This window comes from Lycium barbarum, chromosome 3 (assembly GCF_019175385.1).
Source record: "Lycium barbarum isolate Lr01 chromosome 3, ASM1917538v2, whole genome shotgun sequence".
Classification (NCBI taxonomy): Eukaryota; Viridiplantae; Streptophyta; class Magnoliopsida; order Solanales; family Solanaceae; genus Lycium; species Lycium barbarum.
Genome location: NC_083339.1, coordinates 146262379 through 146334467, shown reverse-complemented (window position 1 = coordinate 146334467; position 72089 = coordinate 146262379). Strand labels below are relative to the sequence as shown.

At 34.4% G+C, this 72089-nt stretch overlaps 5 protein-coding genes across 5 annotated transcripts; 3 read left to right on the top strand and 2 right to left on the bottom strand.

Annotated features, from left to right (window-relative positions):
* Positions 1 to 7697: 7697 nt before the first annotated feature.
* LOC132633424 (acid phosphatase 1-like) lies at positions 7698 to 9564 on the top strand. The gene is made up of 3 exons (XM_060349836.1): positions 7698 to 8163; positions 8866 to 9075; positions 9192 to 9564. The coding sequence occupies exons 1-3, from the start codon at positions 7766 to 7768 to the stop codon at positions 9364 to 9366; spliced, it is 783 nt and encodes a 260-aa protein (XP_060205819.1). The 5' UTR covers positions 7698 to 7765; the 3' UTR covers positions 9367 to 9564.
* Positions 9565 to 25020: 15456 nt separating this feature from the next.
* LOC132633422 (protein OXIDATIVE STRESS 3-like) lies at positions 25021 to 26238 on the top strand. Its single transcript, XM_060349834.1, has 2 exons — positions 25021 to 25418; positions 25770 to 26238. Exons 1-2 carry the CDS (start codon positions 25153 to 25155, stop codon positions 26056 to 26058), a joined length of 555 nt encoding a protein of 184 aa, XP_060205817.1. The 5' UTR covers positions 25021 to 25152; the 3' UTR covers positions 26059 to 26238.
* Positions 26239 to 26406: 168 nt separating this feature from the next.
* LOC132633421 (uncharacterized) lies at positions 26407 to 29289 on the bottom strand. The gene is made up of 3 exons (XM_060349833.1): positions 29080 to 29289; positions 26822 to 28647; positions 26407 to 26733 (listed from the first exon to the last, which is right to left on the bottom strand). The coding sequence occupies exons 1-3, from the start codon at positions 29162 to 29164 to the stop codon at positions 26638 to 26640; spliced, it is 2007 nt and encodes a 668-aa protein (XP_060205816.1). The 5' UTR covers positions 29165 to 29289; the 3' UTR covers positions 26407 to 26637.
* A 4970-nt stretch (positions 29290 to 34259) lies between these two features.
* On the top strand, positions 34260 to 44075 carry LOC132633420 (hexokinase-1). The gene is made up of 9 exons (XM_060349832.1): positions 34260 to 34647; positions 36516 to 36666; positions 36754 to 36936; positions 38038 to 38112; positions 38266 to 38421; positions 38512 to 38610; positions 38708 to 38838; positions 42670 to 42751; positions 43514 to 44075. Exons 1-9 carry the CDS (start codon positions 34376 to 34378, stop codon positions 43856 to 43858), a joined length of 1494 nt encoding a protein of 497 aa, XP_060205815.1. The 5' UTR covers positions 34260 to 34375; the 3' UTR covers positions 43859 to 44075.
* A 992-nt stretch (positions 44076 to 45067) lies between these two features.
* Positions 45068 to 49061, bottom strand: LOC132633419 (auxin-responsive protein IAA26-like). Its single transcript, XM_060349831.1, has 6 exons — positions 48730 to 49061; positions 48241 to 48605; positions 46568 to 46848; positions 46045 to 46183; positions 45428 to 45492; positions 45068 to 45326 (listed from the first exon to the last, which is right to left on the bottom strand). Exons 2-6 carry the CDS (start codon positions 48564 to 48566, stop codon positions 45304 to 45306), a joined length of 834 nt encoding a protein of 277 aa, XP_060205814.1. The 5' UTR covers positions 48567 to 48605; positions 48730 to 49061; the 3' UTR covers positions 45068 to 45303.
* Positions 49062 to 72089: the final 23028 nt, after the last annotated feature.

The window sequence follows — 72089 nt, the reverse complement described above, 5'->3', positions numbered from 1 at the left end:
TATTAATAAAACAACCAAGGGGGAGTGTTATGAATTATTTTACAAGGTGATATTTGGCTGTATTATTAAATGTAAATTATACCACCTACACATTAAGTGATAAATACAACTTGCAAGTTGTATCTTAGTTGTAGAAAGTTGTATATTAGTTGTATGTCTTAGTTGTACCAAGTTGTAGAGCAACTTGTACAAGTTGTATATTGTAGGTTGAGGGGCAAACTTCTTCTATAAAGAAGTTGCTATGTCTTTTTATTTGCAACGTCAAGAAATGTGATAATACAATCTCTACCTCCTCTCTACAAAGTTATTGGTTTGCTTCATTTATTTATCTGCAATTATATATAGTTTTATAACACAATTGTTTTTTTTCTCACTTTTTGTGATATTAAGTTATTGAAAGATTAGTTCGATCTTTTCTGCAAATTCCAAAATACTAAAGGCTGTCTAAAAATTAAAATGGCACCCAAAGTATTTAAAAATTGAATAAAGAATTTTTTGTCCTTATTTTAGACTTCTTTTTAGCATTATTTATTTATTGAATTTTATGTAGATTTAGACTTTGAAAATTTCTTGAGATCCAATTTAACTGTAACATCTGTGTGATTAAAAACATCTATTATGAACTATAACACTTTCTTTCAAAAAGAAGAAAATAATTTGGTTCAAGAGACATCAATTATATATGCTACATTTATTCTTTCGATGAGATATTAGTATTGTTGACACCCAATTTTGTCCCGCCTCTCCTCCGAAATACCTATTTACGCTTCTAATATTTTGGGAAAATTAAAAAATATATATTTATATTTTACTATAATTATTAGCCTCTTATTAATACTCACGTTTTATTATTCTATTACAGTTACTATTATTATTATTATTATTATTATTTACTATTATTATTATGTTATCATTTAAGCACATTTTACCGGTTTACGCACTCACATTGCATTTATCATCGCCTAATTAAATAATAATTTTATTTACTGTGGATTTTCGAAATATTATTGCACGGCTATTACAACGTCATTTTTTATTATCTGAGTACTAATAATTACGTATTTTATATCGAGTAATATTTTAACACAAGTTATTTAAATAGGTCTTTTATTTAAAATGTAGTAGCCCAACCAACTCACACTATTTTCGGATCAATTCACAAAACCAGTCCACATTTTAATTTACCAGCCATTTTAATTCATCCCAGCCCATTTTAATGCCCAATCCACATTTTAATCACCAGCCCAAACGGACCAGCCCAACATTTTAATTCAACTCAACCCATATTTTTCTACCCAACCAGCCCATTGCCTAAAATATTACCCGACCCGGCCCATTTCACGTTTTATTCCCTCAACCCAACTTAACCCTAACATTTCATTCATTTTCACCCTCACCCGCCCCTTTCTCTTTCCTCTTTCTCTCCTCTCCTTCGTCTCTCTTCACCCCACCACGCCGCACTCACCCCCACCACCGCCGCTCCTCTTCCCTTTTCCCCACCACGCCGTTCCCTTTCCCCCACTCCCTTACTTTATCATCTTCATCCCCACCACGTCGCTTGTCCCCCCGCTCCTCTCTTCTTTTTCTTCGACTCAAACGAGCCAAAACCCTATAAATGGTCGCGGCTTGAAATCGTTTAGGACAGGGTTAGAATCGCAGGAAATCACCGAAGAATCACAGGTTTTAAAACCCCCAAAAAATCAACTTATAAGGACAGACGAGTTCTTGAATCGCCTCAATTTCTCCAGAAACTAGTCGTCGTAATAAAATTTTTAATATTTCTTAAGATTCAGTCGAAATACCAAAATCATCCCTTTTTTATTTTTTGGCTTTTACTATCGTTTCGGGTCGGAGAGGATTCAAGCTCGGATTTTTGATAGTGTTTCGAGCATAGATCGAAAGCCCGTACCCACTTCGCTGCACCCGAAGAAGGTAAATTTCCTTCCCTTAAATTATTTTTAGTATTCGTTGAAATGTTTGAAACTGTTTATGTGATCTGTTTTGCTTAGTTGTATTTCAGATTTTGTTCGTAGTTATCTTAGTTGTATTAGGCATGTTTAGTTATGTTTAGTTATGATTTGGGATTGTAGCAGCTTTACATGCAAGTTTGGATTCACCAGCTGCTTTAAGTTCATCTCTGTTTGCCTGTATGTCCTGGGATTAATCATGTGTTAGCGTTGATTTAGATAAGCCTGTGTTATATGTTTCTGTATTAGTCTGCTTGTGTGTTTAAGCATGTCTATTTATGATAATTCAATTTGGTTTGTTTAAGTGTGTGAACAACTCTCCTTTTCATTATCGTCTTTAATATTGATTAGGGTATGATATGTGCGGTTATTTAGTGATTAGCATTAGTCGACAAGTGATTAGTATGTTTATAGCTTATTCACATAATATGGATGAAGATTAGTTATAATTATCTGATTATGTCCCTGTTTAAAAGGTTTATTGCACTGTTTGGTGTAGCTGCTGGCTTAGCTTAGTATAGCTTTCTTTAATTAATTTTAGCTAATAGAGATCAGTCATGAACCAATCGTTTTAAGTTCAAGTGTAGATGTGGGTCATATGGCTTTAACTGTATGAATGCTTTGTTTCCAGTTCATTTGCAACGATCCTTAGCTAAATTTAAATCAATAAATATCATCTTAGGTTTAGTTTATCTGCCTGTCCAATTTTGTTTAAGGTCAAGAGGGTTTAGATAGGTAATGATTCAGGGTTTATTATTTACCTAAATCTTATTATTGCTTTCTGATTGACCTAGGTTGAATTTATTGTGATTAGTTTGCCAGTTGAAGTTTCATATGGTTCATGTCCTAACATTAGAAATGTTCTTCAATCCTACTGAAAGATGAATGCCTTAAGCTCATTTATTGGACTCTGTGTTTCGAAGTCTTTAATGGCCTTATTTTTGTTTCTGTAGTGTTTTGTGAATGATATCATGTAGTTCGTAACTCTCCACGCCATTTCTGTTTGGGTTTCCTTTTATTTTCTTTACCCTTTTCCTGTTTGACATGACAATGAGTAACATAATTCAGCTTGACATGAGTTGTTGTTGGTCTCCTGTTTCTTAACTGGTTTTCAAATTCTTGGTTGAAATTGATAAGTGTTTGTGTACTCAAAGAATGACATATATTCTTGGAAACAGATTAGAAGGAACCACTGTAGCAACTTAATGCACCACTAGATGCTTATTCTACTTTCTGATAAGGTTAATTTCTAGAATGATTTGTTACTCTTTTCCTAGTATGATTGAAGTTATGCTAGTTGACGCATTTTCCTATAGAAAGTAGGGTCATGGTTTGCTTTGATACAAAAAATAAGGTTGTTTTCATTTTTTTCTATTTGTTATTTTCCCTTTTGCTTGTTTATCAGTACTCCTTTAGACCATATATCTGGTCTCCTAGGTTCCTTGATGAATGTTCTGGATGATCAGAGGCAACCATTAAAGTTTGTTTAAGTTTATAAGTTCAACTAGTGATCTTCCAGTTTTCCTTACTGTTTTGCTCAAGAAAACAGTGATAGTTCAGCTTGGTCCTTAAAGGTTATTATCTATATCCAAAGTGTTGGTTTTACTTAAGTTTAGGAAAAATTCCTTTCTTTTCCTTATGTTAGAATTTGAAAGGGTTGATGTACAAAACAATTAACTGGTTACTCTGGTTATTATAGCATGCCTTTGATAGTTTTGTATGATAAAATACCTGGTTTGAAGGGGTTGTTTGAAGATGTGTTGAAATCAGTGTACCTTTCTTGTGTGTTGAAGTTCTAATAAAGAGGGTTGGACCAGTTTTAACCTATGTGTTTATTTGAAATGTGATAAGGTGTTGGTTTTGTTATGATCAAGTAGCATGAGTTTCTCTAACCATGCCTGCCATTAGTAAACATGTCCAAGTTTGTTGTTCAAATCTTTAACTTAGTTGTGACTTCTTCCAAAACTAAAATTATTAATAGCCCCAAAGGCTAAGCACTCCCTTCTTTAGAAACTATCAAAATTGTTTTCTTTTCCCTTGGTTTAGAGATCATGCTTTGAGTTTGTGATAGAATAAGTTCTTTTGGTACTCCCTCAAACTCAACATACCTTCTCAATATGTTTCCAGGAAAGATTTCAAAAGGTTTAAGTGTTCAACCTTGTTTTGACTGATAAGTTGTGGTGTGTGCTCACCTGATCTGTTTTCATTGAGGACATTAGTTGCAATAATTCAAACCTTTCTTAATTCTGTTCTGGATGATAAAAGGCTGGGCACATATTTTGTTTGAAATTTCTCCTAAAGGAAACTGTCACTTATGTACTTATAACTTATAAGAGTAAGTCCCTTCTTTATGTAGTCTCAATCTCTGTTTCTATTTAGTTACATATATAATGCTTGGGTCACTCTCTCTATTGTCGATAGTTATTGTTGTTGGTTCGTAGCTGAATATTTCCCTGCTCTTGTGCTAGATTGCTTCAATTTTGTGAGTTATAAATTATGTTTGATGATTTCAATCATTTATTCAAGTGCAAGCATCAGTTTCACCTAATTTAAATCTAAACCAGTTGGCATTTTCTTATAGCAAGTTTGTTTTCCCCCTCCTTTTCTTTGCATGACTTGGGGGATTTTTCAAATCCCAAATGTCTCGGAGTTACCGTCGAACTTATGAACATTTGCTGCACCTGTGACAACATTTTTGGCCACTCTGTTGCTACTTATTGCTGCCATAGATTGTTTGTCTGTGGCTGTTGCTTTGCTGTTAGGTTTGTGTGCCGTATTTGATGAAAATAGCTGCTGTTACACTTGATAGGATGAACTGCTGATGCATTCTTAGTTAAACTTGCCGAAATTGTGGTCCTTTAACCTGATGTACTTGGGTGAATAGCTACCCACTGCACAGCTGGGCAAATTGCGTGCATTATTACGATATAAACGCTCTAATGTTGTTGAAGCAGTGAAGTCATATATACCTGTGTATACATGAAGTATACTAAAATATACATATTATGTATCATCTACTGATCTATTTTGAGTTTATATTTTACATGTTTTACCTCATTCGTTGAGTGTATACTAATCCTTTTCCTTTCATTTTCATGCATGACTACCGCATACGCATCCGAGGGATTCGTTCTTCTTCCATATTCGATGTTGGGCTAAAGCCCAACTAAAATTTTTTTTTTCACAGCAAAAAATGGAAAACACAAATTCGGGGCCGAGGCCCAATAAGCCCAATAGCAACAGTGATCGCAACAATCTAAAATGGGTCGAGCCCATTCATGTTCGCAGCAGTTGGGCCTAGAAAATGGGCCAGATCCATTCAATTTTCTTTCCCTCTATCTTATTTATTGTTGTATATTTTTATTTGCTTTGTATGACTAACCTTATCTTATTTTATTAACTTAGATAAATCCTAATGAATTAGTAGATTTAGTTTTAGTAATGGGTAGTAAGTTTAAGGAAGACTAACAATCAATTCCATAAGTTTTATTCTCTTTTTTTTTCATTTATAATGTCTAATATTTATTTTATTTAGCATAATTGATTTGCAAAATAGCATGAGCTTATATATTGAGTTAAAAGAATCACATTTCATGCTCACTATCCCAGAAATTCCAAAACATCACTAATATGCAAATATAAGTTCAAATACATTCTATGAATAATTTTTCAAAGTTTATCCAATAATCTACTTCTTTTAGCCAAGTATAGTTAATATAAAAGAACGAAAACTCATACCCTATTCATCACATTTTAAAGAAAATAAGTTTAGGTATTTTACATCACCATATTGATATAATACAAATTTTGTCTAAAGTTCACATTCTGCTATAGCGAGTTATATTTTTGCAAGTCTTATTTTCAAGAACATTATTACATTTTCATTCAAGGTTTTAGCATATCCAAGTTTTATTTTAAATAGCCTTTAAAATCTTCTCTTATGCAATACATCATATTTTCTACAAGTATTATTTCAAACGACATCATTATTACTTTCATTTAAAGTCTTAGCAATATTTATCAGTCCTATTTTAAAAAAAATGGCATTTTAAGTTTTCTTTTATATTATATTTTCTGTAAATCTTATTTTCACTAATACTATTTTCCATTTTAAAATTTAAACATTATATTTTACTCTCAATTAATTAATCTAAGTTGGCCGGATAATCGTAAGTTAACGGATTTTAAAGGATGTCTAACCCCTTCCCTTTAGGATAATATAGAGCCCTTACCTAGAATCACATTGGTTGAGCAGACTATTAACGAAGGTTTAGTTTTAACTTTACCTTAGTTAACATCTTGGTGTCCTAATTCACCGTTAAATTAATTAGGTGGCGACTCTTTAAACAAATAAACAGGAATCACCAATACGTTGTACTCCTGATTTAACTTCCGGGTTAAAATGGGGTGTGACAAGTATATGTTATTTTCATTTAAGATATACAAACTACAAAGAAAATATGAAGAGAATTAATGACTTTTCTTAATATAATTAAACCCTTTTGCTTTCCAAAAACTTATGTGATGAGGAAATGACATTTTTTCCTTTTGTTAGTTTATAAGTGCCACATTATTTTATAAATGTACATTCTATTCATTTTTAAACAAAAATAAAGCTTCAACGCAAGTGGCACATTATTTTATAAAATGTACATTCCAATCATTTTTAAACAAAAATAAAGCTTCAACGCTATCATGCTTAATTTAATCATGAGTCTCTGTGCTAAACAGACACCGGCTAATTTTTTTTAAATAACCCCCCCCCCCCCTCCCAAATGAATCATCCTTTTAATAAAAAGAAAGTGTCTCATTTCATGTTCAAATTTGAACATTTTGTCCCTCGTACAATATATGAACTTACTATTTTTGTTTTTCCATACGGACGGACAAAACTTTTTCAACAATGAAATGAATGCATCAGTGAAAAACTAATTGATCTCGACATCTTGCAGAAGATAATATAGACTACTATATACAAGATTTGATAGACTACTATATACAAGATTTGATTTGCCTCATAAAGAAAAATAATCGGCAACACAACTAATGCAGCCTTTGGTTGGCAGCTAGGTGAGAATTCACTTATTATTTTATGCGGGATAAAATATAAAACTAAAAATATGTATATTAATAACGGGGGAATTCATCTATTAAGAGAAAAAATATCTATTTCTAGACAAGTGGGTTGAGAACCGTGAGCCATGAGGTTTCAGGTTCACATTCCGACAAAGACAAAAACACTTAGGTGATTTTTCTCATCTGTTCTAATTTTGATGGACAGACTTACCTGATACATGTTGTTGGTGGGAGGTGACAAGTATCCCGTTGAATAGGTGTGCGCAAGCTGGCGCGAACACTACAGTTAAAAAAAAATGACTAGTTTATATTAAAGAATAAGTCGTTTGGTGCACGGTATATGGTGGATATGCCATCACTAATTTTGGGATTAATTTTGTATCATGTTTGGTAGAACGTATAAATTTATCGTGGTATTAATTTATACCTTCTAACAAATAGAGTATAAAAGGAAGTCCAAACTTATAGTAGGATATCCACCTTATTCCATTGACTTTGGGATTATTTTATCCCACCTCAAAGATCGAATAAATTAGTTCTAGAATTATAATCCCAATAATTCAGTCCGCGTACCAAAGAATAGAGCGATAGCGCGTGGAAGAAGTGCTAGTGATTCACTAACTTGTCACGAGATGAAAGGAGTGTCAATTCAAAACTTTATATAAAGGACCAATAAAAAATCAACATTACTTGCTAATTACAGTACATAACATACCAACAACATGAGGTTCATTTTCTTCTTCCTCATTTCTGTTGCAGCAATAGCTGCAAAAGCATCACATATAGACTCTATTCCCAACCAAATCCACCCACTGAGGCCGAAAACCGGGTCCGGGGGCCGCCACCTGGCACAAATCAACTGCGTGAGCTGGCGTCTGGCGGTTGAGACCAATAATTTTCATGATTGGAAATTAGTGCCCCTTCAGTGCGAAGGCTACGTGGGGCACTACATGCTTGGCAAGCAATACCGCGACGACTGCTATAACGTAGTCGTCGCGGCTATTCAATACGCCAAGACCCTGAAAATTGCCAAAGATGGCAAGGATGTTTGGGTCTTTGATATTGATGAAACCACTCTCTCTAACCTACCTTATTATGCTCGTTCTGATGTTGCCTTTGGGTAAGTTTTGTGTTGGGTTAAAATGGACTAAATCAATAAATGGTCATTGATCCAACCCATCCAAATTTGCTTGTGTCAACTAATGAGTCATGAATAAATACGCCTAATTAACATGACTCAACCATACTTTCATCTTTATTTTACCTTTTTAAAAAAAAATGTAACGTTCATGTATATTTTCTTAAACAATTTTCGTAGTTTCTAATCGAATTTAGTAGGCGTTTGGCCATGAAAACCAAATATATTTCACTTTATTTGGAATGTTGGGGTTTGGATTTGAAGTTGAAGATGGAGTTGTGTTTTGTTAAAGTTTTTTTACAAAAAATATTTGATTGTTTAAATTGAAAAAAAGTGAAAATAAGATTTTAATTGTTTTTTAAATTTCAAATACAACTTCAAGTTGTATTTATATTTAAAATTTTTATGATCAAACGCTGATTTTCAAATGAAGTGAAATAATTTTCCTAATGAAGTGAAATAATTTTTCTGAAAAAAAAAAAAAAATCATGGTCAAACGGGTCCTTAATTTGTTGAGTCAAGTCAGCAATCACATCATAACTCAGCCTGTTTAAACTTGTCGATTTATTAAAAATGTGTTAATTTTTGGTATACAACGTAACTTAGTCTGTTTAGATTCAGGCATTCAGATACAAACAAAAATCAAGTACTTGACAAATAAAGTGTACATTTAATTGTGATCAGGGCAATAAAATTCAATGGGACGAAATTTGACGAGTGGACGAGAGAAGGAAAAGCACCAGCAGTACCAGGTGCTCTATTCCTGTATAGAACTTTATTGGCTATGGGTATTAAACCAGTATTTATTACTGGAACAAAGGAAGAATTCAGACAAATAAGGATTGCCAATTTAAAGAAAGTTGGCTACCATTCATGGATTAAGCTCATCTTAAAGTAAGCACTGTTATACTAGTGCCAAGAAATTTACTTGTAAACTAGTGTACTAATTCATGGCTCGAACCTAAGATTTTTTTTTTAATGATTCTAATAATATAATGTTGTGGGTGCAGGGGTGCAAATGATACGGGATCATCAGTAACATACAAGTCAGGGAAAAGGGCGGAGTTGGTGAAAGCTGGATACAGAATTGTTGGCAACATAGGAGACCAGTGGAGTGATCTGCTTGGTGACTTTGTTGGTTTGCGCACTTTCAAATTGCCGGATCCAATGTACTACATTAGTTGAAACTTGAAACTAACCACCCACTTCAAATTTGGGCCGGGTCTCTCTTTCAAAATGTCATGATATTTGTTTGGTTTTGATTTTTGAAAAATGTTCCTCTCTACACTCCTATCTCTATTTATTTTGAGCTTTTTTTTTCTGTGATCAAAAGGGTGTTGAAATGAGAAGGTGCAGTTAATTCATATCAATTGTGCTTAGTAATTCACAATTTGTATTTGTTGCTATGATATCGACAAAAATTTTAAGTAGGTAGAATATGCGCACCTGAATGAATACAAAAGTTGTGCGTTTCGTTTTAACATGGGCATACTCAGCAACAACAATAAACCCATATCACTCAAATGGACAATCACTAGATAAACCTAATCGAGTTTTTCGTTTCGGAAAAGGGCCAAATATACCCCTATACTATGAGAAAAAGTTTAAATATATCCCTCGTTATACTTTGAGTTCAAATATACCCCTACCGTTATACTATTGGATCAAATATACCCCTCCTCCATTAAGTTTGTCCAAAGTGGACATCCAATCCTACGTGGCACTGACATTTGATGAGGTGGATGCCGCGTGGCATGCCACCTTAGCTCTCCTAACCCATATTACTCCTACCCTCTATATGTTCTTCCACTACTAAAATTTTGTTCCCCTCCACCAACATTACCACCATTACCGCCAAATCCAATCCACAACGCTTTCTCCAATTCCCTGCATAGCTTGAATTATGAAACTAATTACTTTGTTTTCTTGTACGTCTTGCTCTGTAAAGGTCAACTAGTCATTAGCTTTTCCTGCTTACCTCAATGATGAGTATTTTATTATCTTTTTTCTTGCAAAAAATCGCTCGGCTAAGGATTTGGTGTTTGGGTGATCAATATCCGGAGCTATATTTGATGGTGGTAGAGTGACATTTTCTTTCCAAGAGCTTGTAATGTGTGCGAGACAGGAGACCTCAAACTACTGTTCTTAGCAGTATTTGCCAACCTTTTTCCTTTTGACTTTTAATACTGCTTTCTGAGGGTCACTCAATGCAGATTTTAGTGGTTTGGTCAATATTGCCCGTCTTCCATTTAAGTATGTTTTACTTTCCAGGGAAGAATTATTTCAGCATATCTGTTCTCAGCTCATAGTGGAGTGCTCTTATTTTGCTTATTGACGATTAACTGCCTCCAAGAGGAGATTTGTGTTTTTGAAGTAATGGTGGCAATTTTGGCGGAGGGGAATGAAATTTTAATGGTGGAAGAACACATAGAGGGGAGGGGTAAAATGGGTTTGGGGGGATCAGGTGGCATGCCACGTGATATCCAACTCATCAAATGTTTGTGTCACATAGGATTGGATGTTCACCTTAGACAAACTTAATGGATGAAGGATATATATGATTCAATAGTATAACGGCATGAATATATTTGAACCTAAAGTACAACTAGGGTTATATATAAAAAATTTCTCATAGTACAGGGGTATATTTGGCCCTTTTCCGTTTTCATTTTGTATTGTTGGAAGCCACCAAATTTTGCACTATACATCTTCATGTCATGATTCACTTGTTTGATTTTCCTTCAAGCAAGTAAAGCGCTTATTTTAGGCTTAGAAATTTTGAAGCCTCAAATTTATTAATTACGAGGATACATGGCTATTTTCCCACTTTGGAAAATCACCGAAGTCATAGCTGAAGAAAAATAAAATATACTGTAATTAATAACTTTATGTCTCAAAATATAAACATGTATGAAAATTTATCACAGGTTTAAGACTTCTTATTATGGTTATGTTTTAGATCACTAATTTCATTATAGTGTGATGAATATTCATGTAATAACAAATCAAGACATACAGAGTAGAAGAAATCCAAGAAAGACAGTACCTGTCCACATGGCCTTGGTGCGATGAGAGGATAGCTGTTTTCGGCAAAAACTTCAGTACCACTTTGACCGGTAAGCTGAAAACAATCTTCAGGAATTCGTCATGTCGTGACAAATTAAGGTCCTGAATGAAAAACAAAAATGGCCACTGATTCTTAATTATTATGTACTGATCGATCAAGTAAGCCATTTTAAGCGAAGTTGGATCTAGCTGAAAGATTAAGAGGAGCACGAATGAAAATGTACAATAGCGTGGGTTCAATGTAGAAGAAATTGCACGGTTTTCCTTCAAATGGACTGGTCTTTAATTTTGGCCTTTAAATGGACTGATTTTTACTTTTTTGGTCCTTCAAAATTTAATTTAGTCCAAGCAGAGCATAAGTTTACCCAAGTTCTTTAAGGGTGCGAGACATAACTTGCGAAATATAATAATGTCAAAATATAAATTGATGTCCCGCAAAAAAAATTATTTGTCTTGAGGGACCAAAAATTAAAGACCAGAACAAAATAGGACCAAAAGTGCAAATGACCCTGCAATATGCACATGAGAAATGGATCAAGCCCAAAAGGGCAATGTTGTATGGGCAATTAGCAGGAATGCCCTTATTTTGGGGTGATTTTTAATTTTTTTCCCATTAAATTGGTGGTCTTTAATTTTTGTCCTTCGTTAGAACCCCTTGATTTAGGGTTCAAACCCCCGCTCAGTCAAAAATTAAAAAAAAAAATTCACAAGATTGCCGCCTACAAAACTCTGCCCTACCTTCAGGCAGAGTTTGCAGTTAAACTCTGCCTAATCAGGTAGACTTTTGAGCCAAAACTCTACCTCAGGCATTAAGGCAGAGTTTTGTCTTATACCTCAAGGCAAAACTCTGCCTTAAGGCCTAAATTTGGCTCGATTTTTTTTTTTTATTGAACCAGAGTTCGAACTCCAAACATCATAGTATTAGATAAAAGGGACACCAAAAATTAAAGACCAGTGCATTTGAAGAACACTCCGTGCAAAAAAAATGATGTTGTATCCAGCACCAAGAGAGAAACGACACAGGAACGTTGGGAAAGTTGGGAGTCTGAGCCCAAGCCCATTATGGCCCAGGACAGCCGAGGCTGACGGGCAATATTGTCGCAAATCAAGTGCTTGTCTGAATCCGCGACTTTTGTAGCACAAAAAAAAAAAGTTGAACCAAACTAGCGCAAAAAAAAAAACATTACTAGGTTTCATGCACTAAATTAGTGCGTGAAAGGACCAAAGTGCACAAATGCAACTTGGGCCTTTCACGCACTAATTTCGTGCGTGAAAGGACCAAACTGCAAAAATGCAACTTGGGCCTTTCACGCACTAATTTCGTGCGTGAAAGGACCAAACTGCAAAAATGCAACTTGGGCCTTTCACGCACGAATTTAGTGCGTGAAGGAGGGCAACAAAAAGCCGCCCCCTCCTTCCCCACCACAGACCCGACAGTGACACCCCCACCCGCCATTAACGGCAATTTCAGGTGGTCCCCAACCCCCAAAACGCTATTTTGTTGTTGTTTTTCAATCCAAAACTCAATATTCTTGGTATATTGAAGTGTAGGAACAAGTTTCTAAGGTTAGATTTTTGAATAGAGCGGCGCGGAGCTCATTTTGAAAACTCAAAAACACCTTCATTCAAGGTATTTTACTACGAATTTTTTATTACATTGCTAAATATATTATTACCTTAGGTATGGTGGGAGGGATCTATGGTGGATTGCGCATTTTTTTTGCGCGTTGTTGGGCAGTCCGCACCCACTGCGACTGCCCCCTTTAATTTTTTTTTTAATTTGTTTATGTATTATCAATTAGTTAATTATTTATTGCTTGTTTATTTAGTATTTTTTAATTGTTCGATTAGCGACTTAAGTATTTATTAATTGTTAGACTAGCTATTTCAATTGTTAGACTGGCTAATTATTTATTTAGTTTTTGCTAAGCCAATTGTTTATTTGTTAATAATTTCTTAATTGTTTCATTAGTTAATTAATTGTTTATTTTTTAAATATATGATAATAATTTATTAATTTTTTGATTAGTTACTTAATTGATTATTTATTAAATTTATGATAATAACTTGTTAATTATTTGATTGGTTAGTTAATTTTTTATTTATTAATTATTTATACTAATTGTATGCTAACTAATTGTTAATTATTTGACTTATTAATTTTTAATCTTTATATTTTAGGATTGAAAATCCTTAGTTTAGGATTCACAACCCGTAGCTTAGGAATGAAAACCCTTAATATAATTTTCGATAAAAGATTACATAACTAATATTACTTGTTAATGATTTACTTAAAATACGTAAAACAGATGGGTCACCACAATCCTTAATAAAATTTTTGATAAAAGATTACATAACTAATATCACTTGTTAATGATTGATTTAAAATACGTAAAACAGATGGGTCACCACAATCCTTAATAAATTTTTTGATAAAAGATTACATAACTAATACTACTTGTTAATGATTGATTTAAAATGCGTAAAACAGATGGATCACCACCCTCTTGATCCGGGGCCCTTCAACCGAGAGTTACTGTATCTTCAGCCCGAGCATAGGTCGCAACATATAAGGACATCTGACCTGCAGCCTGAGTCTCAGGTCCGTACCCGGTTAGGGGACTCAGCATGGGAGATCTTAGCTGCTCGCCCCCCACATCCTCGTGTCTTGGATATACTACGTCGAGGCGGTATCTACCGGTGCGTCGAAGTTGGTCCGGTACAGCACGATAGGTCGCTAGTGACGGCATTGATTGAGAGGTGGCGACCGGAGACGCACACATTTCATCTCCGCACCGGTGAGGATACCATTACCCTTCAGGATGTGGAGGTCATTTATGGGCTACAGGTTGATGGACGCCCATTGTATATTGAGGAGCCTCCTGTGTTTCCGCCTTACCGGGATGAGTTGACTAGGCTCACCGGTTTCGCAGCTCTGGATGGTCACATTTCCAGCCAGAGTCGGCTTTTGTTGTCGACCCTTTACGCTCACTTGCGCCTCACAGACATGCAGCATCCGATTGGAGAGGACACGCCTCAGGCTGATGTTGACAGACGCGCGCGTCTATACCTACTCATCATATTCGTGGCCATCCTGTTCCCGAACACTTCGGGTTCGCATTTGAGCTTGAGGTATCTTCGGTATATCGACGATCTCGCCGAGATAGGATGTTATAGTTGGGGCGCTGCTGTGCTAGGCTACATGTATCGAGGATTATGCCGATGTTCTATGGGCACGAGGGTAGAGGTCCCTGCATTTTGCTCGCTCCTTCAGGTAATATATTTAAGTGTGTGTAATTAAACACAAAATATATATTTTTAAAACGACGACTGATAAAATGTTTTTTAAATGACTATATTAGATATAGTTGTGGACTAGGTTGAGACCTTTTCAGCCCATCCCAGCTCACCCTTCCACTGACTATCTTACTGTGTCGATGCCATACGCGCGGAGATGGTCGCGAGGCGTACGCCGACGTGCGGAGACGCATCACAGCCTTCTCCCGTTTAGGGATCAGCTAGACCGCATGACTGCGCAGACGGTATGTTCATATTTTGGATCCACACGCTAGACCACATAGCTACTATTTTAGTCTTTTAAATTTAACTAGTTCAATTCTTTTTACAGGCTTTTATATGGACGTCGTATGATCATATTTTGTAGGGTTGGTCAGCACATGTGGATGTCGCGGTGTCCATTGATACATATGGATATCGTTGAGTATCACGCGCCCGACCGCGTGTTACGGCAGTTTGGGTATGTACAGAATATACCCACGGCTACGGTTTAGGAGCATGACCATTATGCGAGGGACGAGCGTGCGGGCGTCGATGATGCATGGCGACTCGATATGTAGCAGCAGGTCCAGAGTTGGGATGTGAGGATGACGAGCCTAGCGGTGGTCGGACATGACACTCCGATCCATGTGTACATGGAGTGGTACATGCGGATCACTCGCATCATTATTGGCAACCCCTTTAGGCATCGTCTAGATGGCCTGGGATATGTAGCTCTCGCAGGAGCGTACGAGGCGCTGGTACGGACCGTTCAGACGATGCGCTATGAGAGCACTGCCCGTACAGAGGCCCCCGAGACGGCGGAGTAAGCAACACGGATGATTGAGCTTGCCGAGACTGGTATGAGACAGGCACATGACTTTGAACGTCTCCATGAGCGTGTTCCCGCTGCCCCACCTGGGGCAGCAGGTGGTCGTGGTCGCCGAGGAGTTGGTGGCCGTCGACTTCACAGATACCTCTGTATACGCTGGACCCTTTTTCAGATTATGTGCCCTGGCCTTCATTTCCACATCCACTAGTTCGTGATCCACAGGGTGAGCGGTCGGTTCGTGATCTACAGGGTGGCCTACATCTGCACTTCGACGACTCCATGTTTGAGGACTTCGTGTTTGATACGATACCATCTGCATCTCCTGCACTGGGGGCCGCTCAGGAGCCTCTCACTAGGCATCTCAGGAGAACGTCGACACACAGGTTTGACTTTTACAAAAAGTAAAATAATTTATTAATTATTTGTTTATTTCAGGTTAAATCTAATCTAAATTATTTATGTATTATTTCAGGTTTATTCTTCTACGCCTGTGGACCCATCTCCTGCACCGGGCCCCACTCAAGAGACCGTTGAGGAGCCAGCTCAGGAGCCCTCTCACTAGGCATCTCAGGAGGCCGTCGACACACAGGTTTGATTTTTACAATAAAATAAAATAATTTATTAATTATTTATTTATTTCAGGTTCATTTTAGAATAAATCTAAATTAAATTGTTTATATATTATTTCAGGTTCATTCCTCTGCGCCTGTGGACCCATCTCCTGCACCGGGCCCCACTCAAGAGACCGTTGAGGAGCCAGCTCAGGAGCCCTCTCTCCAGGCATCTCAGGAGGCCATCGACACACAGGTTCGATTTTTACAATAAAATAAAATAATTTATTAATTATTTATTTATTTCAGGTTCATTTTAGAATAAATCTAAATTAAATTGTTTATATGTTATTTCAGGTTCATTCCTCTGCGCCTGTGGACCCATCTCCTGATGAGATTGACGAGGAGCTATGTTATGAACCGGCCCCACCGCCCACCGCCATTTCCCATAGAAAGCATGTTATGAACCGGGGTCCGGGTCGAAAGAAGGGAAGGAAGGGAAGCAAGGATGATCATGTCATAGAGCATGTACAGATTAAGAGGAGGAAGGGTGATGGAGATGATGGTGGTGGTGGTGGTGGGGTTAGCCTTAGGCCTAGCCGAACTCTAAAGGCTCCCACTTGTGGGACCTGAGATTGTGAATGTTGTAAATAAAGTGTTCATATGTTATTATTTTCTTAATGATAATTAGTTATCTTAATAATAACTCGTGCGACGTATTGAAAAAAACGTGATTTTAGTAGGTTAAAAAAAAGTAACCTATTAAATTTGTGCGTGAAAGTGAAAAAACTTAACCTTTCAGGAAAATTAACCTTTCACGCACAGAAACTGTGCGCGAAAGCCTTTTATCCATTCACGCACTAATTTCGTGCGTGAAAAGGCCTCCCTCACCTGCCACCTCGATTTGACAATACATTGCTGCATTATTTGACTGTTTTAATACGACTTGTATTGCGCACCATTTTAATGCACACTGTAAGTATTGATTTGACAACACACTACGCATGACAATTTCAGGAATCTATGACACATAAAACCTTGATTTGACAATACATTGCTACATTATTTGACCATTTTAACACGACTTGTATTGCGCACCATTTTAATGCGCAATGTAACACCACGCATGACAATTTCAGGAATCATAAAGTCTTGATTTGACAATACATTGCTGCATTATTTGACCATTTTAACACGACTTGTATTGCACACCATTTTAATGTGCAATGTAAGTGTTGATTTGACAACACACCACGCATAACAATTTCCGGAATCTATTTAAGTTGAAGGCTTGACGAGTGAAAAACTCATCAACTTCATAAGTCTAAGTCTTACAAGTCATTCAAAAAAAATCAAACTTCATAGAAAAAATGTCTCAAAATGCTTCAACTGTTAAGGTTTCACTATTTTGGGATGGAGATATCGTCGAGGACAATAACTCCATTCGTTATAGTATCAAACCAAAAGCCCATGTTAAATTTTCAACAACTTTAAATTATGAAACACTAGTCAGTTACATGCACAAAAGAATGAAAACTACACCCACTGAGTTTGGAATCTCACTAACTGGCAGATATCCACAAACAATATCAAACGGTGTAGTGCATTATGGCATGCACAATATCAACGATGATGAATCTTTGAGTGATTTTTTGGGATCGCCGGAAGAATATCGTGATTTAGTATTCATTAATGTTCTTGAGATGTATGTTGAAAAGATACCTCGAGAAGAAGTCCCTCAAGTCCAGCCTATTCATGGTAACATTTATGGGGACTTTAGTTCTTATGGAGGCATTTTGAGTGGTCAAGTGCCGCTGGAAAATCTAAGCTAGCAATTTAATCAAGCTTACAATGAAAATTGGTAAATATGAATTTTTCATATTATTATTATGTGTAGTTGCACGTGTTTGTTGTATGAATTGGTAAATAACCAGTTTTCAAATCTTTATAGGAACCATTCTCAAAACTTGCCAGTGGTACCAAATATGGATGTTGGTCAATCCTCTCAATTCGGTGGAGTTGATCGTTCTCCACACCATGACAGCGCTTATGAACAATAGTAAGTTCATCACCTTGATATTAAATTATCTGTGTGTGTATATATATATATATATATATATATATATATATATATATATATATATATATATATATATGATGTTGGTATTTAAAATATGTTATTTTTCGTGTAGGAGGATGAATGCACTTGATAATGAAGATTTTCCTAATTATTATGAGTCATCATCAAGTGATGACGATGAAATAGCTAATAATGCAGAGGTAACCGATGATGAAGATGATGATGATGTTCAAGTTGGTATGACCAACAATATTCCTCAAAGCCAAAACCAACAAGAACCAATGCACCACCACCGATGGCTGAAAACCCAACTTCTGAAAGCCCAATTCAGTGGTATTCTAACAATATCCCTTATCTTGACAGCCTGCATGGTCGTGATGATGCATTTGTCTTCACAAGAGAAGATGATGGTAGTCGCCTAACAACCTGGATTGAACCAAGGGGTCTCAACAAAGATCGATGCTACCTTGCAAATGGAATGTTGTTCGCATCCAAAAAGGCGTTGCAACGGGCTGTCAAAATTTATTATTTTAAGGACATGAGGGAGTTTAAGGTTGATCAGTCAAAGACAAAGATATGGAGGCTAGTTTGTAGACGAGGGTATCAAGGCTGTCAGTGGTTGCTTCGAGGAATTGTTAAGCCTGATGGTATGTGGGCTATCACAAAATTCCGCGAAAGACACACTTGTGATATGGAATAAAATAGACCAGATCATTATAATTTAGATACAAACATGATTGCTCAAGTATTACTTAAAGACATTGCCGAAACGCCAAGGTAACTTATCCTACCTAGTACATTATATGTCTTATATCAATTGAAAGATCATTACTAAATGTTGTTTGTTTAAACTTGTGCAGGTTCCTCATCAAAGATTGTATTCGAAACGTTCAAACCGTATATAGTAAAACTATAAGCAACAGAAAGGGATTTCTCGGGCGTAGACGCGCTTTTGAGATGGTTATGGAAATTGGCATACTTATTTTCAATCGCTGCCAAGGTATATGGCAGCTCTACAACATTTTAATAATGGTACTGTTGTAGAGTGGCGGCTTATAGAGGGTAAAATCTTCAACTTCGTATTTTGGACATTCAAACCATGCATTGATGGTTTTGCTCACTGCCGACCAGTGATATCCATAGATGGTACGCATGTATATGGTGCCTACGACATCAAGCTCCTAATTGCAATAGGAATGAATGCCAATGGGTCAATATTTCCTCTTGCTTTCGCAATTGCCGCTAACGAGAGCAACAACACATGGGGGATCTTTTTGACCCATTTGAAAACTCATGTTATTAAGGATCGTACCGGCATATGCGTGCTATCTGATCGTCATAAAGGCATATTGCACAATATGGATAATTTACCGGGGTGGCAGCCTCCCTTTGTTTACCATCGCTATTGTTTAAGGCACTTGAAGGAAAATTTGCAATCAAAGTTTCACAATGGCACTCTAAACAAATTGATGTGGGGGGCTGCGATGGAGCATCAACAACGAAAATGGGCTGCAAAAATGGATCTGATCAGGGCAGTGAGTGAACCCGCATACGTTTGGTTGATGAAGCTCGAAGTTGAAAAATGGACGCTTCATGCTGATGGAGGCAAAAGATGGGGCATGCTCACAACAAACAGCTCAGAGTCTTTTAATGGCTTGCTGAAATCTGCTCGAGGACTACCTGTCATAGCAATGGTGAGAATGAATTTCAAGGAGGTTGTGGAGCGATTTGTTGTTAGGACAAGGCAGGCCAGAGCGATATTAGCCGACGGTGGGACATGGATGCCAAAGCCCTTCAAAAATATGGAGCATTATAGAAAAAAAAGTGAGCATCACCAAATGACCGAGTATGACCCAAATTCAACATGTGTATGAAGTTAGGACAGGTTATTACAACGGTAAGGGTGGAAACGTGCATACCGTTTATGAGGCAACAAGAACATGCACTTGTGGTAAGTGGCAGACGTACCACATGCCGTGTTCTCATGCTGTCAAGTGCTTCGAGAGAATGAGAAAAACGGTAACAAGTTATGTGGCGGGGGAATACAAGGTCCACAGTTACCTTAGAGCATATTCCGGTCAATTCCACCCACTTGGTAATGAAGCTTATTGGCCAAACGAGCCGTTTTCGATGGTTGTTAACAAGGATTACATCAAGAAATTGGGCATTAACTCACGGAGTCGTAGACTCAATCAAATGGATGTTAGTGAAAGAACTTACTCTCGCAAGTGCTCTATATGTAAGCAATATGGCCATGACAAGCGTTCGTGTGGGCAACAAGGCTGTGGTAGTACAAGCACGTCTCGAAGTAATAGAGCCTCTAGAACTTGAAGATTGTATTGTTATTGTAATTTATTATTGTATTGCTTTGAATTATTATTGTAATTAAATGGAATGAATTATTTTTTAATTAGTATAAACCTCTCGTATTTGATGAATTATTATTAAATCAAATATTTATATTTGTACATTCAAATATAATAAAATACTTAAATCAAAATCCTATAAATATGACAAGTTTCAAAACTTACTTCAGGGCACTTTAGAACCCTTAAAACGACGATCCAAACATTCAGGTGGACTTGATGTAATGAGCCGACATTATTGTACGCAAAAAAAGATATTAAGTTTTATATAAAATATTGATATTTTGGGGTTTTGAAACATGAGCCCAAAGTATGGAAAAAAAGTTATTTGAAAGGTAACACCAAAAAAAAAAAAAAAAAAAAAAACCTCCTTCGCGCATGAAATTCGTGCGTGAAAGGCCAAAGTTGCATTTTTGCAGTTTGGTCCTTTCACGCGCTAATTTAGAGCGTGAAACCTAGTAATGTTTTTTTTTTTTTTTGCGCTAGTTTGGTTCAACTTTTTTTTTGTGCTACAAAAGTCGCGGATTCGTGCTCGTCCCCATCGTAACTTTATCACTTTTTTTTTCTCCGCTTACGGTGTCATATACCTATTTTAGTTTGACTAATTCGAATTCATATTAGAAAATGTCAAATAGAGTAACTGATTAAGAATTAATAAGTACTTACCACTTCATCATAACGTTTAATCGTTACCGTTTCATAATCGAGTCAACGTTCACATTGCAGTTATTGTTCAAATGGAGGACCGAGATAATGTTCTTGTTTCAATTTATGTGGCATGATTTTATCCGTCACAAAACTTAAACAAGCAAAAAGACTTTTGAAATTTATAGTAATAAACATGTTATGTTATAAAAGTATGACATTAAACATTAAAAACAAAACAGAAAGTTTAAAATAAAATTATTTTTAAATATATAAAATTGATAGTATTATTCATAAAACGGATTAACTGTTACGTAAACGTAAAATGGAAGGAAGGAGTAATATATTTGGATGTTCTGCTAAGGGAAGTTTGGGAAGAAAGTATACATGTGCCTTCAACGTGATTAAATGGGCGCCCATCACGTTCTATGTTGTTTTTTCCCTATCATTAATTCTTCTTCTAATTGTTCCTTGTAGTGTCTGCAGCTCATGTGGTGCTAAACATAGAAGAATTATTGATAATATCGGTCCAGGTTAATCCTTTTCCTTTGTAGACAAAAAGTTTTGTGGTCTATAATGAACTTAGGCAATTGGTCTTATCCCTTGTGTCAAATAGAACATGGGATAAAGTTGACTTGAGTTTGGTTCACATTTCAATTTTTGGTGTAATATTACTTCCCTATCGTTAGAAAATGATTTTACTTTTACCCGTAATCCGTAATAGAGCTCTAACTTCAGTAAAATTTTAAAAAATAATCAATATTTAGGGGATTAATTTTGAACATCTTTTTTTATCAATCCAGAAAATATATGACTTCTTTCTTAAATAATTTCTCTCTCCAACAATTCAATTTAGAGGTAATAGAAACTACTTATCCAATAAGTTTCAATTGAATTTCTTAGTATGAATTTTCCAAAAATTAAGAAAATTGTTGAATAATATTTGGAATGTGTAGTAACCTTCTAGGAAATTGGCAAGGTCACTGTGAACTTTTCAATTTTTATCAATAGAGTAGGGGAAAAATAAGGGAAATCCTTAAACGTATAATATAACATTTTGAAAGTATTATATGATTGAAAAGTTTCATTTCTAGAAAAGTAGATATCATGTTGACACAAGCCAAACAATTTTGACTATTCAATTTGAAACCGAGTGATTTGTAGCTTATCTTCTTTCATTTGATCTGATCAAATCTTTCTAGACTTCTTGTAATTATTCAACTTTTCCAACTTTCTCATATTTTAAATCAATAATTTTGAACATTATGTTTTTTAACAAACTCAATATGATAAACTACTCAATTATTTTGCATCTAGTAAACGCGCAAGGCAAACGATTACCTTTTACTTTATGAGGAGAAGACGTTAATAGTTATCTTCCTTTTATTTGCGTTGCGTGGTTATGTTGTATGTCGTAGGGAAAGAAAGCTGGGGATAATCTCAAAAAATTTATAAAATAAAAACAAAAGGGCGGTCTGAATTTTTGGTAACAAGGACCCACAACCGCCATCTTTAGGTACCCTCTCGGTAAACCCGCACTTGTGTCATAGCCTGCAAATCACATAAAAGAAGTAAATCGCACTAGGTAAATCTCATGTGACGAGCTCGACTGAAAATGTTCGCAAGGAAAATCTATCTCAGGTCTCCGGTTGGTCTGAAAATTTTCAAATGAGAAGCTTCAACAAAGGGAAAAATATAAGAGAAAGGGAGTTCAGTGCGAGTACATGATTGAGCCGACGATTCTTTCTTATCTTTAACTACTATTTCTACGAGTTTATCACTCATTGTCCTCCATACGTTAATGTATAAATTATACAAAAACAAGAAACAGAAAGGTGCATGGATAAGGTCGGTGCAAAGTTGTGTTGATATACTTTTGAATAGACATATTTTATTCTTATCTGTATATCCTTTACATTATATATATTGAGCCTGTTTGGATGGGCTTATGCCTATAAGTTGAGATAGTTTAATTTATTATTTTTGGCTTATGAGCCCGTTTAGATTGGCTTACAGCTTAAAGCTGTTTGCAGCTTATAAGCTGGAAAAAATAAGTTGGGGTAGTCCAGCTTATAGTCCAACTTATTTTTTTTGGAAAAAATAAGTTGGGGTAGTCCAACTTATTTTTAAGCTTATTTTAAGCACAAAATGACTTTAAGCTGACCAGTCAAACACTCAAAATAACTGAAAATAACTTATAAGCCAATCCAAACGGGCTCATAGTCTTTTCACTTTATTTTCTATGGTACAGAAATTTTTAATTACGAAAACAAAAAAGAATGAAGCAGAAGAAGAAGAAACATAGATGTTAGGAAACAAAAATCGCTGAAACATCATTGGATTTCTTAAATAAAGCCCAAAATATTGACCTTTTCAAATTCGAGTAATGTTCCGTATGAGGAGACTAACGAATGTAAGTATGTAACTACTTTCACGCCTTTCCTATGTAAACTAATGTTTGACTCTCCCTCCCTTTTCCCCTTTTCTATTGTTTTCTTTATTTTATATATATTTATAATATAATAGCTTCTAAAATTCTTTGTAATGTTGACCATTTCAGAAATATAAGTTTAGCCTTATTTAGTACTCCTATATACATGTGTGTTTAGTTGATCCTAAATTGAAAAACTCATAATTTTCTCACTATTAGATAGCACAAAATAACAAATCACCCCATTTCATGCTCTCGTGGTATACTCTCAAGTAAAAAATAAGTGTAGTCGAAAAAAATCATTAAGTATCGTTAGGTATTTATTTAATTACCTTTTCTCTCCTCAAATTACTATTTATTTCTGCTCAGGCTTTTAAAAAATTTGATAAATCATTTATTGAAACAAGAATAAATTAGAAGAATATTAATATTTTTTAATTTTTTAAACAATATTTATTTGATTGAGTACTTAATAAGAAGTTTGGATTGGTTTCCTTTTAGTCTCGTGCCTGTGCATGGTACTCATATGGGTATCCGATTATATTTGGATTCGTTCCGGAAAGTCTCGTATTAAGAATAAAGCGTTTTTTTTAATCCCTCTGAGGAACTCCTACTTTACTTCCTTGATGCCAAAAACGTACAACATTCAGATTAGAGGAGGAGAGTGCTTATCATCTAAGCAACCCCTTTTGTCATGATAAAAACGCTTCATAATAAAGACAATTCGTATTTAGCAGAGCTCGAACTTGAAATTGGTGTTACTTTGTGGCTTTTTATAAAAAGCAAATGGAATATTCAGATATATCTTTTTTGCCCTTTATCAATGGGGTTTCAAAATTTAAAAAGATAAAGTAGGTAGGAAAAGTGGCATGCAACAATGACCCTCATGTCTCCCAGTCAATGATTTTATCTTCAACTTGTTTCTTATCATAAAAGCACCAGAAGAAGGAAAAAGAATATGCTTTTTATATTTGTGGACCTAGCTAGTGACTCGGATACTGATGGCTAATATAGAAATCATATTCATAGTCACAGAGCTTATCCTCTTCAACTTAGTGCAATTTTAAAGTCAAGACATTCATTTCAAACCATACGACAAGATAACGTCGAATCTCAGGATAAGGCCTACTAATATATTTTCACACACACATTTTCAATTCCAAATTAATTATAAGAATTCCTCTATTATCACACTAATGTTCCATCTTATATCTGTGCTACCTTATTTCACTTTTAGACACGTATACGAAATGGAGTTACAATATTTGATATGTGTTCGGACGAACCCAATAACTTTCGCTTAATCTTGTGTTTATAGTATTAAAATAATTCATTCAATATATACAAATACTTAACTGAAAAGTCAGCAATTAAAATGCGGTATAGATTAGATTAATACATTCAAATTCATAAATTTCAAATTTTAGCTCCGCGCACGATTTCTGTGGGCAACATTTGTTGTTTTACATGTGTCACTATTTTGTTGGGGGTGTAACGGAAGTGTCTGTATCTTAGCTGTCATAAAGTCCCAAAAAGTAAATGTTAATTTATATCCACACATTATCTTCTGCTATATGCCCACACGCATATAAATGCCTTCCTAGACTTCACAAACAATCCCATGCTTTCTTTGCATGTGTATTTAACCAAAGCTTTTGCTAACTCACAAACATTATTATTATTATTATCTCAATCTGCTTATTCAATTTCAAGAAATTGCTCACATGGAAACCCAGATGAAGAATCAAGATCAACATCAATTATGGATGATAGATGAAGGACATGAATTAGATCATGGTGAGATATATGATAACAGCCACTCATCTTCATCATCACTTTCATCATCCATTGGTGAAGGATCAACCATCTCCAATGGATCTACTTGTTCATCTTCACTAGACACAACAGATGATGCATCTTCATCATGTTCACCTAATTCTGATGAAGCTTTGTATGACTTATCATCCCTCATGTCACAATTACCCATCAAGTAAGTGCTCTTCTCCTTTCGTTTTATATCTCAATTTTTGACTGAACACAAAGTTTAAAAAGAAAAAGGTGAAAAGAATGCTTTTTGATTGAATTACAACTTAAAATGATCAATCTTGTTATCATGATTAAATTTGATGGTGAAAAGCTTACTCTTCTCCTTTGATTTTATGTCGCAATTTTTGACCGAATACGGAGTTTAAGTAAAAAGAATGTATCTTTATGACTTGCAAGAGTTTTGATGGTGAAAAAGAATGTTTTTTGATTGAATTACAACTTAAAATGATAAATCGTGTTATCATGAGAAATTTTGAAGGTGAAAAGCTTATACCTTTGATGTTATGAATTGCAGGAGGGGACTATCAAAGTTTTATCAAGGCAAATCACAGAGTTTTACATCTTTATCAAGAGTGACAAGCTTAGAAGATCTTGTCAAGAAAGAATCACCTTACAAGAGAAAGATGAAGTCTTGCAAGAGCTATGGTGCTGGATTAGATTCTTACAAATCATATACTCTTCCTAAGGCAACTATATTGAAGAAAGCCTCAAGGAACTCATCATTTTCAGCATCTTGTACTAATGGAAAGACAAGTTTTATCAGCAGGAGCAGGCCCCCTCTGGTTCCTGTTCATAGAACCTAGGGTATTGTAGTATCATGTCAACTTTGGATTATTAATCCCACCTTCATCAAAGAAAGTGGACCACAAAAGATGAAAAAGAAAATAAGGAGAGAGTACTATTCAACAGAAAGAGAGATTTAGATAGAGAGTTTGTGTATACTTCAATTTTGATATGTTATTGCAGAAGTATATTTATTTTTAGCCCTTGCTGTTTTATGTTTATGGCCAGTTTATTTAATCGTTCACAAACATTTGGATCTCATCAGAAATTCACACCCATTTTATCCAAGCAGAATAAGCACTTCATTCCCCATTCCCAGGAACTTTTGAATTGTTAAGTCTTCTTAGAAGGACAGCGTGGCCTCAATCTCTCTGATAAGCAAAATATTCATTAATGATCAATTAATTGAATTCTACATTGAGTGTTGAGATTCATCATTTCCTACAAGTTACAAATTAGTTGCCTTGCACTTGATAAACTACGAAATCATCCCTACAATTTGAACTGAAAGAAGATCAAAGTGTCAAATACTATGAAACAGCAGAGATGCTGTTTCCACTAGACCAACAAATTAAAAACCCCCCACAGTAGTTATTCATTCAAGGGGACATGCCAATTCGATCTCGAATTCGACTTGATCTCCTAACTGGGGTCGTTAACGCCACCTTCTTGACCTCTTCTCCATCTTTCTCCACCTGCATTCAGAAGCAAACAGTTAAAGATTGTAGCTTTCCATTAGAATTTAAACAGTAGGGGAAAAAAGAACTTAATTTTGTAGCATACCTTTTTCTTTAAGATCTTCTTTTCAGCTGTAAAGCTTCCATGTGGTAGAGAATCTGTTAGATCAATAACCGATGGCTGAGCAAGAGGTACAACACCTTTAGATAAATTAGTGTTGCTCCCTTCTGCTTCAATCATGCTGTTTTTCTTAACACAGCTTCTAAGGGAGCTGCTGCTCACTTCTCCAACCATCATTTCACCTAGTAGTTCAATCTCAGGTGCACTGATGTGGCTGATCTCTTTCGATGCTTCCTTCGTTGGACCACACAAAGATGAAGCTTGCGTAATGGATCCAATGGCTGGTGTTCTCTCAAGGATCAGTGGTTCATGAGAAGTTTCAGTTTTCCTCTCAAAGAGTACTTCTCGTTCAACACTAGCAATAACTGGGTTGTTGAGTATTCCAGCTTGAGTTGTTGTTTCAATAGAAGCTTTTGGTTTCCTTGTAACATAGATGGTAGCCAAAGATGCCAAAAGCACTGAAGCTGCTGAAACTCCAATGATAATAACTGCGTTACTCAGTCCAATTTCTTTGACTTCAGCATTCTCTGACTCTATTTCAATGTCAAGATTGCTGGTTTCAAATTCGGTGTCAACTTCTTCAACTCCTGATGATACTGTCTCTGATATTTCTTCTTCTCCAGCGATTTTTTCGACCTGCTCAACCTTGTTGTCAGCTTCTTCTGCTTGCTCAAATTTGTAGCGTGAATGAGTAGCACAAGCACTTGAAATGTCATCAAGCAATGGTTCAAGATTGAGTGGTATCTGATAGATATTAAGATCCTTCTTCTCGAGAACTTGATCCTTCTGCAGCTGCTCATCAGAACCTTCAACTTCTTCCTCATCCACTTCATTGGAACTAGTAAATTCACCAGCAGCTGTTGACATAATTTCCTCCTCTTCATCATCATTTACAACACTCTGAGTAAGTTCAACCTCTGCGCTTTCCTGATCAATATCAATATCAGCACTCAGTCCTTCCTGTAGCTCAGCTTCTTTTTCCATTTCAGCACTTTCCACTTCCAACAACCCCACAATATCTTCATCAAATTCAACCGCATTAAGTTCATAATCAGCGTCTCTTTGACTCAACTGATCCACATTTACACTTTCACTCCCGTAAATTTCGTGGAAAATAGCTTCAAAGATGTTCTTGCGAATCATATCGCCAGAACCTGAACTCACCACAAAGTTCGTGGAAGATAAATTTGCTCCTGGCAGAAAGAAAACAACCAATAGAAGCAGAAGTTTAAAGAGCCCTTTCAAACTCCATTCTCGGTCCACAACCTCTTCCATTTCTTCATCATCATCCTCAACACTATCCACCACATCTTCATCGTTCTCCGGCTCCACATTATCTTGTTCTGGAAGATTTGAGGAATCTTGAGCTTGCTCCAATGACCCTTGATTATCATTACATTTCTGAGGATCAAGAAGGGCCTCACGACGCCTATTTGGCTTATAACGAAGATATTTAGGCCTAGGGCCAAGGTCATTAGTGAGGGGGTCATATGGCTTGTATGAGGACTCAACAACTGAGTTGTTTTCTGGGTCATTATCAGATTCAGAGGCATAACTGTAGGAAGAAATAGGTAATTTTCCAGAACGATGAGAGGTCGAATTTAGGGATTTTGTTTTAGACCCAAGATTTGAGGATTTGTGAGGAGGAAGGCTTTCAAATGAGCTGGAAATTTCATTCCTTTCTGCTAAAATTTTCTTTCTAATTGGAACTGAAGCTTTGGAAGATGCAGATATTGTGGGTGACATGAAATTCTTAGTAGTCATGGGTTTCTGGTCAAGTGGCTGCTCATTTTCATTCGTTTCTCTTGACCCTATTAACAGAAAACAAGAAACACTATCAACAAAATAAGACAATTTGTGATGAATACAGCTATCATACATTCTTAGGTTTCAGGAACTTGTTTCATGATCGTATCTTTTCATAGTCAACATAAGATATTCTAGACAATTAGGGGTTGATCTTTTCCAAATATGAGAATAAAAGTTTGAGAAAGTGCAAAAGAATATTCGTTTCTCTTGACCCTATGAGCAGAAAAAAGAAACATTATCAAAAATATGTGATGAATAAAGCTACTATAAATTCTTGGATTTCAATAATTTCTTTCAAAATCATATCCTTTCACAGTGAATACAACATATTGTCCAAGTATGAGAATATTGAGTTAAAGAAGGAGTACTCTATGGTTTCAAGACTCAAATTTATGAATGAACTTAATAATAAACAATAGTGATTAACAACATACCGGAAAGTGAAGGATTTGGAACTGCAGAAGGCTTAGGAGAGCTCAATGGTGGAGTCTCTTTCAGTGGAATAGCACCCATATCCATATTTCTTTGAATAATCAAATAGTAGTATTTATTTCTCTTGATTTCAGAAATACCTCTCTTTCTTTAAAAAAGTTTTGGTATTATATGAATTGTGAGGGATTAACAGATATTGAGGAAGGGAAGGAAATGAACAAGATGACCGTTGGGAGTAGGTAGCATAATAATTTTTAAATCTTCTGAAAATATGACCGTTGGAGCATGTGGACTAGTCAGCACGATTTACGAAAATTTAATGGGCTGCAAAAAATAGTCCAGAGATTTGGACAAGCTTTGAAGACGGAGTTGGGGTTTGGGCTTCATGAAAATTCGTTTGTCTAGCCCAAGTGTGGCATCTGAAGATTCAAGAAATTGCATGGTTTGTACGTCAAAATGGGTCGGTCTTTAATTTTTGTCCTTCAAATTGACTAGCGGGACATAAGTTTTTGAAGGGACGTGAGGCATAACTTGTAGGATATTATGATGCAAAAGTATTAACTTATGTCCCGCAAAAAAATTATTTGTCTTGAGGGAAAAAAATTAAAGACCAGTACAAAATATGGCCAAAAGTGCAAATGTTTGCTTTTGGATTTGGAATGCAAGGAGATAAGGGAGCCCAGCTCCCTAGGGAGGAGGAGGTACACTTCTTGGGACATGTCATAGACTCACTCAAGTATGAAGATCCTTCACTTCAATTGGTATTTTTCAGGAAAAGTAGACATTATATAAGAAATTCAATCTTTCACTGAGATTATGAAAGACTTGATGTTCCATTGTTTTACCCTTGGAACTCGGAAATTGAAGAAGATCATTTTATGCAGTGATAGAGGTAAAATCTCTATATATTGATAGATATCCGAGACTTGAGTCCTTACGAGAGATTTTACACTACACAACAGACCAACAAAATCTATAACGAAAAGAAAAAAAGTTTAATTTTTATTTCATTGTACTTTTTATTCAGTATGAGTATACAACTAATGTATAAATATTGTATAATATGTTTATAGTCAGTGTGTATATATTATAAACATATTATAAATTGAATATACATACTACAGAATATTATGGCTAAGAGTGGAATATTCTTTTAGTTGACTGATTAAAAATATTGTAAGATCCTTAAAATAAAGTCAGCAGCAAATGTCATGCGAATGTTAGAGGCTCTTTCGTGAAAATGGCAATTCCCCAGCCTGTGAAAAGGTCAACGATGTATTCATTCAAGTTGTGTGTGGTCAAAGTAAATGGTCTTAAAAGTCTAACCTCTTTGCTTGGTAATGTGGTTGTTGTAAAAATGGTTGAGAGGCTCTTTTTTGTTTCTTTCTAACACTGAAAAGTAAAGTCAAAGAAAAATGAGAGTTTAATAATATTAGAATTCACGCCCCTAATTTCCTTTTGATTAATTGGCCTAATAAGTAGGCGTTTGGCCTTAGAAGCCAAAAACAATTTCACTTTTTTTTGGAATTTTTGAAGTTGGGGTTATGTTTGGTCATAATTTTGCATATAATATTTGGTTGTTGAAATGTATTTTTTTTTTTTAAATATGAAATATGATTTATGCCCCCAAATTTCTAAAAACTAACAAAACCACCCAAAACAATTAATAAATATAACCAGTGTGAGAGATATAACAATTATACTTGAGATCAGCTTATGGAATGCTCAAAACTAATGGTTTTTTTCCATCAAAAGGCTACAAATCGAAGGCTTACTGGTGTACACAAAAAATATAGTCTCCAAATATGTTTTTATTGCAAAATTCTCACATGCTTTTTTTCTTTTAGAGGCTTTTTAGCACATGATGTTCAATGTTGTTGGAGTGGAGAGCAACTCAGCAACATAAGTTGCCTCTGATCGGTGAAAAATGTTGTATGAACTTTTAGGGTAAAAATTGAGCAACATAAAAAAATTGGAATAAAATTTGAAAAAAAAAAAAGTAAAGGTCCAAAATAGAAAATGGAAAAAGTGAAAAATAAGATTTTGGTTATTTTCCAAAATTTTAAAAAAAAATTATGGCCAAACACTATAAAGTGAAAAAATATTCTGGAAAAAAGAGAATAATTCTCATGGTCAAACGGGTCCTAAAAGTTCTCAAATTTGGTGTATCCCACTCATATTTTGCTTTATATGTCACTATACCATTACCTCGACGCATTTCTACGTTATGTTCTAATTTTTTATAGTTGGAGGCTTGGAGCAATAAATAATAGATAGGAGTACATTTTTGTACAACTTTTTTTCTATAACCAAAAAAATTTCCATGATCGTCCTTGTAGAGTTCGAAATTTGATGATAACTCTTTTATCCTCCTCCACTAAAATATTTAGCTTTGTATGTATAGTTCAAATTGGTTATGTGAGCCTAACCTTCAAATTGGTTATGTGAGCCCTAATAGTACTATATGATTTCCCCGAGCGTATTATTTTCTTTAAGTGAAAAGAAAACAAAGGAAAACATTATGTATCGTCAATTTGTACCCAACTTAACCAAATAAATATCCAAAATATCAAAATTAGGAAACAAGAAGTTGGAGAGAAAAAAAGACACGTGATGAGATATTTCTTATATTGCCCTACTCCCCTCCCAACAAATTGGGGGGAAGTGACTTTTTTGGCTGACTGCTCATATGTCGACATCCCACAAATATAAAATCTTGAAAATAATAAAATCTAACGATTCAAATTTGTTGTTCTCCACAAAATATGAGAGCAAATAATTATAAAAGTGTAACGAGTTCATTTAGAAAAAGGTTGGCTGTTCCTACTTCTTTTAGTTTCAAATAATTCTGCGTGTCGGAATCGGATAAATATGGCATATGAATATATGATTGATATAAATATATAAATCTCAAATCCTAGCCATAAATTTGAATGTTAAACTATTACTATTACTTATTACATGAATAAACTATATAATCAGTTAATATTATCGAAAAATGACAAAATTAGTTCCTTAAAAATTTATTTAAAATAATATTTTAATATAGTTTCGTATATATTTATCAAAGTTGAATACTTTTGGTTTCTTATACATTTAAGCAACACACCAATAATTAATTTCAAGGAATTAGTTCATGAGAAGCGGGTGAACGTCAGTTAAGCTGAAGAAATATAACTATCATTATAAATTTTAAATGTAATATAAATCAAAAGTGTTAATTATTTTAATAAACTTATAGTAATTAAACTGTTCAATATACATCTAACTAAGATCTATTTTGACCAACTGCCAAACATAAATGACTTTTTTTGGGTCATTTACTCTATCATGATTCCCAAAGTATGTCATCTAATTATGTAGTATTAACTGTCATTAAAGCTAAATTAGTTAAATCTATATTTTGATAAACATAAACTACTATTAAAATTGCTCAATTTACATTTGACAATTCTAGAGCAACTACCAAACATAGGACTATTTTTGTGCCATCTTATCTACCATGATTAATAAGTATTTAATTTTGACAAACATAAAGTATTAAAATTGCTCAATGTACATTTAAGACTACTCTAGACCAACTACCAAACACAAAAGACTTTTTTTTTTTTTGGTTACTTTCTCCATCGCGATTCATGAAATCTTATTATTTAGTATTAATAACTCTTTCTTCAATGTAAGATTATCTAAATCTATATTGGTCATAAATAGATTAAATATATCCGCATCCAGTTTGCCTATTGACTCTTTCTTCAATGTAAGATTATCTAAATCTATATTGGTCATAAATAGATTAAATATATCCGCATCCAGTTTGCCTATTGACCTTAAATTTTCCCCTTTTCTCGTTAAACCAATTTCATGAAGTATAAATATCATTATATATTTTAATATAACCAAAAAAAAAAAAAAAAGATACTCAATTTTGATAATCATAAATTATGAAAATTGCTCAATGTACATTTAAGACTATTTTAGACCACCTACCAAACATAAATGACCATATTTTTGTCATTTTATCTACTAAGATTCATGAAATCTTATATTATTAGTATTAATAACTCTTTCTTATAGCTAAGATTAACTACATCTAGATTGTTCATAAATAGAGTAAATTTATCCTCATCCAATCTGTCTCATTGACCTTAAATTCATCCACTTTTCTCGTTAAGTTACTGATCCCACCTCATTCATAACAAACACAAACACAAAACAGCCCTCTAATTATTTATTGTCCTTAAAAACCACATATCTCCCCAAACTTCATTTCTTTTTCTTTTCTTGTTTTTCATTTTTCCGGTGGACCAACTATCAAATATACAGGACTACTTTTCTCATTTTATCTACCATGATTCCTAAAAATATATTTAATTTTGATGAACATAAAGTAATAAAATTGCTAAATCTACATTGAAGACTATTCTTGACCAACTACCAGACATAAATGACCATATTTCTGTCGTTTTATCTGCCAAGATTCATGAAATCTTATTATTTAGTATTAGTAACTCTTTTTTAAAGCTAAGTAGGCGTTTGGCCATGAATTTTGAAATCATGATTTCAAACCAGCGTTTGGATATACATTTTTACGCATGGTTTCAAATTCCAAATCATGATCATCCAAAAAGGCATAATTTGGGGTTTGAAACCATGGTTTCAATTTTTTTAAATATAAAATTTAACCCATAAGTTTATATTTTATAAAAAAAGATCCATAAATTAGTAGATATTTTTAACAATTACGCTCATTAATCATTTACCAATCTCATTAACTTCCACGAAATTTTATTTATGTCTACCAATCTTTTAATTTTGTTAAAAAAAGACCCATAGTTTAGTTTTATTTATTGGAACTAAAACTTGATCAATTGATGTTGTATTTTTAGAAAGGTCTTCTAGTATTAATTTTGAGCCGGTTGTTATGAATTAGCTAATTAATTTTGGTATGAACTATGACTTGCTCATTTGTTAAGATTGTATAAGAATTGTGAATGTTTCGATAATTTTCACAACTTGTGAAATTTTTATGTCTATAAAAAAAAATACTCCTTAAAATATTCAAATTGCATGTCCAAACACGATTTCAAACCGTGTCCAAATGGGGCCTAAGATTAGCTAAATCCATATTGGTCATAAATAAAGTAAATATATCCTCATCCAGTGTGTCTTATTGACCTTAAATTCCCCCACTTTACTCGTTAAATTACTGAAATTCCCCTGATCCCATCTCACATAACAAAAATATAACAAACACCCTTTTCTTTTCTTTGTTTTTTGGGGTGGACAAGACAAAGAAAAATGAAGAAATCAACGGTGGTAGTGGCGGTGGTTGGGGCAGCAACGGTATGTGCAGTGGCAACATTAATAGTAAAGCATCGTATGCATAAATCAAGTAAATGGGGACGTGCTGTGGCTATTATTCGTGAATTTGAAGAAAAATGTGTTACAAAAGATTCAAAACTTAAACAAGTTGCTGATGCTATGACTGTTGAGATGCACGCTGGTCTTGCTTCTGAAGGTGGTAGTAAGCTTAAAATGCTTATTACCTATGTTGATAATTTACCCACCGGGTTCGTACAAAAATGTTTTAACTTTTTTTTTTTTTTTTTACCATTTGGTGAAATTAGCGGTGATAATTTGTCTGTTAATGATTGGTGTTATTGATTCATTGATGGAACGAAAAAAATGTTTCTTTTGAGTAAAAATCTGAATCTTTCTTTGTTTTCAAGAATGAAGCTTAGATTTTTTTTTTCAGCTTTGGTGCTATTTTACCTTAACTTTTTTACTCATTGCTTGTATTGATTGGTAATTTTTAGCGGGGATAAGTTGTCGTTAATGATTGGTGAGGTAATTTCTTTTTTTTTTTTAAGAAGAAATCTGAATCTTGCTTTGTTTTCAAGAACGAAGCTTAGATTTTTTTTTCCAGCTTTTATAGATTTTAAGACCTTATAGATTTGTGTTAAAGCTAATCTGTTAAACGTACTGTTACATAGCATTTTGCTCTAGCAAGAACCTAGCTTTATCGTTAATGAAGATTTTTAGTATTGTACCCATTATATTTTTGTATTTTGCTCAATATGCTTATTACCTATGTTGATAATCTTCCCACCGGGTTGGTACCAAAAAAATTAACTTATTGTTTGTATCGAATGATATTTAATCTGTTGTTTTAACATTTGGTGAAATTAGGGGTCATAATTTGTCGTTAATAATTGGTATCCGTGTCATGAATTCATTGGTAGAAGGAAAAAAATTGTTTTGTTTGAGTAGAAATCTGAATCTTGCTTTGTTTTCAAGAATGAAGCTTAGATTTTTTTTTTTCAGCTTTGGTGCTTTTCTTTACTACCCATTGCTTGTATCAATTGGTAATTTTTAGTAGTGAAATTTTGTCGTTAATGATTGGTGGCATGAATTCATTGGTGGAGGAAAAAAATTCTTTTTGAATTGAAATCTGAAATTTTCTGTCTTTTAAAAAAAAAAAAAAAATTGAAGCTTTGATTTTTTTTTTCCCAGTTCAGCTCTTATAGATTTGGCTATGATGGGTTGAATCTAATTTGTCAAACTTACTGTTCCATAGCATTTTGTTCTAGCTTGATCGTAGATTAAGTTGTTGGTGTATATTCCTAATCTCTAGTCAATCTGGATGAGCTAAGGGGAGTATGAATGTATTAAAAGATCAGACTTTCTTAGGGTGTGTTCGGTATGAAGAAAATGTTTCCCATGGAAAATGTTTTCTGGGAAAGTAAGTGGGGTTCTTGCTTATTTTCTTGTGTTCGGTATGTAAGAAAAAAAAATAGTATCCTTAAAGCATTTGTATATAATATAGAAAATGCTATGGGAGGTGGGGGTGTGGAGATGGGGCTACGGTAGTGGGGGTGAAGATGAGGTGTGTTGGAGGGTGGGGAAGATACAATCAATGTGGAATGCCAATCGTGGAACTTGTTTTCCCTACTTCGACCAGGGAAGTCATTTTTCTCATTTTTAGGATACTTCTAGTTTCTTGTTATCTACTGCTTTGTGTGTCCTGTGTCGTTTATTGAGCTACTCATTGATGTGCTATAACGTTGAGAGAGCTGTAAGCCAGCACATTGAGCAGCTCTGTTAAAAGCAGTGAACAAGATATAACTAAATTTTGCTCGAGCATATACCTTGGACATATCCTGAGTTGAATTTGATGTGTAGAGCATTGTCATTGTAATATGTGTTTGAAGTAGATTTCTTTCCAGTGGTTGTGATGTGTGATTTGCAGCTGTTGTTTCAATTCTGAATGTCAGTTTTATGGTGCTCTTTTGAAACTGCAAGTAGAGTATACGGCCAAGTCGTGTTATCCGTGATATTTATTCAAGTGATTTGAAGCATTCTGTTTAGTGGCTGGTCTAAGCCCATTTTAAACCGAGGATATGCTAAATGTTTGTTCATCAATACCTTTTTAATTTAGTGATGAAGACGGCGTCTTTTATGCGTTGGATCTTGGTGGAACGAATTTCCGAGTATTGCGAGTGCAATTGGGCGGAAAAGAAGGTGGTATTGTTCATCAAGAATTTGCTGAGGCATCAATTCCTGAGAGTTTGATGGTTGGGAATTCAGATGTAAGTACTTGATCTATTGAGATGTTGTAGCCTGCTATATTGTTTCACTTCATTTCTTTTGAACTTTTATAGTTGACATGATTTCAGGCACTTTTTGACTATATTGCGGCAGAACTTGCAAAATTTGTCGCTGCAGAAGAGGAAAAATTTCATCAACCTCTGGGTAAGCAGAGAGAACTAGGTTTCACCTTCTCATTCCCGGTAATGCAGACTTCAATCAACTCTGGGACTATTATGAGGTGGACAAAAGGCTTCTCCATTGATGATGCGGTATGCATTATCCTCCCTACTTTGTATTTCTTGTTTATTGTAGTTCCTTGCATGGTGAACTATCCATATTAACCTTTAGTTAATTATGCCACGAGTAGTTCTAGCCATCCCCTCTCTACAGCTTTGTTGTGTTCTTTCCAATTTGATTTCAGTTTATTCTCTACTAGTTCTGAAGATAACATAGAGAGTGAACGGTTTGCTTATCCTAGTACTGACACAGCCTGCTGATTTATATTTCAAAATTTATGTTAGGCTTAGACGTTAAAATATGATTATTGGCCTGAACCAAAACTTTGATTGTAGGAATTTTAAGATTTCATCACCATTTATGGAAGCAGTGCTATTAAAAGTGTGGATAAGCACTGAATGTTAGGTGCGACATAAGTTTGGCGTTTCGCCTTGTAGACGGTTATTAAAATTTGTATAGGTGGCTCAGTTGGTTGAGCATGGGGATTCCATAATGGAGATCTCAGGTTCGAATCCTCCTGCCTATGACAACAGAGGAATTTGCCTTTTGGGTTGAGCTCGTCGCACAAGGCTTGCCTAGTGCTGGTTATCTCTCCTGTGTGGTTTGCGGGCTATTGCATACCCTGTGCTCACCCGAAGGGTAGCGGCTGCGGGTTCCCTTGTCATAAAAAAAGAAAAAGAAAAAACTGCATCAGTCCATCTGAATCAAATACTTAAAAATTATCAAATCATGTTTCAGTTTACTGCTATTTTTCCAGTTCCATAACATTATCTTTTGTGTTTATGCTTTTTGCTTTTCTTGGTAAAGTTCCAACAGATCTTGGTCTTTTTTATGCTCTTTGCTTTTAAAAATACTAAATGGAAAGCTAGTATCGTTGTTCCTGTTCTAGATATGCAGTATTCAAAATTAAGTCCCTCATTTGGTTAATGAGTATAAACAAGTGCCACAGCAGATATGCTTCCAGTGGATATATTATATTCCCACTATAAACAACCATATATAACCTACTGTCAAATGAATGGCACTCACTTGTTTCCGTTGTCAATCCTGTAAATTCTATGCTGAGGAAAAATCTTTCTTTATGAGATTTAACAAAATGAAGAGCTAAGTTTGTACTAGTTGCTTGGACATAGGTTGGCCAAGATGTTGTTGGAGAACTCGAAAAAGCTATGAAAAGAAAAGGCGTCGATATGCGGGTCTCAGCTCTGGTGAGTTTATCTGGTACTGGTACCATGGAGGAATATTATTCCATTTAAGAGTGTATGAAGAAAAGAAGGATACTGGTAGAAGTGCTTATCATAAAAGTATGTTAGTACTGCTTGGTTGTATAATATTGATTTTGATTAGTGTTTTAATGAAAGGTGAATGATACCGTTGGAACGTTGGCTGGTGGTAAATATACACACAAGGATGTAGCTGTTGCTGTTATCTTAGGTACAGGAACCAATGCAGCTTATGTGGAACGGGTGCAGGCAATTCCAAAGTGGCATGGTCCTGTGCCAAAATCTGGTGAAATGGTTGGAATCTTTTCAGTAGCTATTGATCTATTTTTCTCTCTGATACTATCGCAGAAATAGTTGCTAAATCCATCATGTGTTTTTTTCTAGGTTATCAATATGGAATGGGGTAATTTTAGGTCATCCCATCTTCCCTTGACAGAGTATGACCATGCGTTGGATAATGAGAGTTTGAATCCTGGTGAACAGGTGATTGTTTGTCTGTTCTTGTAACTAATAGCTGTACGCTTGCTTTATGTTACGATTAATTAGAGTACCTGAGGAATATTTTCATTCATCCTAACAGATATTTGAGAAGATGACTTCTGGCATGTACTTGGGAGAGATTTTACGCAGAGTTCTACTCAGGGTGGCTGAAGAAGCTGGTGTTTTTGGTGATGAGGTTCCTCCAAAGCTCAAGGAAGCATTTATATTGAGGTACTTCTTTGTAACTTCAGAAGTGCTGTTGCATAATCTTTAACAAGAAAACCTAAAGAAAGATATTCATTTATTTAGTGGTAAACCATAACATCACCCATGTTTCGTAGAGAGCTCAGGGCCCATATTATCAACTAGCTTGGCAAATCCCTTTTCACCCCTCTAGTTGGCTGTTGTCTCAAGTGTTGAACTTGTAATTTGATTTTCGCTTTGTGATTAGATGATAATCTTGCAAGTTACCAATTGCTCTCTACTACAACAACAACAAGCCCAGTAGAATCCCACCATGTGGGGTCTGGGGAGGGTAGAGTGTACGCAGACCTAACCCCCACCTTGAAAGGTAGGGCGGCTGTTTCCGAAAGACCCTCGGCTCAAGAGAGGAAAACAAGACAAAAGGTCAGATAGGGCCAAGCATATCAAAAACAATATGAAAACGAGGAATAACAAAAGCGAAGAAGTCATGGTAGAAAGGAGCATTAACTACCATAGATAAATAAGATAATCAAAGTACAAAGGCCTAAAAAAGTAAGCAGAAATCAAATGGCAATAAACGAATGAGCAAAACTACAACTACTATGGTGAAAGGATAAGCAACCTAGCCTTCTATCCTAATCTGAGTCCTCCACAACCTCTTTTCTAAGGTCATGTCCTCGGTAAGCTGAAACTGTGCCATATCCTGTCTAATCACCTCTTTCCAATACTTTTTTCGCCTCCCTCTACCTCTCCTGAAACCGTCCATAGCCAACCTCTCACACCTCCGCACTGGAGCCTCTGTGCCTCTCCTCTTCACATGCCCAAACCATCTCAGCCTCACTTCCTGCATCTTGTCCTCCACCGATGCCACTCCCACCTTATCCCGGATATCTTCATTCCTAATTTTATCCCTCCTAGTGTGCCCACACATTCATCGCAGCATTCGCATTTCCGCGACTTTCATCTTCTGAACATGAAAGTTCTTGACTGGCCAACACTCCGCCCCGTACAATAAAGTCGGTCTAACCACCACTTTATAGAACCTGCCTTTAAGTTTTGGTGGCACTTTCTTGTCACACAACACTCCGAAGGCGAGCCTCCATTTCATCCACCCTGCACCAATACGATGTGAAACATCTTCGTCGATATCCCCATCTCCCTGTATAATAGACCCAAGATACTTGAAACTTCCTTTCTTTTGAATGGCCTGGGTACCAAGCCTCACTTCCTCGTCAGCCTCATGCGGTACGCCACTGCACCTGCACTCCGAGTATTCTGTCTTGGTCCTGCTCAATTTAAATCCTTTAGACTCCAACGCCTGTCTCCTGCCCTCTAGCTTATCGTTAACTCCGCTGCGAGTCTCGTCAATCAGGACTATGTCATCCGCGAACAACATACACTAAGGCACCTCACCTTGTATTTGTCGCGTCAATTCATCCATCACCAAGGCGAATAGAAACGGGCTAAGAGCTGATCCCTAATGCAACCCCATCAGAACAGGGAATTGCTCCGAGTCTCCTCCTACCGTCCTTACCCTAGTCTTAGCTCCATCATACATGTCCTTTATTGCTCTAATGTACACCACAGGTACACCTTTAGCCTCCAAGCATCTCCATAGGACCTCTCTTGGCACTTTGTCGTAGGCCTTTTCTAGGTCAATGAATATCATGTGCAAGTCCCTCTTCCGCTCCCTATACTGCTCCACCAATCTCCTTATAATATGAATGGCTTCTGTAGTCGAGCGTCCGGCATGAATCCAAACTGGTTCTCTGAAATAGACACACCTCTCCTCACCCTCATTTCCACCACCCTTTCCCATACTTTCATAGTGTGACTTAGCAGCTTGATACCTCTATAGTTGTTGCAGCTTTGAATGTTGCTCTTGTTGTACAAGGGAATCATTATTCTCCACCTCCATTGCTCCGGCATCTTCGCTGTCTTGAAAATGACATTAAACAACCCAGTCAGCCACTCCAAGCCTACCCTGCCTGCACTCTTCCAAAATTCCTCAGGAATCTCGTTAGGCCCAGTCGCTCTTCCCCTACACATCCTACGAACCGCTCCCTTAACCTCCTCAACCTTTATACTCCTACAATATCCAAAGTCGCGACGCCTATCACAGTGCTCCAATCTCCCAACACAATGTCTCTGTCCCCTCCTTCGTTCAAGAGTTTATGAAAGTATGACTGCCATCTCTGTCTAATGTGGGCTTCCTGTACCAACACTTGGCCATCCTCGTCGTTGATGCACTTCACCTTAGCCAGCCTAAACAGCTTCTTATCCCCACCTCTGTCCTCCAGTTCTGCATAAAGGCGTTCAAAGGCTGCCATTTTTGCTGCCGAAATTGCCAACTTCACCTCCTTTCTCGCCATCTTATACTTTTCCATGTTCGTCCGCTTCTCTTCATCGTCTTTGCTATCTACCAACTTCATATATGCCTGCTTCTTTGCTTCCACCTTCCGTTGGACTTCTCCATTCCACCACCAATTCCCTCGGTGCCCGCCACGACGGCCTCTTGAGACCCCCAATACCTCTCTAGCTGCTTCCCTAATGCAACTGGCCGTCCTATCCCACATACTGCTCGCATCCCCTTTACTATCCCACGCTCCCATAGCCATCAACTTCTCCCCCATCTTTAGGGCACTAGACAAAGTCAAACTCCCCCACCTAATCCTCGTTCGGTCATCCACGACCCTCTTCTACTTCTTCTTCCTCCTTATCTCCAAATCCATCACCAATAGCTTATGTTGGGTCGTAAGATTCTCACTCGGGATGACCTTGCAGTCCTTACAGAGGCCTTTATCATCTTTTCTAAGGAGCAAAAAGTCTATCTGCGTCGCAGCCACCGAGCTACGGAAGGTTACCAAGTGCTCCTCCTTCTTCGGAAAACTCAAGTTGGCTACCACCAATCCAAAAGCCTTTGCGAAATCCAGGAGTGAGACTCCTCCACCAGCCTTTATCATCTTTTCTAAGGAGCAAAAAGTCTATCTGCGTCGCAGCCACCGAGCTACGGAAGGTTACCAAGTGCTCCTTCTTCTTCGGAAAACTCAAGTTGGCTACCACCAATCCAAAAGCCTTTGCGAAATCCAGGAGTGAGACTCCTCCACCATTCTTGTCCCCGAAGCCAAATCCTCCATGCACCTCGTCATAGCCCCTCGAAATAGACCCAATGTACCCATTGAAATCTCCTCATATGAATAACTTCTCAGTAGGCGGTATACTTACCACCACTTCGTCCAAGTCCTCCCAAAAATGCCTTTTTTCCTCGTCCAAACCCGCTTGCGGCGCGTAAGCACTAATAATGTTCAAGGTGACCCTCCAACGACCAACTTAATCGCCATCATCCTGTCATTGATCCTCCTAACCTCTATCACCTGATCTCTAAGCTCACTATCTACTAAGATCCCTACCCCATTCCTATACCTCGACTTACCCGAGAACCATAGCTTGTACTCGTCCACATCCTTAGCTTTAGGTCCTACCCATTTAGTCTCTTGGACGCAAGAAATATTAATCCTCCTCTTCTTAAGAATCTTAACTAACTCTATGGACTCTCCCGATAACGTCCCAATATTCCAAGACCCTAATTGCTCTCTACTACATGTCTGGATAATAAGGAATAAGGTGAGTGGAACGTTACAGAGCTAAGGTTCAAGGAAGTATATTTATGTTTCTGATTATCAAGCAGTACTAAATAATGAGATGGAATTTGCAATTAGAAATCCTTCCATGTAATTTAATTTTAGTTTCTAATTCACTTGCGTCACGTGTCCTTTCTAGTTTCCTTGGCCCCTGAAAGTGCGTCTTTTTTGTCCACGTTCAAACAGCTCATGTGAAAAAATGTTCAACAATATGCAGGACACCTGATATGTCTGCTATGCATCATGACTCATCCTCTGATCTGAGAGTGGTTGGTGACAAGCTGAAGGATATTTTAGAGGTAAATATCGTTGCCTTCCAACACTTGCCAAAAAAGAATTGTTGTCATTCATTTGTGTCTTTATACTGAACAATTTGATAAAAAATTGGAAATTAAATAAAGCCCTCTTTTTACTTCCTCATTGCCTATGGGTAACAGCATATTACCTCTTCTTGTAAAGTAACATTCGCAAGAATACATGGTGAACTTTATTACCTCTTCAATTCTGTCACTCGTTTGCAGTAAGTGCAAGGTTTTAGCCCCTAAGGTAGCACCAAACAACAATTCGATATACGTATACAAGAAAATTATTAGACAAAAGCTCCTTAATGATAATCAAATAGAATAACTGCAGAAAATAAGTGAAACAAACTTTTAAAGCACCCAGCTTAAAGCTCTCAGAAGAAATGCTCTCCAATTCTATGTATTATGTTTGGAAAAGAATTATTTGATTACAGTTTTTGTATGCGTTATCTCTTAAACTCTGTACAGAAATGAAGGGAGAAAACTATTTGCAAAATGGAAAGGAGGAACTTTTGAAGGTCCAAGATAAGCTTATTTGAAATATTATAACATTTCAAGATTCATCTTATAAAATCATAGAATTATCTTGTAAAAAAGTTTGTGGTTTTCATTTTCTTGGGATAAGGAAAAAGAGATTGAGGTATTGATATTTGTTTCCCATCAACAATTGCTCTAAATTATGCTGTAACTTTACTTCTTGATCATTTATTTTCACATCACCAAACATGAATTCACACTACTTTTTATTCTGCCATTTAGATATCTAATACCTCCTTGAAGACGAGGAGATTAGTAGTTGAGCTGTGCAACATCGTTGCAACACGTGGGGCAAGACTTGCAGCTGCAGGAGTGTTGGGCATCTTGAAAAAGATGGGAAGAGATACACCCAGGCAAGGTGGTCCAGAAAAGACGGTTATAGCCATGGATGGCGGATTGTATGAGCACTATACAGAATACAGGATGGTCTTAGAGAACTCTTTGAAAGAATTGCTCGGAGAGGAATTGGCAACGAGCATTGTTTTTGTGCACTCCAATGACGGCTCTGGCATTGGTGCTGCTCTTCTTGCTGCCTCTCACTCAATGTACCTTGAAGATAAGTCTTAGGAGTGATCAATTCCATATCTTGCTAGAGGAAGCTACCTGTACCTTTTACATTTTGCGCTCTAGCATTTTGTCTTATTTTGTCTCCTTTATTATACCACCAAATGAAGTTAATAATTTTCCCCAACCTTTTTATCTCTAGGAGATTTTTCCTAGAAGTGCCTACAAAAAGGGGCACACTTTTTAATCCATTTCAGCACCGTTGGTTTGTCCTCTTTAACTTTTCTGTTTACTAGTGAAATCAAATTCAGAGGTAATAAATTGGGGGAAATTCAGCAGAAATAAGTAGCCAGTTAGTAGGCATGCTTGCCTATCAGCGCGCCATGGATAGTCTTATTGTCCTTAATATGTTCAGCCATTAGCTTTTTCAGATTTGCTCTCAACTGTCTGGTAGTGTTATTCTGGATTTCCAAATGATTGAGGGAGCAAAAGGGGAATCTTTCATGTTTAAACTGTGACCCAGTTTTCCAAACTAGACACTACTATGAGCTTCTATGTAAACAGATTTGCTTATTAGAAAAGCTGAACCCAGGAAGTTGCTGATGAACTTAGGAACAAGTATTAAGAGTTTGTTGTAGATTCTAATGTGCCCTGCTATTGACAAAGACTATCGGATTCGTGTCTGAATGAGAATTACACTGAACTTGGGAAAATAGAAAATGAACTTATCAGGTAACTGTAATTTTCATAGTGTTATCTACTCATCAAAATCAAATCAACGGACTGGATGATCTTCAATCCTTAATTACTGATAGCATACAGATTTCATCGTCTAATTTTGTGTTTTAATTTTTCTTTATAATAGTGGTTGGCTTCAAGTTAACTTGTGTGTACTCTGACTAATTCATATGATATACAACTATACATGTTCACACAGCTGTTGAATAACTATCTAACTTAGTTTGCTAATATTCTAAATATTAATTCACTTGAAAAGTGCTCCTTTGCTGTGTTCAAGGTGTTGGAGTCGTCCAATCTTTTTGTGTAAATTTGAACATTATTTTTATCGTTGTGAAGAAAAAAAAATTATATTCATGCCTAGAGATCTATCTTGATAACTCGAGAGTAAAAGATAGGTAAGTGGAGAATTGGAGTTGTACTCGTGTAAATTTGAACACTATTTCTCTCCTTTGTGAAAAAAATAACTATAATCGTTGATTGAATTTATTCTTTAAACTTTAAGTTAGACAATCCAGGTTAAAAATAATAATCTGAAGGTAGCAAGGATTTTTGTCCAATGGATGCAAAGGGAACAGACCATCTTACTTAAGAAGGCAATAATTCTTTTGCCTTCCAAAAACACAAATATTAGCAGTAATATCATAATTTACATCAACTTTTTGCTTCTGCTACTCTACTTCAATAATGAAAAACTTCCAATTCCATGCAAAACAAGTCACTCTCTTCTCTTCAATAATCTCGTTAGCTCATTCATATCATTAGGTCAGCTATCCCTGCTGCTTAGTTCCACCTGAAACAAGCAAATTAAAAGCACCAGTTTTAGTTCCCACGTTTAATTTGGAGCAAAGAATTGTATACACAAATCAAATATAGTAACGATTTGGAACTCACGAGTAAGTGTAGAGAGTTCAGAGCTTTTCAACACACGCAGCCTTTTCACGGTGGACACAAACATGCTGAAAACGTCACACATTAAAACAATTTTAGAATAAACCAAAAAAAAAAAAAAAACAGCTACAGGAATAACTTCTTGAAGACAAGAATCTCCAAAATCAATATTAAGGTTTCACTAATATCATGTAGTGTACTGTAACCAAATGCCATATTAGAATTCAGAAATGGGGTTTTCAATTATAAGTGCGACTCTTGCTTCATATGCATGCAAATTTTTGGCTTGTTTGTAAGACTACCATAACTAGAAAGCATTGCTACCACTACAACTACGTTTCAGTTTAAACAAGTTGGAGTCTGCTATATTAATCTTTACTGATCAGGTACTAAATCGACAATACATAATTAAAAGATTCAGCTTTTTGTCCTATGTACTTCAGCTAAGAGCCTAGGAATTCTTTCACAGTAAAGATGTCTAGCTCTATGTTATCCTAATATATAGAATACGCAGGCATTAAGATATGCTAATGCTAATGTCAGAATATTAAAAGAGCAAGCAATAACTTATTTAGTGAGAGCATCAGATCCATAGATAGAGATATAGTTAAGATGCTTACTGCCAAGGGACATCCCCAACAAGCATCCTGTCACCTTCATTATCCTCATATACTAGAGTATATTCCCCACTTCCGTCCAATAATCCACTTATCGCTGTCTCCCCTTCTTCCTTCTTCTCACCAGATGGATCATTTTGAGCTAATTACACAGCAAAATAAAAAAGTAAGAATCGTCATGTTCAAGAACCCTTCTTAATATCAAAATTTTAAATGGTTAGGCACAAGTCACATGTTCAAACCCCGTCGCAGACAAAAACTTGGTATTTAAGTGAGGAAGGGTAAAGGGACGAACCCATTATCCTCGGATAGCTAATTAATAGAGCAGCAAAAGAAAAGTTAGAATTTTTAATTTCAAGAACCCTTCTTAAAATCAAGATTTTGAACGGTTAGGCACAAGTCACATGTTAGAACCCCATGGCAAACAAAAACTTGGTATTTAAGTGCAGAAGGGTAAAGGGACGACCCCATTATACACAGAGTGCGAAAATCAAGATTTTAAATTGCAACAGGGTAGATAAGTAACCTGCAAGAAGGCCTCTAAAAAGTTGATCAACAGCAGAAGAGAGTTTGTCATAGCTGTCATAAGCTTTGAGATCTACTTTCCTTCCAATAGGAATACCATCCATGTTGATCTTAACAAATAATCCTTTTGTCTGACATATTTCCATTGGTTTTTCGTTGGCACTCTTACTTGGGACCACCACATTTTGTGTCTCAGTTGCAGGTTTCACAGTGCTGCTACTTGCAAGATTCTTCCTAAATGAACGAATTGGAGGCCAACCCACCACTGGTGCTGGTGCAGTCCTATTTTTTCCACAAAAAAAAATAAAAATTAAAGCAACACAAGCTAAGTTAGTCCAAGGAAATATATACAATAGCCCCACCAACTTTAAATTATTACTGACTATAGAAGCCGAAAGCGAACACTGGGAAAAATTTAAACCACCACTAAGGCAGGGCATCACAAGTCATCTTTTGGGTGAACAAAATTAATGTTTAAGGGGCTGTTTGATTCAAGTGATTAGGTGGGTTACCCAGGTTTAAATTTTGAGATAAAGTTTATCTCATGTTTGGTTGAAGGTATTAGTTAAAATCGGTATTAAAATCGATTATAGCCTTAGAAGGTGGGACAAGTTATTCAAGTTATAGTCCTGGTTCTAACCCCACAATTATAATCCTGGAATAACCCGATTTCAAAACAAACAGCCCTCAAGTTTTGACATCATCGGGTTAAAATGACCTTTAACAAGAACTCTTTAAAAAGTAGTAGTTGTGTGAGACTTTCTTTGTTTCACAAAAAAGTGGACACATGTATAAGATTTTGGGTCTACTTTTTTTTTTTTATTAAGCACCGGGTGTCCGGGTCTCTTTGAGCCCCGACTAATCCCGAGGGTGCACAGGCCCTCGGCAAGGAGTTTCCCGTAAGTGCATCACGGGTAATTCAGGGTTTTACCCCAGTCCGATGGCCCTCAGAAATTGTTTGCACCCAATGGATTTCAAACTTAAAACCTTGAAAGGGAGCACCTCAAGGCTCAAGCCAATTAACACCAGCCAACCCCTGAGGGTCTACTTTTTTGTGAGACAAAGACAAGTTCCACACAACTATGTCACATAGTTTGTCCATAAAATTCCTTTCAACAATTCATAAATTACTTGCTACAATCCATAAATTGAACAAAGCAATCTCTGTATATAACCTAAATCCGTGAAAATATGCTAAAATAAGGAACAAATTTCCGGAAATTCCGAGTAATCAAAACTTGTTTACACGGAATGATGTATGTTTACTTATAACACGAAAGGGACATGTAACAATCAACAGTAACACGTCTCTAACATGATTCAAAATATTTACACATAACACAAAAATAGCTAGCCACGTAATTTAGATAAAGAACCATTTGCTTGACTAACACAATAAAACAAAATAGCAGTACTGTAAATATTATCAACAATGAGCAGGGATATTCAGTTTTTTTTTTTCAAAAATTAGGTGCAATGAATAAAAATGAATATAGAAATACTCGTGCTTTTCAAATCACATAACACTAGAACAGACAACATTATTACAAAGGTAAAAAAAAAAAAAAAAAACAATTCTGCATGGACCACAGAGGTATACTGACATGGTGTGTAATAATGAATATCCTCTGTCAAAAAACAAAAGAAAACAAAAAAGGGAACAGGCTGAGTTACCTTTTCTGAGAGGTGTTGGGTACAGTAGCTTTTTTCTTGTCTGTGTTCTGCACATCTGTTGTTTTGGAACAACCTGTCTGTGATGATTCCTGTGCCGTTGATTGAAGTTGAAGAAATGATGAATATTTCTGGTTTTGGTTTTGGTTTCCATTGTTGTTAGCCTTTGAGTTTGAGATGTAACTAAAAGGGAAACGGGTTTCATCTTTTTCATTAGACCAGTCTCCGTTAGGAGGACCAAGCCTTAACTCAAGCTTTTTCTCTTCAGAATTTCCATGGTTTGTTTCTTCTCCTCTTTGCATAAGCCATTTTCTTGAATAACCCTCCATTTCTACAATAATAATGAAATATTCTACCTGACAAACTTCCTGCATAAAAAAAAAGGTCACAAGAAAGTTACATTCAAGAACAAAATAATGGTTTAAAACATGTGTTGGCATATATATAGGGGGGAAAAAAGTGATGGAAAGATGAAGAGTACTCGTGTTGTACCTTGAAAATCAACCAAAGCTTGAACTGAGAGAAACCCACATATTAATGCAGAAAAAAACCTTGTATAAATGCTCTAAAACCAAGAAACAAGATGATCTTCAAGAACCCACAAATAGCTAATATACTTTGTAATAATACCAAGCTATATGTCAAACCCAAAACCCCAAAGAAACCCCACAAAGAAAATTACAAGCAAAGGAGGACTAATAGTGTGAGTATATATTTATTTTTTTTCCTTTTTCTAGGATGAGAGTGAGAGTGGGGTTTTATTTATCTTGTGAGTTTCAAGAGTTTTAATGAGAGAAGATGTAAATGGTAAAGCTAGAAAAAAGAGGGAGATATAAGTATATGTATATAGAGGAGATTCGCTTCACTTAAAGGGACTAAAACAGCAAAAACGGAATTGGAGGATAATGCACGCAACCACTAACCACCAAAAATATTTTTTGTTGCTGTTTGTTTTGGTTTCAATATCAGCAAAGCGTGCTGTGCTGACCACCCTTTTTCACCTTTTTCCTTTATTATTATTATCTCTCTCTCACACACTTCACTTTTCTGAAGCCTATTAACTGTCTGACTCAACTCTACAGTAAACCTATACGATTATAGCCTTATTACCACACTTCCCTAAACATCCTTAGTCAATTTAATGTGTTTAATTAGTAAAAGAATTCTGTAAACCCGCAGAAAGTCTAGCTTCATCAGTAAAAGGAAGTGTGATTAGTGGTTGCTTCTAACAATGAAAGTGTTCTATAATGTTGAAGTACAGTAAGATTAGAAAGTGACTTGATCCTTAATATGGGGAGCTTAAGCTTAATTTGTATCGAACCCTTTTTAGGAGCCTCTTTGAATGGGCTCAAAAAAAGCAGCTTATAAGTTGTTTTAGATAAGTTAAGTCAAACGGGCACAATTAATTTTGTGAGCTTATTTTAAGCATAAAATGACTTTAAGCTGGCCAGTCAAACACTTAAAAAAATTGAAAACAGCTTATAAGCAACTTATAAGTCAATCCAAACGAGCTCTAGGAAAATGACGCTTGTTGTCTGGGGCGAAGCCAAGTGGTGGCTAGGGTGTTCGCCCAAACCTCCTTCGGCTAAAAATTATCATATGTACACAAGGTTAAAATTATTTTTTATGTATAAATAGTAGATGTTGAACCCCATTGACTTCTTCATTTCTTACTCTTTTATATTTTTAACCCTTTAGTGAAAATTTTAATTCTATCACTGCTTGTTGTTATTAGTTTATGAAGTTATGCCTACTTTCCATATACCTCTGAGATTGGACAAAGGCACAAGTTGTATCGGCTATTTTCGCTAATCATTTTTTAGAATTTAAGCTGCATTCACGTGTGATCATCATATCCAATAAAAGTAAAAAGTAAGTTAAATATTAAAAGTTTTCTATATTTTTGTTGGTCAAAATACTTCTAAAAAAGTATTCAAAGTCAATGTATTAACAAAATTAATACAAGGATTTATTATAAGAGTTTGTTTGGATGAGCTTAAAATAAGCAGCTTATAAGCTGGAACAGCTTATAAGCAAAAAAAAAAAATTAGTTGGGGTAGGCTAACTTATTTTTTTTGACTTATAAGTTGTTTTCGGCTTATAAGCTATTTTAGATAAGCTAAGCCAAACGGATCCAATTATATTTTTAGGCTTATTTTATGCACAAAATGACTTTAAGCTGGCCAGTCAAACACTCAAAAAAAACTAAAAACAGCTTATAAGCAACTTAAAAGTCAATCCAAACGGGCTCTAAATTAACAAGTTTTACGTTGTCTATTATCCCATTAATCCACTTAACTCTATACCTTGTATACCTTTTCAGGTTGCCAATTCTATGTTTTTTTATAAAGAAACTTGTAATTAGTTTTAGGTGATTTGACAGAATAAAAGTGGAATATATATAATTAAAATTCCTCATTTACAGTACCACTAGAGAAAGACTAGAAGATGAATAGAGATAGAGACAGGAACAGAGGAGGATTTGCATGATCCGTGTTTTGGCAGTAAAATAAAAACATGCAGATCCCATGATTTTGTCTCCTTCCTAATTCGATTCTGTTTTTACCATGCACTGGCAAAAAGAAAAAGAAAAAAATTAATGTATAGACGCTAGCCTTTTGAATTTTGAAGCTTTCCAAAGGCCACTTAGTGTAATAACTTCCATGATCATTGTTAATTAAAGCCAGTTCTTTTTGGTTTGACTAATTACCCTATTTTGTGTAATGGAACAGCGAATTGTTCCTCATACTATTGTTAGTCCAATTAGTAGGTTTTCTTGTTTCCTTAAAGTCAATCATTTTAATTAATGGAATGCATAAAGCATCTGTTTACTTTCGTCAATTAATTCTGAATTCCGCTTAAGTTTGACATTAGTACGTAATTAAACAAGGTGAGAATGAAGCTCCACGTCACACCTTTGAATTTAAACTAATTTAGGTACCTCACGTGTGGGTTCAATGGCGAGAAGCCTACCTGCTTTGGTCTAAATATTTGAAAATTATATATATGTCTCCGTGTATGGTATTAATAATATCTTGGTCAAGCAAGGAATTGTAGGTTTGTACCAATTGTTCGTGACATTTTGGTCGTGTTTTTCTCTGTGAGCCTACATTTAAGTCTGGTCATATCACCCCTAAAGTCGATTGGTAAGTATACCAAATCGACATGACCTTAGAATATAGTCTAATAAAAATTAGTCGCAAAAATAGTAATAATTTTAGGATCTTAATAAGGAATTAAGAACAAAGTTGAGATTAGTTAGACGCACGAAACAATTATCAATTTGAAACTTAAAAGAGTAATTGTTATGAACGATCACTGGGAAAGTGAAACTGCACTAAGTTTGAATCACTAATTAAGGTAAAAGATTAGATTTAATGCAAGTTTACAAATGCTTTCCAGGTGTTTACATTAAAACAAGTAATTCAATTTTAGAAATTTAAGATTAAAGTAAGAAGACATATCATTTAACAATGTTTAATTAATAGATATGTGTAAATAAACAAACGATAGGGAAAATACCCAACAATGCCCTCACCGTTTGAATTTTGTTTCAAAGATGACATTTATCTTTAGTTAAGAGGTTCAAATTTGCTCTTCATTAAGAGAAATAGAATAAATTTAGCCTTGATTTGAATTTTGTCTCAAATATGCGTGTACCATTAGTCAACTAGCTCAAATTACACTTCAATTATGAAAAAATGGAATAAATTTAACCTTTATTTGAATTTGATCTCTAATAGACCATCTCTTTGGTGGACTCAAATTTACCCCTCAATATGCCCTTGCCCCATGCCAATAAATTTTTATCATGCATGTGAAGGGTAGAACAGTCAAAGTGAATCAAAAGATGTTTAATTACAGGGAAGTTATTAGTTGAAATATCGCAAACATGTGATGAGAGTGGATTAGTTGGGATTTGGAAGAAAACGGAGTATTGGAGCATCAAAGGGGTATCTGTCTGGTGACTGCTCTATTTTGTGTCTCTGTTTGGATACTGAACAACACCACCTCTACCTTTCTTGATCCACATTTCCACATGTTAGCTTTTACTACGTGTTTGCACTTTTTATATATATATGTATATATATTTTTAAAAAAATCTCTAATTATAGTAGTAGCAGTCTGTGGTATAACAAGTTTTGCTTCCGAGCATCAAACAAGCTGAAGAGCATTAATTGTTGTATCCCCCAAGTCGGCGGTATATAAATTATGTCCCTGTCCTCCATTTTCTCCTACTCCACTAGCCAGTACTCCGTATTAATGAACCAGTACTCGTACGTTTAATATATCACTCTACTAGGCAGTGCGTGATGCACTGGTTAGTGGTGGAAATAGATTTTCTATTTAAAAAAAATATTTAACAAAAGGTTACATGTACAATATAATTATTCAACGAAGGAATGAATAAACACCCTTCTGTCTACTAGCTCTGCCCCTGGTGCTATCATCCGCAACTAATTTCATTTTTCTTGTATGTAGTACTATTCAAGATCACTAGTTAAGTAATTCAAATTTGTGTTCCGTATAGCTAATTAAAAGGAAATGCTTTTTATAGTGAGTTTTTTTCTTTGGAATCAAAGATTATAAATTGTAATTAAGAACGAAGGAATCTTCACCCAATTCTCATTCCGGTTATTCGAGTATTCAAAATCTTCACCCAATTCTCATATCCTACCATTGCTTCAAATATGTCTCCTGGACAGAACGATGTAATACGACTAATATTTTGAAATTGGTTAAAATATGACATAATAACTCGATTTTTTGTGGTTGCTAGTTATTCGTCAATTACATTATATAACGCTCGCTGGTACTTTATTTCTGTATAACGTTGATTTTACATGTGTTATGCATGGAGGATTTATGATGTTTCGGAATGACAACTCTGATTGACAACAGAATGCACGCGTTTGACAACTTGGAGAAGTTTCAATATCAACATTTAGCAACCAGGAACCTCATATTAATATCAAAATTTAAACAAACTTGAGCGAAGGGTGTACCTTGGGCTTTGTGCAATGTCGCCAACTAGCACAGCAACAATCATATCGATATCTAGATTGAAATGATCAGGCGGACATTCACCCATATCACAAGTGCTTTGGGTAGAACTTTGAAATAGTCCACATCCTATCACCAGTCTCCTTACCACGAAGGATCCATTGACAACCTTGATTTTTTCGCCTGCAGAACAATCGTCAATATTTTCGAGTGGAACCATCAACTTTGAACTCCTTCATCTTCTGGATGTAAAAAATCTTAACCGTTCTTTAATGACTTTTTCGAGGTGAATATCATGCCTTTTACAATATGAACATCTTTTTTTACAAGATCGTTTGGCTCTTTCCACAATTTTAACGAATATGATCATCATCCCTAGTAAAGACAAAGCCATCAAGGCGACCTTGAAGATGATCAAGATAGGGAATCTCCTTGGAATGCCACTGAATCGGGGTTTCTTCCGACATCGGTTCTTGCTGCTAAAATTGGTTTTGTGGCATTGGCTCTTGCTGGAAAACTGGGTGTTGCGAATTCAATTCTTCCTGGTGTGACGGACTTTGCATCATTGTTTCTAACAGTGGTACTTGACTTTGAGGATTAATATCATCCTCACTTTCACTCGCGGAAAAAAGGATTTCAACCTCTGATTCCTCCACATTAGGTATGTAGTCTGTAATGATCCGCTAGGTCATTATGGAGGCTTTGACCATTTTACCCTTGCTAGTACCTTCTGAGAATAGAAATGAGCTTAATGAAAACTCAAAGATTTAGAAGTCTAAAAACTTAAACTTGATTTGTTTATTATTGCGCATTGTTTGAAACTTATTGTATGTTCATTTGGCGGGGGGTGACTTGGTAAATTAGACTTCCGTTGGGAATTCTGAGGCCACAGGTGAGTCCGTAGTGTGTTTTTATGTATATGTGCACGTTTGGTTTGCGTCTGTAAGGCCTCGGATTGGTGTTGGGATTTTGGGTGAAAAACCAGAGCTTATGATTGGCCGATTTGGACCGCTGCGGTGGTGGTATTACCGCTATAGTAGGGCAAGGATCGTCGCCACGGGAAAATGGGATTTAATAAAGTCAACTATGGCAGGTCAATTCTCGCTATAGCGAGATCGCTGTAGCGGAACATCGACCGCTGCAGCAGTCGACAAGAGGCAGAACTGACTTTTATATTGTGGAATTTTGAGTCATTCCTCACTTTACACCAAAAACTGTTCCCTAAAGAGTAAGAGGCGAATTCCTTAGAGTCTTGGTGGGTCCTCTATTGAAGGTAAGTTCCAACCCTTTTATTTTTCATTCCATTGTCATTCTTAAGTTCCTACATGAATTAAGGGTCCTTTAATGATGGAAGAAAGGGCTAGAACCCTAGAAATTGCAAACCATTGAATAATTGATGGGTTATTGATTTTATTGTTATTTAATCATTTAGGTGTATAGATTATCACTTCCTAGGGTGAGAAATTGGTTATTAATGGTGAAAATTATTCATTGAGAGTTGCGGTTCCAATAAAAATGGAAATGTTAGCCTAAAAACTAGAAAACCCATAAATTGGAACAGTATGATGGTTAGGGTTGATTTTATGACGAATTCACACTTAGTAATAGTTCACCCATTTGAAAAAGGTAGAATTAGTTGGGTTCTCTTCTTCAATTGTTATTTGTTTGAGTAGATGATCCATTACTCACTTAGCGTTATGTTGCTAGACTTTGAACGTTCTGAAGCTTTACAAAAAGGTAAAGCTATTGCAAAGTAATTACATTGTTCCAGCTCGGCTTTGAGGTAGGTTATGGTTACTTGAGTTAGAATTAGATTAGTTGAATGTATATGTAATAGAATTGATGCGAGAAAACATGTATAGGTTAGTCTTCGGACATGAAGTTGGGTTGAAAATTCAGAGGTTGGTACCGATTGATTGATTATGTGGGCTGGTCGCTATTACTTTATGTACTGAACCTGAGGTGGAATTATTGTGATATGAGAAGGAAGGAGCTAATATATTCTCTTCTTGTGATTGAGATGATTTCATATTCATATTGATTGATGAGTTGATTTGTTGAGTCTTGATTGATTTGTGGCATAGTGCCTTTGTGTCCTTGACTTTGATATTATTGACTGATCATATTCCATATTTACTGATAAATTGGAAATAAGTTGAGAAACACATTGTGATCCGAGGGTGAGGATGTGGCCTAGTTATGGCCTTGTGATCCGAGGTCAGTTCCAGAGCGAGTGGTATATGGACACCATGGGTCCCCTGCAAGTCATGACTATTTGGGAAACAATACCATTTAGCATGTGTGTACAAGGTTGAGATACTTTCATTATTGCATTTCATTGCATCGGACTCATATTATTTCTGTTGTTGGCTGATGACTGAACTTATATCAATTCAGTGATTGATTGATGGATGGATTTATCTTATCCCTCTGTTGGCTGATTTCTGTTGATGATGTTATTTGGTTATGTGATGTTGTGCCTAACTGCCTATCTTGTTAATTTTATGAACGTATGCATGATACTAATCTTAGTTAGCCTATGATGTCTACCGGTACATAGTATTTATACTGATAATACCTTGTTGCACCCTTTTTGAGTGCAAATTGTGTGCAAGAGACATCTACCAGACCTCATAACTAGCGTGAGGCTAGTTTTTTATCAAATCCGAGAGTGAGCTTCTATCCATGCCATTCCGCCTGTAGATCTTTCTTATTTGATGTCTACTTTCATTCCAGACATTATTTATATTTATAAACAGTTGTTCGTTATTTAGATAGTTATCTTTTAGAGTCCTTGTACGATGAATTTCGAATTTTGGGGTTGTAATATTTAGATTTCCGCACTTTTATTTATTGATGGCATGACTAGATAAATTTATGATTTAATTATGGTTATTGATTTATAATTGTTTAAATGGTTTGATAATTGGGTAAGGAGATGGTTCGCCCACTAGGAGATTTAGTGTGGGTGCCACTCACGGCTATTTGGGTCGTGACATCATCACTATCACTCGATGATGATTCTATATAATTCGGATAATCAACACCATCTAGTAAAAGTCTCTTCCTACAGAAAATAAGTAAAATATATTAACTACCAAATATCAATATATATATATATATATATATATATATAATGATGGACCTACTAATAAGAATTTAACAAAGTCAAAATATGGACTAATTTAAAACTTAAATCGAATTTTCTATTCTTACTTATTCTGAGTCTTTGCTAATGCATGGGTTTGAGGAATGATCTACATTTGGTACAACGAGCTCATTTTGTGCAAAATTTTTCCTACACAAGAAAGTAGAATATTTTAACTACTAAACATCAAATATAATACTATTGATGTTCAAAAAGTAGACCTACCGATAGTAATCAATTGCACCAAAAAACTTTAGGAAAGAGCATCATTTTGAATAGATGGATAGGTTGAAGATGTTCCATCCTTATTCATTCATCCTCATTGAGTGGACTGCTCGATATTATTCATATTAGGTGTATAACCCCTAAAAATTACAATCAACATCACTATTACCATAAAAAAACATATGCTATTACACGTCATAATAATAATAATAATAATAATAATAATAATAATAATAAATATTTACCACTGTCCGTAAATTGTTGGCTTAAAGCTTCCAGAGTCATTTCACTCCTCAAAATGTCTTCATAAGTATTCATGTCAGGATAAGTGTTAACATGAGTAGGCTCCGCATCAGCGACTTCAAGATGAACTTCCCGATGATTTCTATTTGGGGCTTCCCGACGAGCTCTAGCCAGGACTTCAAAACTATTTATGGGGACCTTTTCGACATACATCTCAAGGACGTTCAGAGTGATACATTCCATATAATCATCCGGAGCCTTCAAATAATCAGTCAAAGAGACATCGTCTATGATATTCCACATGTCATAACTAACTAATCCTTGCGGTGAAAAAGATATTGGATATCTCCCTATCACAGTTAAATCAATTTCTCGCCTACTAACTTTAAGTTTACTATACAAGGCTTGGAGTAGTCTTACATATTTTAGGTCGAATGGAAACCTAACATGGTATTTTTCGGGAATATCACAATGCAAACTATTAGACTCATAAATAATTTCTTCGTCCCAAAACAAAGAAACCTAACAGTTGGAACATCCTCCATGTTTTACTAATTTAGAAGTTGGATGAATTTTTGTGTTTTCCTTTCGTCCAAAATCCGCTTTATATAAGGTTTGAATGAGTTTAAAGGTACCATATAACGCATCAAATTATTGCGCCACACAACTTTATGTCAAATCAAGTACGGATGAGCAATAGAATCTACCGAAAAATGTAGAATCTACCGAAAAATCAATGGAATTATTGACTTGTATAACGCAGGAAATTCCTGCGTTAATACCAGTCAGTACATCGCAGTAATTTACTGCGCTAAAGGACTTAACTAAGTCGTTACAGTTAAATCCTTTAAAGCAGTAATTTACTATGTTAAGGATACTTTAATACCATTTTTTTTTCTTGGAATTTTTTTTTTGGGCCATTTAGGTTCCGTAGTCTTAATAATCTACAAGAGTTCTCTTTATTCTATATAAAAACTAGATGGCCTATGCCCGTGTTGCTCACGGGCCCAACACTTTAGATTATTGTGCATCTATGTGTATGTAGTTGTCTTTGAATAGTGATTATATATATATATTATGTTTAAAACACGATTAATATAACATTGTAATTTGTGCTCCGTATCTAAAATTTTATTATATTAATGTTTACTACGAATACAAAATCGACAAATTTATTAATATTTTTTAAAAGAGAAGAAAAATAAAAAAGTAATTAAATTCTATCTTATTTTAAAATATAAATATTTTAAGTACATTTATTTTAGTGAACATAACAAATAAATGACATGGCGGAATAGCAAATACAACAGTTTAATATCTAGATTAGATCTCAGGCTAATATAAAAAAAAACTATATGGTTTGACTACTTAACTTTTTGAAGAAAAACAATTTCATTTGCTCCCACTAATGGATTGATACGCACGTGGCAATGAATCCATTATTATTGACTTAATCAGATACTTTGGAAATTACATGAATATTGTTTGATTTTTTAATATGGAGTGCACTTTTTTTTTTGACATTATTAATTTGCACTATTTTTATGCATATATATATATATATATATATATACATACAATGTTCAAAACACAATTAATATAACATTGTAGTTTGTACTCCGTATTTAAAACTTTAGTATATTAGTGTTTATTACGAATACAAAGTCTGCACTTTTTTTTGACATTATTTTTTTTTTAATATAGGGTTCACTTTTTTTTTTTTGATATCGCTTGATTTTGTTAATATGGGGTCCACTTTTTTTTACAGTGAGTTTGGAGACGGTGGGTTTCACTTTTTATTTTTTTATTTTTTATATTGCTTAATGTTGTTTAGTATGAGGTCCACCCTTTATGGATGCACTTTTTTTTTTTTTTGATATTATTAGTTTGGACTATTTTTATGCATATAATATATATGCATATACTATGTTCAAAACACGATTAATATAACATTGTAGTTTGTGCTCCGTATCTAAAACTTTATTATATTAGTGTTTGCTAGGAATACAAAGCCAGCACTTTTTTTTTAACATTATATTTTTTTTAATATGGGGTTTACTTTTTTTTATATTGCTTGATTTTAATAATATAGGGTCCACTTTTTTTTTTCTCATGAGTTTGGAGATGGTGAATTCCACTTTTTTTCTTCCTTTTTTTTTATTGCTCGATATTATTTAGTATGGGATCCACCCTTTTTTTTAAGGGACAACGGACGACGAAGCATGGGTCTAAACCCATACTTTATATAGTTTCTTTTTTTCTTTGTTTTTATTTTTTATATTGCTTGGTGTTGTTTAGTATGAGGCCCACCCTTTTGGACATTATTAGTTTGCACTATTTTTATGCATATATATATATATACTATGTTCAAAACACGATTGATATAACATTGTAATTTGTGCTCCGTATCTAAAACTTTATTATATTACTGTTTGCTACGAATACAAAGTCTGCACTTTTTAATATTGGGGGCACTTTTATATATTAGAATTATGGGGCCCACAATTTTTTTTTTGCACTTTTTTTTTACATTGTTTGCTTTTTTAATATGGGATTCACTTATGGGGTCCACAATTTTTTTTTGGACTTTTTTTTTGACATTGTTTGTTTTTTTAATATGGAATTCACTTTATATATATATTGCTTGATTTTGTCAATATGGGATACTATGTTCAAAATACGATTAATATAACATTATAGTTTGTGCTCCGTATCTAAAACTTTATTATATTAGTGTTTGCTACGAATACAAAGTTTGCACTCTTTTTTTTTACATTGTTTGTTTTTTTAATATGGGATTCACTTTTTTTTATATTGCTTGATTTTGTTAATATAGAGTCCACCTTTTTTTTTCCCGTGAGTTTGGAGATGGTGGGTTCCACTTTATTTACTTTTTTTTTAAATATTGGTTGGTGTTTAATATGGGGACCACACTTTTTTTTAAATGCTTAATTGGTTGGTGTTTTTTTGTATTTTTTAATATTGATTGGTGTTTAATATGGGGACCACACTTTTTTTTTAAAGTATTTTAATTATGTTGTTGTACAATAATTTCATTTGCTCCCACTAATGGATTGATACGCATGTGACAATAAATTCATCATAATTGATTTAATTGTTTGATTTTCTAAGCACTTTTGTATTTTAAGTATGTTGTTGTACAATAATTCCATTTGCTCCCTCCAATGGGTTGATACGTATGTGGCAATGAATCCATTAGGCTATATAGGCCCACAATTTTTTTTTTCAAAAATTGGAAAACGGATATATATATAAGTATATTAAGTATGTTGCTATACAATAATTTCATTTGCTCCCACTAATGAGTTGATACGCATGTGGCAATAAATTCATCATTATTGATTTAATTGTTTGATTTTCTAAGCATTTTTGTATTTTAAGTATGTTGATGTACAATAATTTCATTTGCTCTCTCAAATGGGTTGATACGCATGTGGCTATGAATCCATCATTATTGATTTAATTGTTTGATTTTCTAAACACTTTTTTTAATATTGTTTTTTTTTAATATGGGATTCACTTTTTTTTTTAATATTGCTTGATTTTGTTAATATGAGATCCACTTTTTTTTTTCGCGTGAGTTTGGATGTGATGGGTTCCAGTTTTTTTTTTTTTTTTTTTTTTTTTTTATTACTGATTGATGTTTAATATGGGGCTCACATTTTTTTTAAAATATTAATAGTTGTTTAAAATATGTGGGCCTACAATTTAAAAAAAAATATTAGTAGTTATTTTTAAATATTAATAATTGTTTAAAATATATGGGCTCATAATTTTTTTTTTAATTATTAATAATTATTTAAAATATGTGAGCGCATAACTTTTTTTTTGAGCCGATAAACGAACGACGAAAAAGTGCCCATAAACCGGCTGTTCTAAAGGGTAGAAGTAGCAGTAAGTAAAGTAAAGTAAAGTAATGTTAGAAATGTGAGATGAGAATTGTGAATGATGCAATGTGATGGGTGAACTAGTAAGGAGAGGGGAGGCAACGCGTGATTCGTGGGTCAAATCAGAGAAAGCATCACAGTGTCCTGATAAAGGTGGGCGAGTCCCATTTTAGTCCTACATGTAATCATGGTTATAGTTTCTTCTCCCAAATGGAATTTTTATTGGAAGTTAGACATGGCGCACTACTACAATTATGTTAACTACCGCAAAAAAAAGTATGTTTGAAATCATCTTAGTATTGATAGTATAAAGATTTTATTAATATTAATGAATTTTAATTTGTTATAATAATTTAATTATAATTTATTTATTTTTACTTGAGCTGAGGGTCTATTGGAAACCGTTTTCTAGTTATACAAGATAAAGATAAGGTCTGCGTACACTCTACTCTCTCCGAACTCTATTTGAAATTACACTAGGCACGTTGTTGTTGTAATTTTTTTTTTTTTTAACTAGTAAAATGTAAAGAAAGATCTCCTATTCAACCAAATAAACTAGTCAATTTATGGTCACTAAAAAGTGAACTTCTTCATTCGATAGTCGATGATCTCATATCATTAGTAGGAATATTGAATTTATATGAATGATTTTTTCATAAAGGACACAAAAATGAAGATCTTCTTCCTTAATCTCTTAAGAGGATTCTCGGTTCGTGAGTCGTGACTCCTGAATGTCCAAGACATTCTTAGATTAATCTTATAATTCTACGGACTAATTATTATTAATATTTATTTTTAAAAATCATTTTTGGTAATTTAAAAAGTAATTTTATTATGTAAAAATATTTTGTATTATCAGTACATAATTTTACTAGTAAATTTGTAAAAAATTCATAGAATATTCTTATTTGGCCAAATATTACCCCATCCACTTGTAACCATGATTAGCTTCTGCTAGGGCTATTTCTCACCACCCGAAAGTCCATGTCCGATTCAATGTATCCTGCCAATTGCCCAATGAAACAACTTATTCATATTCCGAACTTTCCCAAAACAATTAAACCAAATAATTCTTTCGTGCTTGATATTTTGTTTTCTACTTTAAGTGAGTCATATTCGGTATGATTACACTTTAGGCAAAATATAGAAACCCTGCCTTCTTTTATCCATAAATTCAGCTGTCACATGAAAGAGGATTGTTCTTTATCTAAAATCAAATTATAAATATGTCACCTTTTATTTCTTGTTGATAAGTTTGAATGGAAGTCCTTTTTAATTAGAACGGAAAACGCTTGAAGCTTCTTTATGAGGAATAACAATTTATTAATTAGAATGGAAATATACGACAATATAATTGTTACACGTCAACATACCAAAACAACTCTTATCCCCTTAATTACTTTAAAGTGGGTGGCCAATCATATCATGCTTGCATGCTTAAAAGACTAAATATAATGCTTTCCGTACAAAGATTAAACTTAACATATATGAAGATCATCAACAATATTTATATGAAGATCATCAACAATATTTATTAGTAGTGATAAACATAATTAAGTCCTAAGATGACGCCATCAACCTAAGATCTTGGTTTTATTAAATTTTAATTAGTATGCTTGAGTTAATTAAAAAGAAATACTTTCTTAGTACAAAAATAATATTGATGTATAACTGAAATTCTCATATCATAAAGTTGGTCGGGGTGCCGACTGCTGTTTCTTTTGTAGAAGCAAAACAAATATATTTGGCCACGTTTTCCAAATAATGGCACTTTGCATACATTTGGAAAATTGAAAGTAGACCCCATAGCTTTTGTAGCACTTCATAGTAATATAATTGCTGTGGGGAACACATTTGGCCCCTAATCTTCATCTCAATTCTTGATGAAAGTTTTGTGGTAGACCCCATGATCTATTCTTGATGTTTACATATTTGGATCTATCCGTTCCACACTTGCAATTTTATTCACTATTTTGGTTTCTTTTCTTTTCTTTTTTTGTGGGGTTTTTTTTTTTTTGGGGGGGGGGGGGAGTAAGAAAATAAACTAAGTCCGCTAAAAAAAAAATTCTTAAACTTTATTCAGAATATTAAAGTCTTTTCATTTCATGATTATGTTCTTCATTTGCGAGAAAATTGACAATGTATAATCATGGTCTTATTAGCCTACAACAAATATCCACAATCCCCAATAATAGGTCTAACTTGGTTCACCGAAAAAAAAAGGTCTAACTTGTTGATGTTGTACATCCTCTTTATTGACAGAGTTTGAAAATTAATAAGCAATTTATTTTCACTTTTATTGCTTCATAATTCATTTGGTTTATGATATTCAAACCTTGTTTGATGCTCAATAATTCTGGAATATGCTTATCTTACATGGATATCCCTCGAGACGTGGATATAATGCTCATGTTTTTCATTCATCATTTGTTTCATACCATGTTACTTATGGTGCAATCATAAAGGTATACTTACCTTTAAAGAGAATTCAAATTTAAATTCTGATAATAGTGTCCTCTTTAATAGAGAAGACTAATATGCTGGTAACAAATTATTAATAACATGAATATCAATTAATTGAATGAATTTTGAACACTGCCGACTGATTAAAAAATGTCACTCGTTCACTCACCTAAAGGCTAGCCTTAAAACGTTGGATAATCACTGATTACTTTAGTCTTCACTTCACTTATTGCCCTCAACACTTCCTCACTATCCCTAAAAGATAAAAGAAAAGAGATGTAAATATATTCGATATGTCCCTTCCCCCTTTTTTCCTTTTCTTTCTTCTTTTTCCTCTTTCTTTCACGTTTTTATGTCATATGCTGCTCTCCATTTTTGTCTAACTATTTCGTGTTACGCTCCCAGATCACCCGTCAAATCTACAGTGCATTCCCACCACATGTGGCAAAGTGTTATGCTTCAAAATCTTTAAGAAGACTTTTGGAAAAAAATTTAAAACTTTTTTTTCAAGTGAGCACACAAAGAAAGTTTTGAGTAATTTTGTGAAAAAAGACTTTTGGAATTTTTATTTTTTTTAAAAAAGATTAGTTTTGAGTAATTTTGTGAAAAAAATGTAAAAAGATTCTTTTGGCACTTGCTTGAAAAATAATTTTTGGTGTGTGATTAATAACATTTAGAGGAAACTAAAAAAAGTGAGTATTTGAAGTTGAAACTAAATAAATTAATGTTATTACTAGTTTAGATGGGGCATGCTAATTCACCATTTTGTTTGTTCATATCCTTACCTTGTAAATGCATCAATATTATCATTAGGGTCATTATCAACTGTCGCTGTAACTTTGTGTTGACCCACCCTAACTTTTTATCAACAGTGGTCGGAACTCGAAAGTGTAGTCCTCTTCAGTTGACACTTTGACACATTCAAAAACTAGCCCACTGTGATCCTCACCTTTTTCTTCATTCTATTTTGTTATGCCCTTTTAAAATTAACTTTATCTCTGATCAAAGCTTATCTGGACGGAAAGGGCGGAGGAGGGCCATATCATATTTCGAGTGTCAAATTCAACACATGAAAATATAATGGGTTTGAATTTAGACGAATGAATAAAGAGCCTGTTTTAAGCAGCTTATAAGCTGTTAAAAAAAATAAGTTAGAGTAGTTTAATTTTTTTTTTTACTTGTAAGCTGAAAATAGCTTATAAGCTACTTTAAATAAGTTAAGTTAAACGGGCTCAATTATCTTTTTGAACTTATTTTAAGCACAAAATGACTTTAAGCTGACTAGTCAAACACTCAAACAAGCTGAAAATAGCTTATAAGCATCTTATAAGGCAATTCAAACGGGCTCTAAGTATATATATTAGTGTCAGACTTTTCATTTACTCAATTCATTTTAATCTACTCGAATTTGACTTAACTCGTCCGTTCAATGTTCCTTAATCATATCTTTGCGAGAGGGGAGACCTTATTTTTATGTATCTATTATTTTTTATTTTTTGTTATTATTATTAGGAAAAAGAAGCCTAATGACGCCGATTTTGATGATTAGACGCATGCATGGGATTATGGGGGTTGGTGCAAAGCCTTTGATCTGTCATATTAGTGAGAGTTGATCGATTAACTAATAAAAAACAAAAGATCCACTGTATCTGCCAACGTTGGCATTCAAGAAAAATTATACTCCCGCCGCGTCAAAAAAGATTATTTTACTTTGCTTATTAATTTATTGTAAAAAAAAATTAACACATTTCTATATTTAGAAATAATTTAATTTTATTAGATAATGTATAACCATACAAATTTCTAAGGCGAGTTTTGAACCCACATTTTAAAAAATTTCCTTTATTTCTTAAATTCCGTGTTAGATCAATTTAAGACAATCGTTTGGGAGGGAGGGAGTATTAAGGATAATTTTAAGTCGAAGGATGAATCAAATAATTAAAATGCACTTGACTTCTCAAACTGATTATATTAATGGTGTTCTTTGGTTATGATTAACAGAGATTACGACGCATCTCTTCCTTTTATTCTGACTAGACGACCAATGCCCGTGTTGCGCACGGGCCAATATTTTAAATTATAGTGTATTTATGTGTATATAGTTGTTTTTTAATAGTGATAATATATATATATTGTTAATAGGGGGTGCACTTTTTTTTTGACATTATTAATTTGCACTATTTTTATGTATATATATATACTATATTCAAAACATGATTAATATAATATTGTAGTTTGTATTCCTTATCTAAAACTTTATTATATTAATATTTACTACGAATACAAAGTCTGCACTTTTTTTTGACATTATTTTTTTTTAATATGGGGTTCACTTTTTTTTTTATATTACTTGATTTTGTTAATATGGGGTCCACTTTTTTTTTACCGTGAGTTTGGAGATGGTGGGTTCCACTTTTTTTTTTATATTGCTTGATGTCGTTTAGTATGGAGTCCACCCTTTATGGGGTGCACTTTTTTTTTTTTGACATTATTAGTTTGTGCTATTTTTATGCATATAATATGTATACATATACTATGTTCAAAACACGATTAATATAACATTGTAGTTTATGTTCCGTATCTAAAACTATTATATTAGTGTTTGCTACGAATATAAAGTCTGCACTTTTTTTCTTTAACATTATATTTTTTTTTAATATGGGGTTCACTTTTTTTTTATATTGCTTAATTTTGATAATATGGGGTCCACTTTTTTTCCCCATGAGTTTGGAGGTGGTGAGTTCCATTTTTTTCTTCCTTTTTTTTTTGCTCGGTGTTATTTAGTATGGGGCCCACCCCCTCCTTTTTTTTTAAGAGACAACGGACGACGAAGCATGAGTTTATATAGTTTCTTCTTTTTTTATATATTTTTTATATTGCTTAGTGTTGTTTAGTATGGGGCCCACTCTTTTGGTCATTATTAGTTTGCACTATTTTTATGCATATATATATATATATATACACTATGTTCAAAATACGATTAATATAACATTATAGTTTGTGCTCCATATCTAAAACTTTATTATATTAGTGTTGCTATGAATACAAATGTGCACTTTTTTTTTACATTGTTTATTTTTTTAATATGGGATTCACTTTTTTTTTTAATATTGCTTGATTTTGTTAATACGGAGTTCACTTTTTTTTTCCGTGAGTTTGGAGATGGTGGGTTCCACTTTATTTACTTCTTTTTTTTAAATATTGGTTGGTGGTTTTTTTTAATTTTTAATATTGGTTGGTGTTTAATACGGGGATCACACTTTTTTTTAAATGCTTAATTGGTTGGTGTTTTTTTGAATTTTTTAATATTGGTTAGTGTTTAATATGGGGACCACACTTTTTTTTTAAATGCTTAGCGGACGACAAAGCATGAGAATATTTTACTTGTCATGTTGTTTTTTACACAATTTTTTAAGGAATCATCAATTAGAATTATAATTTCACTAATTTACCTTATTAATGATTTGATCTCCATTTAATATTATTTTTTATTTTATGATATTAATTTCTTTTCACATTTATTAAAGTAAGGAAAAAATGAAAAATTAATTAAATTTTATCTTATTTTAATATATAAGTATTTTAAGTATATTGCTATAATAATTGCATTTGCTCCCACTAATGGGTTGATACGCATGTGGCAATAAATCCATCATTATTAATTTAATTGTTTGATTTTCTAAGCACTTTTGTATTTTAAGTATGTTGCTGTACAATAATTTCATTTGCTCCCTCTAATGGGTTGATACACATGTGGCAATGAATTCATCATTATTGATTTAATTGTTTGATTTTCTAAGCACTTTTTTTTTCCTGTGAGTTTGAATGTGGTGGGTTTCATTTTTTTTTTTTTTTCACTGGTTGGTGTTTAATATGGGGCCTACAATTTTTTTAAAATATTAGTAGTTGTTTAAAATATGTGGGCCCATTTTTTAAATATTAGTAATTGTTTAAAATATGTGGGCTCATATTTTTTTTAAAATATTAATAGTTATTTTAAATATGTGTGCCCATAATTTTTTTAAACGGACGACGAAAAAAGAGTGACAGATGACGTTTCTATATAGTAGGAATGATGATTTATGCTTTACTGGCAGCTATTTAACAAATTTAAGTCAAGATTACACTTTATTATAAACTTCACGCCGTATCTCGCTTTTTGATCACCCTGATCAGGACCTAAACCTCTTGCTGGCTTGCACATGTCCATCTACTTAATATGTACAAAGTTATCAGATATTTGAGTATTCATTAAAATAATCAAAGTGTGTGTAAGTTGGACATTATTATACTTGCTAAACAAGTTACATATTTTTTTTTGTTTATAATTATGATATCCCGGCTAATTTGCCACATCTTGATTAATTTTATGAGGTACTTGTTATCTCAAATAATTTTATCCACCAATGGTTGGACAAGTGAGAGTATCGTATTATTGGAAGTTAAATTAATAATGCGTGTGCATGTATATATTGTTTCCACACAAAACTTAAAGAAATGTATCTAGAAGAGATGAAATTACATATATTCATGACTTTGTAACTCGTCACCAGCTAATATGCTACGTCCATCTATACTTAACCCCCATTTAGCCATAAAAATTATCCAGTTTATTCTGGAATTTTTTTCCACTTTTTTTCGAAATTAGCGTTTGACCATGAAAATTCCGAATACAACTTGAAATTGTATTTCAGAATACCAAAACTCAAAAAAAATTATTTAAAAAAAAAAATCACTTTTTTCACTTTTTTACAACTACATTTCACCAAAAACTATAATTTCAAAAACTATGGCCAACTCCAAAATTTCAAGAAAAAGTGAATTATTTATTTTTTGGTATCTATGGATAAATGGGGCCTTAGTTGTAACAGTTACAAATTTATTTTCCCTTCGAGATCATCAATAACCGCTTTTAAAAGAATTATATTCTCTCGAATACTAGCAAGACGAGTAGCCATTATGAAATTATTCGCTTTCAAAAGAAGAAGAATTGTCGTTTAGTTCATTTAAGTTAGAGAATAATTGTGGTAGGTTGTTAATTAAAGTATGAATAACACGAGGGGCAGGACCACAATTGATTCTTCCGTCCTTAATTGAGTTTCTCTAAATTTAACTTAAACTTACCAACTACCCACCACAAGAAGATATATCCTTTAATCAACAAAGCAAGCTTCATCATCATTCAATAATATCAGAACGGAATATGTTGACTGATAGGTATAGAACAGAACAGCAGTTGTAGCTTCCATTGGAAGTTCCAATTACTCTTTATGGCAAAGACAACAAAAATGAAAAAATAAAATATCTCTAAGAATGAGATGGATGGAGTAAATGGATAAGGCTCGATAGATTAAGATCTGAAGTTTATGAATTCTGAATTTAGAGATAAGAGTAAAAAACATATCCAAACTATCACTTTTTTTTGTGTTTCATACCTGAACTATCCGAAGTGAGCAAAACACACGTAAACTATCACTCTATAGTTAACAAAACACACCTAGACGCTGACTGGACTAAATGTTTGAACTCAATCTCCAAAACGCGAGTAAGCTTATTTTTCCCAAAATAATTCGTCCATTTGGCATATGTAATGGATATATGAGCTGACTAGCTCATTATTTTTTCTATTTTTTTTTAAATTCAATTAATTATCTAAAACCCTAAGCTCTCCCCCTTCTTCTTCATCATTTCTCAATCATTTTCTTCATTTTTTTTCTCTGGTGCAGATGTTCTCATTTATTTCTGCTTTATTTATCAGCCTTCTTCTTCATTTTCTTCTTCTGTAAGGGCAAATCAAAAGAACCCTAACTCTATTTTTTTTTTTAGAAAATTGGAAACTAATATGGAATTCATGACGAAATTAGAGCTTAATAGGGGAAAGCAAGACACCAACCATGGCAGAGACGAGACCACTGTCGGAGAAGAAGAAAATCTCCTGTGAGAATTTTACAAACGGCAATGACCCTTGTTTTCTAATTTTACCCAAATGTATTACCTCTTAACTTTTAACCTTTTTTTATCCATGTGGAATTAACTTCTGCCACAGTGGAATTATTTATCCATGTGGAGTGCCACATGGCACGATTTTTAAACCAAAAAAAGAGAGTGCAGTACAAGCACCAGCATATATAAGTCCAGGTATGTTTTTCTAACTATATAGTGATAGTTTAGATGTGTTTTGCTCACTTCGGATAGTTCAGTTATGAAACACAAAAAAAAAAGTAATAGTTTAGATGTGTTTTTGATCCTTATCTCCTGAATTTATTATCTAACTTATTGCTCGTTTTAATTATTAAATTCACAATTAAACATTTTATATATTTAATAAATTATTTAATATAATACAAATACATGATCTAAATAAAAGTTTAGTTACTAAATTTTATTGGAATATAGTACTATATGATAGTGTCGTTCCGCTCTTGGATAAGGCCCATATACGTGTTGATTACATAGCTTGATTTATTAGACATGAACAGGCAAATTAGGTTTGTATCAACTTCATAGGCTCCTCACACCCACCCACCCACGCACCACCAAATGAATCCATACACACTTCGAGTGAAAATTTCTTTAAGTCTTTCTTTTGGGTAGGTAGTTGAGTTTGATTTTAAATTCTTTCGATTTCGATCTTTAAATTCTTAACATTAAATTCATTACAAAAATAATAACATACTCAGTGTAATTTCATAAGTGGGGTCTGGAAGTAAGATGTATGCAGACCTTAACACTAAATTCAATATTTAAAAAAAAAAGTATAATAGATTTATAATTAATACTCATATTTGTTAAAACTTTAGTGGTAATTCACGATGCATATGTTTGTCGTGAAATTGTTGGGTCCAATTGGTCAAAGGGTACATGTGTCTCTGAGTAATACTCATATCTACGCCAAATCATGTAAACATATTACAGTGAAGTAATTTGATAATGTAAGAATGCATGTAAATTAATCATGATTCAATACCAAAAGTGTAGGTGGAAACGCATATCGTATGTTTTACTAACTTAGTATAAATACGGAGTGCAGATAAATTTTGCCTCCGTCTCTCTTAAGGCGTGCAAAAATCCAGTAGAGATTCCCAACTCCCCACCCCCAACTACCCATAGTCTCACAAGTTGCACCAAATACCTTCAAGTTAGCTTCCCACATTCCCACCCGATGATGCTTTGTTTTTTATATATACAAAAAACTGCACCTCTAACGTCATAAAACTATAAAAGTCAATTGCTGCTTCTTCTAGCAAAAGTCTAAAATTTCAATGTTTCTTCTTTTGTGGCACATGGTTTCAAACTTTAATTCTCTAATTAGACTCAAAGCTTAAAATGTTGGATTTATAATTAGACTTTGGAGAAAAGGTAAAGGAAGACAGAACAATATGTAAAGTTTCAAAATGTTTACTTGTCTTGATAGGTTTAATTGTGTATCCTCGTTTTGAAGCTTTAAAGTCTTTCACAACAATACATATGATAATCAGTTCTAGCCACTTACAACGATATAATATTTTTATATATCAGTTTTAACTTGCACGACTCTTTTAATAAGGTCCCACTATGTTCCCTTAGAAATTGTATTCAAAGTTACTTCATTTTGGCACTTGAAAATTTTACAAAATGAGTACATTATTCAACACATGCGGCGGCCGGCAACTGTTGTTGAGGGTCGATCTTGACATCATGCCCAGGTCATTTTAACCTTTTTTAAGGTCATTGTAACTTCTAAAAACAGACTCTCGCTCCTATTTGCCAGAACAAGCCCAGATTGTGGCCCAATTCAAAAGTTAAACGTGGGCCTAAATAGTTTTGAGTCTAAGTTCATGGAATACTCAGTTTTGGTCGTTTTAACCAGCCTAACTAATTTGATTTTGATGGTCAAGTTGACCAGCTTTTAAAGCCATCCATGTCCAAGAAAACAATGTGCTATTTGTCTTTCCAAGGGATATTATTATGAATAATTTAAGAGTTTAAGTAATATACACTGTCAATATAAATATTTCTTTACATTATCAGGTAATTTTTACCTGTTGTAGCATTTAACATATCTTATTTTTCAAATCCAATATTTTAAGAAAACTTATCGGTAGATATCTTTCGGATGACTGATGGTAAAAAAAATTATTAATGCTCCAGTGTATAAATTTAAACTCACAATTTAATGGGAAAATTTCATAGTTTTTTATGCCAGAAGTAAAGTTGGGATAAGAAAATGAGAGGAAGTACAATACAGAGAGCCCATTGAGACGGGCATCCATCTGGCTGTTCATCCTTTTTGGGCCTTCTACTATGTATAATCGTTTTGCCGGCCCATCCATTCTGCTATTTTTTATTTTTATTTTAAACTTAAGAAAGCATGTTCTCCTAGTTGCTGCTTCTTGCTGTAGTTGTGCACCAAACTGGAAAAAAAAAATACAATATCAATTCGAGTACAAATGTTATAATGGTATTAGTAGTTATGTTAAGTAAGCCAAAGAAAATACAAGGGTGTTGAAAATGTCAAATATCAATCGATAATAATATGGGATGTCACGTACACACTTGAGATTTAGCTTTTTTACTCGCTTCGGATTGTGTGATATTACGAAACTACTTAAATATTAGGCCAAATAGTCAAGTAAGGAAATAAATAACAATAGTAACTATGCTTCAAGCCCAAACAAGTGAAAATCGACTATGTGACTCTTTATTGCTTCATTTTGTTGCCTTGAATTTGATGAAATTACTTTTCAAGATAAAACAAATGATTGATGGCCTACGTGAGTGTAAGTCATTTTAGTTATAACTGCTTTAACTCATTGTATATCACTTGTTTTAATTAGCACAAAATTGTTATCTACTTTAATGCCAATAGTCATAACGGTTGT

Excerpts from the sequence above, each read along its gene's own strand:
- LOC132633424 (XM_060349836.1), top strand. The coding sequence starts at position 7,766 with ATGAGGTTCATTTTCTTCTTCCTCATTTCTGTTGCAGCAATAGCTGCA. Across the intron at positions 8,164-8,865 it reads CGTTCTGATGTTGCCTTTGG|GGCAATAAAATTCAATGGGA; the intron begins GTAAGTTTTGTG and ends AATTGTGATCAG. Across the intron at positions 9,076-9,191 it reads TGGATTAAGCTCATCTTAAA|GGGTGCAAATGATACGGGAT; the intron begins GTAAGCACTGTT and ends TTGTGGGTGCAG.
- LOC132633422 (XM_060349834.1), top strand. The coding sequence starts at position 25,153 with ATGGAAACCCAGATGAAGAATCAAGATCAACATCAATTATGGATGATA. Across the intron at positions 25,419-25,769 it reads ATGTCACAATTACCCATCAA|GAGGGGACTATCAAAGTTTT; the intron begins GTAAGTGCTCTT and ends TATGAATTGCAG.
- LOC132633421 (XM_060349833.1), bottom strand. The coding sequence starts at position 29,164 with ATGGATATGGGTGCTATTCCACTGAAAGAGACTCCACCATTGAGCTCT. Across the intron at positions 28,648-29,079 it reads TCCAAATCCTTCACTTTCCG|GGTCAAGAGAAACGAATGAA; the intron begins GTATGTTGTTAA and ends TTCTGTTAATAG. Across the intron at positions 26,734-26,821 it reads AGAAGATCTTAAAGAAAAAG|GTGGAGAAAGATGGAGAAGA; the intron begins GTATGCTACAAA and ends TTCTGAATGCAG.
- LOC132633420 (XM_060349832.1), top strand. The coding sequence starts at position 34,376 with ATGAAGAAATCAACGGTGGTAGTGGCGGTGGTTGGGGCAGCAACGGTA. Across the intron at positions 36,937-38,037 it reads GCTTCTCCATTGATGATGCG|GTTGGCCAAGATGTTGTTGG; the intron begins GTATGCATTATC and ends GCTTGGACATAG. Across the intron at positions 38,839-42,669 it reads AAGGAAGCATTTATATTGAG|GACACCTGATATGTCTGCTA; the intron begins GTACTTCTTTGT and ends AACAATATGCAG.
- LOC132633419 (XM_060349831.1), bottom strand. The coding sequence starts at position 48,566 with ATGGAGGGTTATTCAAGAAAATGGCTTATGCAAAGAGGAGAAGAAACA. Across the intron at positions 46,184-46,567 it reads TTTTAGAGGCCTTCTTGCAG|CTCAAAATGATCCATCTGGT; the intron begins GTTACTTATCTA and ends CTGTGTAATTAG. Across the intron at positions 45,327-45,427 it reads TGAACTCTCTACACTTACTC|GTGGAACTAAGCAGCAGGGA; the intron begins GTGAGTTCCAAA and ends TGCTTGTTTCAG.